The sequence below is a fragment of the Brassica napus genome, chromosome C4 (genome assembly GCF_020379485.1).
Source record: "Brassica napus cultivar Da-Ae chromosome C4, Da-Ae, whole genome shotgun sequence".
NCBI lineage: Eukaryota > Viridiplantae > Streptophyta > Magnoliopsida > Brassicales > Brassicaceae > Brassica > Brassica napus.
The window spans coordinates 15,208,521-15,279,040 of record NC_063447.1 but is presented as its reverse complement, the minus strand read 5'-3'; the positions used below and the strand labels follow the sequence as shown (position 1 = coordinate 15,279,040).

General features: G+C 34.1%; 8 protein-coding genes, 1 long non-coding RNA gene, 3 other non-coding genes and 1 pseudogene across 24 annotated transcripts; 4 read left to right on the top strand and 9 right to left on the bottom strand.

Annotated features, from left to right (window-relative positions):
• Positions 1–1,402: 1,402 nt before the first annotated feature.
• LOC125585378 (F-box/kelch-repeat protein At4g38940-like) lies at positions 1,403–2,399 on the bottom strand. The gene has a single exon (XM_048754318.1). It carries the CDS (start codon positions 2,250–2,252, stop codon positions 1,638–1,640), a length of 615 nt encoding a protein of 204 aa, XP_048610275.1. The 5' UTR covers positions 2,253–2,399; the 3' UTR covers positions 1,403–1,637.
• An 11,596-nt stretch (positions 2,400–13,995) lies between these two features.
• Positions 13,996–17,237, bottom strand: LOC106454889 (LOB domain-containing protein 13). Its single transcript, XM_013896972.3, has 3 exons — positions 16,497–17,237; positions 16,124–16,403; positions 13,996–14,813 (listed from the first exon to the last, which is right to left on the bottom strand). The coding sequence occupies exons 1-3, from the start codon at positions 16,508–16,510 to the stop codon at positions 14,307–14,309; spliced, it is 801 nt and encodes a 266-aa protein (XP_013752426.2). The 5' UTR covers positions 16,511–17,237; the 3' UTR covers positions 13,996–14,306.
• Positions 17,238–37,231: 19,994 nt separating this feature from the next.
• LOC125585377 lies at positions 37,232–38,303 on the top strand (annotated as a pseudogene).
• A 1,288-nt stretch (positions 38,304–39,591) lies between these two features.
• Positions 39,592–41,362, bottom strand: LOC125585376. Of its 5 annotated transcripts, none has more exons than XR_007322300.1 (3): positions 40,189–40,490; positions 40,020–40,120; positions 39,592–39,935 (listed from the first exon to the last, which is right to left on the bottom strand). XR_007322300.1 is itself a non-coding variant. In XM_048754317.1 (2 exons), the coding sequence occupies exons 1-2, from the start codon at positions 40,254–40,256 to the stop codon at positions 39,770–39,772; spliced, it is 339 nt and encodes a 112-aa protein (XP_048610274.1). In that variant the 5' UTR covers positions 40,257–40,488; the 3' UTR covers positions 39,592–39,769. The 5 variants fall into 5 exon arrangements, 1 of the variants encoding a protein (XP_048610274.1); XR_007322302.1 differs by having other exon boundaries at positions 40,084–40,120; positions 40,189–40,489; XR_007322299.1 differs by having other exon boundaries at positions 40,020–41,362.
• A 595-nt stretch (positions 41,363–41,957) lies between these two features.
• On the bottom strand, positions 41,958–44,154 carry LOC125585375. Of its 8 annotated transcripts, none has more exons than XR_007322293.1 (5): positions 42,903–43,603; positions 42,705–42,792; positions 42,462–42,607; positions 42,306–42,354; positions 41,958–42,171 (listed from the first exon to the last, which is right to left on the bottom strand). It is a non-coding gene; the product is annotated as an uncharacterized LOC125585375 (long non-coding RNA). The 8 variants fall into 8 exon arrangements; XR_007322298.1 differs by having other exon boundaries at positions 42,548–42,607; positions 42,903–43,602; XR_007322297.1 differs by having other exon boundaries at positions 42,462–42,792.
• Positions 44,155–47,290: 3,136 nt separating this feature from the next.
• LOC125585374 (CBL-interacting serine/threonine-protein kinase 11-like) lies at positions 47,291–50,138 on the bottom strand. Its single transcript, XM_048754315.1, has 2 exons — positions 48,691–50,138; positions 47,291–47,462 (listed from the first exon to the last, which is right to left on the bottom strand). The coding sequence occupies exon 1, from the start codon at positions 50,027–50,029 to the stop codon at positions 48,695–48,697; it is 1,335 nt and encodes a 444-aa protein (XP_048610272.1). The 5' UTR covers positions 50,030–50,138; the 3' UTR covers positions 47,291–47,462; positions 48,691–48,694.
• A 3,200-nt stretch (positions 50,139–53,338) lies between these two features.
• BNAA05G12050D (protein GRAVITROPIC IN THE LIGHT 1) lies at positions 53,339–55,731 on the top strand. Its single transcript, XM_013896969.3, has 2 exons — positions 53,339–54,037; positions 54,258–55,731. Exon 2 carries the CDS (start codon positions 54,277–54,279, stop codon positions 55,501–55,503), a length of 1,227 nt encoding a protein of 408 aa, XP_013752423.2. The 5' UTR covers positions 53,339–54,037; positions 54,258–54,276; the 3' UTR covers positions 55,504–55,731.
• A 101-nt stretch (positions 55,732–55,832) lies between these two features.
• On the bottom strand, positions 55,833–56,862 carry LOC125585373 (transcription repressor OFP17-like). Of its 2 annotated transcripts, none has more exons than XM_048754314.1 (2): positions 56,427–56,862; positions 55,833–56,329 (listed from the first exon to the last, which is right to left on the bottom strand). In XM_048754314.1, the coding sequence occupies exons 1-2, from the start codon at positions 56,848–56,850 to the stop codon at positions 55,986–55,988; spliced, it is 768 nt and encodes a 255-aa protein (XP_048610271.1). In that variant the 5' UTR covers positions 56,851–56,862; the 3' UTR covers positions 55,833–55,985. The 2 variants fall into 2 exon arrangements, with proteins under 2 accessions (XP_048610271.1, XP_048610270.1); XM_048754313.1 differs by having other exon boundaries at positions 55,833–56,341; positions 56,427–56,854.
• Positions 56,863–59,110: 2,248 nt separating this feature from the next.
• Positions 59,111–60,281, top strand: LOC106451419 (transcription repressor OFP2). The gene has a single exon (XM_013893354.3). The coding sequence runs from the start codon at positions 59,175–59,177 to the stop codon at positions 60,108–60,110; it is 936 nt and encodes a 311-aa protein (XP_013748808.2). The 5' UTR covers positions 59,111–59,174; the 3' UTR covers positions 60,111–60,281.
• Positions 60,282–62,826: 2,545 nt separating this feature from the next.
• LOC125585372 (tubulin-folding cofactor A-like) lies at positions 62,827–63,875 on the top strand. The gene is made up of 4 exons (XM_048754312.1): positions 62,827–62,896; positions 63,069–63,227; positions 63,321–63,407; positions 63,659–63,875. Exons 2-4 carry the CDS (start codon positions 63,075–63,077, stop codon positions 63,749–63,751), a joined length of 333 nt encoding a protein of 110 aa, XP_048610269.1. The 5' UTR covers positions 62,827–62,896; positions 63,069–63,074; the 3' UTR covers positions 63,752–63,875.
• Positions 63,876–65,804: 1,929 nt separating this feature from the next.
• On the bottom strand, positions 65,805–65,893 carry LOC125586809. Its single transcript, XR_007323337.1, has one exon. It is a non-coding gene; the product is annotated as a small nucleolar RNA snoR114 (small nucleolar RNA).
• Positions 65,894–65,897: 4 nt separating this feature from the next.
• TRNAG-GCC lies at positions 65,898–65,968 on the bottom strand. The gene has a single exon. It is a non-coding gene; the product is annotated as a tRNA-Gly (tRNA).
• Positions 65,969–69,306: 3,338 nt separating this feature from the next.
• On the bottom strand, positions 69,307–69,395 carry LOC125586811. The gene has a single exon (XR_007323339.1). It is a non-coding gene; the product is annotated as a small nucleolar RNA snoR114 (small nucleolar RNA).
• Between the last annotated feature and the right edge of the window lie 1,125 nt (positions 69,396–70,520).

The following is a 70,520-nucleotide window of genomic DNA, read 5'->3' as shown; positions in this document are numbered from 1 at the left end:
AGAATGAAAAGGAATATGGCTAACGGAAAAAAAAAAAAGCATCAGATGCTTCAGAGCTTCTATATCCCCCTTCCCATTGAATGAATTCATCGGGCAGAAACTCGCAATATAATCCTCATTTTTTCAAATGGATGACCATCAGTTTGCATGGATTCTATGGTATATTTGGAAAGTCCGAAATAACAAAGTTTTTAGTAATTTGGATATTGATCCGCGTGACACTCTAAAATTAGCTGAAGTGGAATCATCACTCTGGGCAGAAGCACAGGTAGGAAATGAACCAACGAGGGGGCTCTCGGTACAAACCATTCCTCTCTTAGAGACACCAGGTCGATGGTGTTTTATTGATGGCTCATGGAAGGATAAGGATTTAATGTCAGGGCAAGGCTGGTATAGTACTTTACCGGGGTTTGATGGTCTTCTGGGGGCAAGGAATGTAAGGGCATGCCTCTCTCCCCTTCATTCGGAGGTAGAGGCTTTGATTTGGGCAATGGAATGCATGAAGAATTTAAGACATTTACAGGTTACGTTTGTAACGGATTGTTCTCAATTGGTGAAGATGGTTTCGGAACCAGAAGAATGACCAGCATTTGAAAGCTACTTGGAAGATATCAAGCTCCTCAAAGGAAGCTTCCTGAACTCAGACATCGTCCATGTACCTCGGACGACGAATCTTCGGGCGGATAGCTTAGCACGTAGTGCAAGAAAGCAACTGTCCTTTGTCGTTCACATGGATGCGGAGTTACTAATATGGTTTATAGAGTCAACATGAGTCTGTAAATTTCTTGCTGTCAAAAAAAAAAATCCTCATTTTTTCACTAAACAGAACGATTTGAAATATACATGAAACCATGTAGTCCTGACCTGCACAAAACCAAAAGAACTGACTCTGGGAACTGAAAAAAGATTTCGGAAACTATAGAAAAGAACAAGAGACAATTCTTTTTTGTTCATTCACATTCTGAATTTAGTTACATAAAACGAATATTCACCTAACTGAAACAGAGAACTAGATGTAGCATGACAAACTTAAATCCAAACCAATATGTTACCATCTGGACATTCAGATGGTCAATTAGATTAATGAAAAGAGAACTCACCAAGGCATTTAGGTGAAGCTGGACATAATAATTAATTTAATTTTTGAAAATAAAACACAAGTTATATATAAATATGAAGGAGAGTTCATGCAAACCATAACAGCTAGAGATTTACAAACTTTAAAATTTCCAGTCAAAACAGGATCACACCACTCAACTTTACCCCAAATCTCCCCACCTAGACGTCTTTCCAGCGAAATCTCCGCACACCATATCTTACCTGGTCTTCTGAAAAGCAAAGCCAGATTCCCACCATATCTCACAGTATACGACCAGTCTGAACATATCATCCTAGCCAACAATTAATTCTCCCACGCCTTTCACCACTCTCCAAGACTTCTGATTTGGATCATAAGCTCTTAAGGTGCTCACGACCCCGACCCCCCGATCATGGTAGTACAATACATCATCAACCACACATGCATCCACCCAACGATAGAATTCAGCATATAGTCTGTTTTCCATTTACTTTCCTTTGGCTCGTACACATAGCTTCTATAACAATCCCTTATTCCGAGAGCTGTCTCCATCTCTGGCTTAATCATCGCATGCTCCCACATTTGTGTTTTTGTATCGAACACTACCATCACATTCTTTGTACGTGTTGTCATGATAGCAATGTCCAATAACATATATTTTCCCGTGGATGAAGCCATCGAATTTACAAACCAAAGGAACAGGGATGCTTGGGAGGGTTTCCACCGTATGGGATGTACAATCCATGCAAAACGCATTTGTCGTCATATTTGTTTGGTCAATCCCACCAAAAACATATATCCTCGAACCCACTGCCACAAAGCTTGCATGGTAATACATAGAGGGAATCGTCGAGGGGGCACGGACCAAGCAGTGACTGCCGTTGGCTTTCTGGCAGAGGATATACCAATCGTAAAAATAACTATAAGAGGTGTTTATGTCATCTAGGACAACATAGACAAAGTCTTCAGTGCAGGCCAACAAGGATCTTCTTGCGTATAGCTCAGGCGAAGCAACGAGTGACTGAAAGTACTTGGAAACAAGAGAGAGTTTTGGATAGTCGAATCTTGATAAACGCGCTAAGATGTCAATGATGACATCTTCAGGAAGTGAGAGAATCAGAGACGATGGTGATTCTGAGGATTTCTCATCCTCTGCCTTTATTTTGGAAAACATATGAAGATCGACAATCAGCCAATCTCACAGAGAACACAAACTAAAAGATGATGAACAGATTAACAACCACCGCCGCTCAAGAGGAAAGCAATACCTAAGCCTTTTCAATTAGTAAACAATTTTTTTTTTAAAAACCTTTTCAATAATGTAAATTTTGTATTTATTTTATCCACTAAAATATTGGATGACTACTTAACTTTAACTCAACACATATCGATGCCACAAAAATCTCAACACATATCCTATTTTATATAAAAAAAAATTCTTATTTTATTAAATAACATTTATTTTTATTTATTTAATTTATTTTCATAAAATATTTTTATATTTATCATATAAACTTGGTTTATCAATTCGACCAAAAAATTGGTATATCAAATTTAGTAATTAATATGAAATTAATAAGAGAAATTTCATATGATAGCTTTTTTAATTTTTTGTCACAAAATAGCTTTAAATGAAGAAAATGACCAAAATATGTTTTATTAAAGGGTAAAAATGTAGATTTACCCTAGGGTTAACTAATCTAAACTTAGGGTTTAGAGCTAAGGGGTGGGGTTCTGAGGATAGGGTTTCAAATTTTAAAAAATAAAAAATAAATATTAAAATTTTCAAAATAAAAAAATGCCTATTTTGGTCATTTTCTTTTTTTTGAATGTTATTTTTATGACAAAAACTTAAAATGTGCTATTTGAGAGAATTTCCCAATTAATAATGATAAAACTAATAGCTATAAAAGGGAACATGTTAAAAAATCTGAATTAAAGCGTAAAAAGGAAGTCCCTTACTTGTTTAGTTTGTGGAACTTTTAATTGATGTATGTTCAATTGTAATATGTTTATAAAGATTTTATATATACAGTATATCCAAATTTTATATGAAATTAATAATTTTAATAATTTATGTAATATTTATGTTTTGCAGCATTTGTAATTAGTTCAATTGTTTTATAAAATATTAACGCCTCTGATTTAATATATAGAGTTTTTCTTAAAAAAAATTAGTAGATATTTACAAACTTGTAGCCGGAAATATTTATAGGTTATATATCATGTTTTAAATCTGATATAGGCGGTGACTAGATTGTAATCAGTCATAAAAGAAACAAAAAAAATTCGATCAGTTTAGACGGTGGCAAATTGTTTAATTGCTTTCTAATGATTTTTGTATCATTGATGTATTTGAAAAAAAAAAAGTATGTTGTGTTATAAAGTATAATCAATATTATTATTTTTTCAATTAGAAAATTTTATATGTATAGCTATGTTCGTTTGTATATCGCTGCGACTTGTAACTACAGCCAAATGTTGTTTGCTTTATTGTTGTAAATTTATGTGAAGATGTCGTATTTCAATTGCTATTTTCTCATCGTCTTGAAATTGTATCTTGCGAACAACTAATAGTCTGCTATTATTCGTAAGTCGCAAGTCGGAGATGGCTCTGGATGTGTTTTCGCATTCTGGTAGTTTATGTAGAACTTTTGCATCATTTTAGACATATTTATCTGAATATAGTATCCTTTTACTTAATCCCTCAAACAAAATTTAATTTGATATGAAGAAAACATTGGTCTCTGTGAAGGTGCATGCATGATTAAATGGCTTATGTATACGACCTAGTATTACTCTATTCTATAATTAGACTATATGTTTCTTATTAACATGCATTTCTTCGCACGAGTATGGTGTAACAAGACCATGAATAAATTATTAACCGTGTAACTAGTTGCATTTACTAATCATGTTATTAGTTGTATTTACTAACCATGTAATAAGTGGTATTTACAATTTTAATTTTGGTTGTGAAACAATACATTAATCACAATAAGCAAATATATTTAAACTAGATTAAGATTCGCGCCTTGCGCGGGATAAACATTATATATATAAATGATTTTATGTATTATATGTTCTTACATATTATGAAATAATAAATATATATTGAATAATTAAAACTCAGTAACTATTACATATATAATTAAATTGGTGCGAACGTATAAATCAAATTTATTAATCCAAACAATTTTTTAAAAAATTTGGTAGGATATGTAATTAAATTTAAATGATATTAACATACATAGTATATTTTTAATATTAATGTCTATTAAATGATGCTTTCTACTCATATGTTTTTTCTATCATGTGTATCTTTAATAGCAAAAACTTTAAATTACTGATAACAAAATTTTCATTGTGGGATTAATAATTTTAGTAATTTATAATTTAAAAAAAATTCATCAATGTTAGTTCAAAACTTTTATCAAAAAAAATTATTCAAAATAAATTTTGAAATTAAAATATTTATTTATTCAATATGGTTTATAGTCTAATTTAGAATGATATATATACATTAATATTTTAAATCTTAATGATTAATTAAGTTAGACTTTTATTTATATGATTTTGTAATCATTTGTATTTTGTCATAACAAAAATTTTAAACCATGGATCACAAAATTTGAATGTGAGACTTTTAACAGTTTTAGTAATTTATAGCCATTTTTTAAAATTCAAAATATAACATATACAGAAAAATCTAAATTTCTTATAATATGGTTATTGTGATTTTTTTAAATTATTTTAATAGTTGAAAATTAAACAAATTTGATAAAAGATACATTATTTTTTTATCAGATCTTTATTATTCAAAATCATTAATTGTCATATATATTTTAGTCACATTAGGCAATTCCGTAATCTTTATTTAAGGAAATAATAAATGACATTAATAATGAATTTATGGTTAATTTAATAAAAAGCTTATTATATAATTAGATGAACCAATATATTTCTCTAATAATTCTAAGAATCATCCTATTGATGACACGTGGCTAAAAAAGAAATTGTAATGTTTCACAAATAATATATAGGGGATATATGCAATAGCGCGTTAGAAACGTTGATATGATTTTGTATCTAATACTGTATCTGCAAATATTTCAGTTTCTGCAAATCGAATTTTATAGATACATAGTGTAAAAACATTGAATATCAATCATGCACTAAACCAGAAAAACTTCTAAGAATGTAGAGTTTTGATGGAAGAACTATATAGTTTTATTTTTGTTGTTTCAACGTATTGAACAGTTTCTATATATTCTCTATTTGAAACGGGGAGAGAACTATTCAAAGCGGTTATGAATGTGTAGAGAGCAAACTCTGAGCTGTATGCATTTGGGTAATGCCCGGAATTAAGAAAACATTAATGTAATTATTAAAAGCTTGTGGGGCTGTCTAATCAAGACATCAAATAGTAGTAGTACTATATAACTTGTTATGTAATTGCGTCATGTGATTACTCTGGAACTCTGTTAGGGATATAAATAGATTCTGCTACACGGCTGTCATTAATTTAATTGATCAATTGATCCCCTTAACATAAAAGTCTAAACCACATTAAAAATCAATAAAGTAGTTTAAAATCGATGATACCTGGGAATGCTCGTTGCCAAATTTATATGTTAGTCAACGCCTTCATTAAATGTTAAAACTAACATAATGTGAGTAATATAGTACGGAAAAATTTACTCAGAGTTTCCAATTACACTTAGAGACACATTGGATTTACCACACACATTTCATGTGTTTAAAGACATTAACAACCTTTAACTAGACCAAACTTCATTTTTCATTCTTTTTCTCTCGTAAGTCATTATCAAACCTGACAAGTTTATTTTTTTTTCTTAATTCAATTATACTTTTTTAAATACTCAAACCCTAATACTGAGAGTTTCAAAAAAAATCAAGAGAGAATCGATGGATGTGATGATGAGACCAGAGCTTGTAATGAAATCAATTGTGGATGAGCTCATGAATCGCTGTGGATGAGCTCTGGATTCATCGTGGGAGAGCTCGGGATCCGCCATGGGTGAGCTCGGAATTCAGCAACCGTTTCACCGCGCCAATCTCTATTCCTAGAAAAACTCCAGATTCGCTAATCGTCTCACACGATGTTTGCTTTTATCGTGTGTTGTAGTATAATCAATCGTTACGGTTTCGATTCAAAAAGTCAGATTTAGAATTCAGGTACCAAATTCATTTCCGTCTTCATCATGGGTAACACCGTGGTGAGATGGCAGTGGATACCATAGTGGAGGCGGTGGTGGACACCGTGGTGAGATGTCAGTGGATACCATAGTGGAGGCGGTGGTGGTTATGGAGGAGCGGTGGTGAAGACGGTGCAGATGTGGTAGTTATGAAGGTGACAGTGACTCTCTTGGTCAATGTGTGCATGGATATTGTTGATGTGGTCGGAAGAGTTGTGGATGAGGATCAGTGGCTCTCTTGGTCAATGCGTGCGTGGATATTGTTGATGTGGTCGGAAGAGTTGTAGATGAAGATCTCGTTGTCAGTGGTTGTGTTGATGTTGTTGATGTGACCGGAAGAGTTGCGGATGGGGCTCTCGGTGGTGGATACGAAAGTGGTAATAGAGGGAGAGGGGATACTAGAGGTGGTGATTAATGTAAGTGATGGTAGCTCGCTTGGTCAATGTGTGTGTGGATGTTGTTGATGTGGTCGGAAGAGTTGTGGACGGGGATCTCATGGTTGTGTGTGTGGATGTTGTTGATGTGGTCGGAAGATTTGTGGACGAGGATTTCATGGTCAGTGGTTCTGTTGATGTTGTTGATGTGACCGAAAGAGTTGCAGATGGAGCTCTCGGTGATGGATACGAAAGTGGTAAGAGAGATGGAGGAGATAGTGGAAGTAGTGATTCAAACAGAGGTGGTAATTAAAACGAAAGTGGTAACGGAGGTGGAGGAGATAGTGGAAGAAGTGGCGATGGCAGATATGAAGATGATGATGGAAGTGGTGATTGAAGGGGGGATAGTGATAATGAAGGTAGAGGAAAGAGACATTGGTTCAATCCAGAGAATAAACTAAAAAAATGAAAAAAAAAAACAACTCTTGGATCAAAAAAGAACTTTTCTAATTGTGTGGTCCCAAAATAATTCACTTTATCACATATATCTAGTTACAACATACTTCTCTTTAGAAAAAAACAGAGTTAATTCTGTAACAAAATATACAGCTGTCCACGGAATGTGTCTCAACTTTACTATGTATCTCTCGGCGAAACATAAAGTCATATTGTGTCACTTAATGTAACTCTCTCTATAATATGCTCATAACTAATTAATTAGTCGAAACTCGTATATATTAATTCTTCAAGCTATATTATTTTCAAGGCTGTTGATTTGCTATTTGTTCTCTACTTCAATTGTATGTTTTGAAGTTACACGGTTTGGACATAAAAAGAAAAAATGAATCCAAGAAGCAAACATTTCCTTATATCTAGCGTACGTGAACAGCAAATATTATCTTCAAAAATTGTAAACTAGAACATTCAACTAAAACTACTTTTTTTTATCTGGTGTTTGTGTATTTCATGTAGCTGCAAAACTGTAAAACTAATAATTAATAATTTACTGTTATGAACAAATGCCATAACCAAAGGCGGTTTAGACTTTTCCTTTTCTCATGGTTTTTATTTTCCTTGTATGATTAGGATTGTCTTTTCCTTATTGGTTTAGTATTTGTAATCTTTCCATTTATCTATGACGGTCTATATCTCTTGTAATTTCCTATATATAAAGGGCACGTTATGTTATGAATAAGAATAACTAATTCTCTCTTTCTCTCTTTATTTACAACACGTTATCAGCACGAAACTCTAGCCGCCGAGCAAAAAAAAAAGATCCCTTAACTAACAAAAACCCTAACCGATGTTGTTTAGGTCACGGAGGTATCGGAGATCCGTTTCAAGTCGAGTAGATTATAAAACCGTCATAACCCCATCTTTAACCATCGGGTCACACCATCGAGATGAGATCGAGCAGATGACGTTTCTGTCGTTACTCATCCCAATCATCGAGATAAGTATTCTCATTCTTCATACTTGATGGGTTCATAATTATTGGTTTATCGCTTTGTGTTTGTTAGCAATTTAAAACATATCTTATGATCAATCTCTTTGTTTATTTCGTGATTCACGTTAAACTTGTTTATGATTCATGATATATAGTTTCGTTTGGTATTATTGTTTAAGTATATAGTGTTAGACGATGATATAAATTTGTCCAATTGTATACGTGCATGTTTTAAGACAATGAACTATACTATCGTCATATAACATAATATATTAACCATGACTAATGGTTGTCCATCTGTTAAAGATGACTTTGTTTAATTTATTTTTTTACTCACTGTAATTTGCACGCTTATTGTTAACTGGTTTGGTTTGGTTAATTCTCTTAAACCGAAAACACCTTTACAATTTGTAGTTGCATCATCAACACATAGGTCACCAATCTGCTTGTCTAGTTAATATTGAAGTATGCACATGACACATAGGTCACCAATGTGCTTGTTTGATTTATTACGGTTGGTCAAAATTTTCATACTAAATTGGTCTGTTCAGAAAATAATATGTTTGAATTGGTTTGGATAATCATTGTTTATATGGATTCATGCTTTGAATAGTTTGAGAATTAATCATTAATTAAAATTTGACATTTAGTCTTTGGTTGGTCTGATTGTTTGACTTTAAAATCTTGAGTCTGATTGTTTGATTTTAAAATCTTGAGCACTAAAAAAAACTTGATAATATATTCATTATATCATCGCTTGTCTATACTTAACTATAAGAATAGTAGTTATTTGATGAATTAACTTTTGCTTAATATATTATAGTATATGCTTCATGATTTAATGGTATCACGAAAATACACTTTTATGAATCATGGTTTATTTTTTTATACTTGACTGAAATGCATATACATTTAGAAATTATTTGTAATTTGTTAGTTTTTAGTCTAAAATCATAAAAGAAAATTTGGATTATATGTTGATATTTACAAATATATTAGCCATATTTATATGAGCAATAAGTATAGCAGAGATTATCAGGGGGACAGATTATCAGGAGATTGTACGACCAGCTGAGAAATAGAAAGGGTTGGACTTTTGATCTCCTATGCACTGAGATAAGTATTTTATTTAGTAATTAAAGTATGATTAGTTAAAATCAAATAACATAATATCTAGTAAAAGAGATTATTACTAGAAAAGTATTTTTTTATAATAAGATACTTACGTTAATATTTATATATATATATATATATATATATATATACACATTTTTAAATAATTTGATTATTAAATTTTATTACCATTATATATGAGAGTTTTAAGTTGACTTGATCTTAAAAGATTCATAAGATTTTGGAAAATAATCCAAAGAAAGGTATAATCACCAGCAGTGATATCTAAAGCTTATTGTGTATTTTGCATTTAGAGATTACAAGACCTGAAGTCTTGTTAATAAATCTCAACTCTACTGAGAGTTAAAAAGTAAAATTTCTCGAAGAAATTTTTAATGATGCATAGATATTGAAAAACACTTTTTCAATTCAAGTAATGTTATCCAGTAGAAACATCTACTCTTGAGAAAAGAGATTATAGAAGTCTATAACTATATTTTGTCTCCTTGAAACTGAGAAAAACAATGAGCTATTGATGTAAGATGATAAATCACGTCTAGTTGATTATGAACCATTCTCCTGAAGAGAATATGATATTTTATATTGAGAAAGAAAATCCATACAAATAGTATTGTTCAAGAAAATGAACATAAAAGTGGTTGTAGACGTGGATGTGGATATAAATAAGGTCAAGATCTAAAGAGTTTCTTTTTAGAACTCATACTCTCACTTGAAGTCGGGAAAATAAAGATGGTAATAAAGGAAAATCAAAGGGTTTTTTTTTTTAACTCATACTCTCACTTGAAGTTGAGAAAATAAAAATGGTAATAAAAAGAAATGATATGATTTAACCATCCAAAGATGAAAGAAAATTATTGTGAGTACAATGTCTTGTAGTATCAAGATTATTGGAAGCTCTAGAAGAGCAGATACATGTATGCCTATGGGAACGAAATGTATACTTTCCCAAGTCTCAAAGATCAAAAGGATCTAAGATATAACACATGACCTTAAGTTGGGTATGTTGTTGATTTTCAGTTGAGATTCTATTCGAGATTGACAAAAATGTAGTGTTATCATCTCGAGGGGGAGAATTAGAGAATCTCACATCCCTAGTAAGTGGAACATCCAGAAGTATGTTCATATTGAAAATAGACTTGAGGAGTCATTTATAAAATAAAACCAAGGGATTTTACGTCTAACAATGTTGAGACAATAAGTAAAGGGAAATGTTGAATACTTTCAATCACAAGTATTACCCAAGGCACTATTGTATTGTACTACACAATGATTAAAAAATGAAGATAAATGTAATAGTAAACCAGAAGTTTACTGAACGTGTAATGTTTGGCAAGCCGGTTATGCCATCTCGATTTGTTAATAATGCGAAAGATAATCATATAGACATTCATTGAAGAACCAGAAAATTCTTACGAATGATCTTTTATATGTTGTTTGCTTATAAGGCAATATAGGAGTACGGTTTTTACCAATCAAAAGATTTGGAGTCTATTTATACAAGGAGATGTTGTGGGCTTGATCACCCACTGGTGGACTGATCATCCACCATATGTTTATAATTAATGCATCGACAAGAAGGTCGCATGTATACTTGTCATAGATCCGCAGCCTAATGTTTGCGAGACTAATTGATAATACTGGTGAATTCACAAGCCTTTGATGATTAGTTTATGCATGTGAGGATACATGATGAACATATTGTATTTGTATCTAATGTTTATACGTAAGATGCAGCAGCATTGATTCGCATAATGCCAAAGAGTAATTAAGAACTCTCCCCATCAAATTGGTTTTGGGTCAGAAACCAAAGATCCCCATCTAGAAAATTTGGATAAGTTGTAGTTTTTTCACCACATCAATAAAAGATGGGACCTCAAAGGAGGTTATGAATATGTTGGATATAATCTCCATTGATGATAAAATCTAGAAGATTTTACAAGATTTATTTAAAGACTCAAAGTTAGTCTATCCAACATTAGGGGAAGAAAATAATCAGCTGGAGAATTAACGTGTTGAAATGAATTATCATTGATCCTCGGATTAAAGAGCGCGAATAGAAGTCCAAAATGAATGTATAGAGATAATTCTATTACAAAGATTAACATATGAGTTGCCAGACTCGTTAACTGACCCTAAGAAAGTGATTAAGTCACAAGTACCAGCTGTAAATGCTCCAGTTAATATAGATGTCCCAGAAGGACAATTTCAAACTGCTAATGAGTCTAAAGATCACCTGAAGCGTGATAGACCTATCGGTTCCAAATATAATAATCCTCGAAAAAATGAGCATGAATGAGAATGGCAGAATCGAGGAATGAAATATTAAGAATCTCAAGAAGATATAGAAAACATGACATGAAAGAAATTCAGGTACCTGGGAATAAAGAAATCTCAAATTGATATGTCATGTCTTGAACAATATGGAACCGATATCAAATCGACGTCGTTAAATATTTATGTATGCAATGTAGCAGTTGATGAGAATGAGGATCATAAACCATCTATTGAAAAGTGTACACAATATGATAAATGGCCGAAAATGAAAAGAATCAATAGATGCAGATCTATTGGAAAGAGAGAGTATTTGGACAAGTAGTCCATACACTTGAAGGTGTAAAACCAATGGCATATAAATGGATCTTATGTGAAAGAATCAATGAAATGATGCAAAAAAAACAAAAATTGTGAGGTGCAAAAGAGTAGTTGCACAAAATTTCTCACAAAGACCTGAAATTGTTATAAGAAACACATCATCATTTGGTGGAAGCATCAACTTTCAAGTTTCTATAGTCTGGCAAGAATTGAAAGCCACTGGAAAATGACAATGATGTCAATGATTCAAAATAATATAAACTGCAAGAAGCAATAAACTCCTAAGAATTTGGATTGCTAAAAGCATTAAATACTAGTTCTCGAGAACATTACCGCGAGAGTATTTTGAGTATATAAAGGAAATAATTCTTACTCATGAAGTACCATGAAATTGGAAAATTTATAGATCTCTTTCATGATTGAAAGATGTGATTTTGTATGATAAGATGAATGGTCATACTATTTAATTTTATAAGAAGAGGGAGAATAACTCGTATGTACAATATACATGTTTAGAAGATTATCTATAAAAAAGAAATTTGGACATGGATTCCAAATAGACCAATATATGATCTTGTGTGAAAGTAATGTTATGGGCAAGAGTCCAATGGTCTAAGAGATTATCTCACAATCAAACAAGTTTATTCTCTAAGAATATGCTTCCTAAAAGGATTATATATATGATGAGAATACATCTCCCTAAGATGATGCTTCCAGGGGGAGAAATATGATGATGTTTCGTAGTTGTACTCTTTTTCCTTATCATGGTTTTTGTCCCATTGGATTTTCCATGTTAAGGTTTTAACGAGACAACAAAGAACACTTAATGATAGATACCTAAAGAGGAAAGTTATCACTTAAGTGATAAAGATATCAATCTTCTAATGTATTTTTGAGACTGAGAAGAGAATGATCAAAGATCAGTCATACTTTAAAAGGAATCAAGGTATGAACACATTCCATTCGCGGGACAGAAACGAAGGTCAAATGTTTGCGAATCAAAAATGACCTTCTAGATGGAATTAAAATATGGACTTGACGTCCAGAGAAAGATCTTTGAGTCTACTTTCATCTCCAATTTGAATCAAGTCATTCCAGATGATATAACTTGAGATATGACTGTTTTTGTGAGACATGTACAAGCTGTCTCAGAATACCCAATTTCGACTGATATCCCAAATATTGCTAGATATTCCCATCTTCCAAGATCTAGACGTGTGCCTGAAGTTATACATGGATGTTAGCTTCGATTTCCAAGTGTTTCGAAGTCATTTGGTCCACGGTCATCAAGATATTCAAGTTTCAGTGAGGAGTGTCAAATCTGCCGGCGAGGTCCAAGTGCTACAAGTTCGTTCAAGTGACAATTCAGCCGACCTATTCACTAAGTCACTTCCAACCTTTACATTCAAGAAGCTTACGCATCAGATTGGGATGCGTCGACTAAAAAACCTTCAGTGAGGTATAGATCAGGGGAGTAATACGTGTTATACTCTTTTTCCTTAACCATGGTTTTATCCCTTTGGGTTTTACTGGTAAGGTTTTAATGAGGCAACATTCAAAGCGTATTACGGGTTCTTAATGGTTATAACATTTAAGGGGGAGTGTTATGAACCGTTTAAGTGAATGCCATAACCAAAGGCGATTTAGACTTTTCTTTTTCTCATGGTTTTCCTTTTCTCGTGGTTTTCCTTTTCTTTGTATGATTAGGATTTCATTTTCCTTATTGGTTTAGGATTTGTAATCTTTCCATTTATCTATGACGGTTTATACCTCTTGTAATTCCCTATATATAAATGGCACATTATGTTATGAATAAGAATAACTAATTCCCTCTTTCTCTCTTTATTTACAACATTTACTGTTTATATATGTATTTTAATATGATTAGCCACTATCTTATATGATTTTTACATTTTTTTCATTATCGTATATGATATAAACGATATATATATTTTTTTAGAACAGAACGCCAGAAATGTTTTTATGATAAATCCAAATATCATTGGCATGGAGTTTCCCCGGTTATGATATTTTCTATAAAAGTCACATATAAAACGTAGGTTTATAAATTATAAAAAGTGATACACCTTGTAGCTTTTTAGCGTGTGAATGCGAGTTTTTCTTATGGATGAAATTTCTTTTTTTGCTTAACGTAATTATTTTTATTAGTACATAGAATATAACAGTAGAAAAAGGGCGAAATCACATCAAATGCATATCTATAATATATCATCTTAAGCTTTTCCATATGAACTTACAGTGCAAAGTCGTGTACGTGTCTTGTACGCAAGACCACGAAAGCAAAACTGAATGTAAAGTAATGTAATTGTTAATCTACATGAAAAACAAATAAACAAAACATTCACGCCCTTTCCTCAGCATGGATCAACAGTGAAGCGTCTAGCTTATAAGGGGTAAAACAATAGCATTCAAGAAAGCAGAATCAAGAATACAATTCTGATTTAATCGAAGTAATGGACATTGTTATCACTGGACAGAGAATTACTGTATCCAGCCGTCGAAGACGGAGGAGGATTATATATAGAATTGGTAGCAGATGAATTAGAAGACGAAGAAGACACCACCATCGACGGAGACGGTAAAGAAGCCGGTGGCGTAGGCGTTGGAGCTGGCTGAGAAGACGACAGCCTTGGTGGTCGTGGAGGAGGAGGCGGTGGCGGTGGAGGTGGGAGCAGAATGGACGCAGCGAGAGCAGCCTGATCAGACACTGATGTTGTAGTATTGTTGAAGTTGTTGTTGTTTTGTAAGGAAGTGATTGTGGCGGCTTCTCGGTATTTGTGGCGGAGGATTTCTGTACGGACGGTGGTGAGTTCCGATTGGAGAGATTGAATGTGGTGCTGAAGAGCGGAGATTGCGCCCATGCAACCGTATATTGGATCTCTCAGTCTTAAGTTGGCTTCATAGACTAAACTGTTTGCTGCGTCTCCTCTCTGACTTTCTCCAACTTCCTGCAAATATAATTTATATACAAGTTCACAATTTAACAAGAAGGGAATGTTATTTCTATGCAAAATGGCAATTGTATGTATTAGATAGTTATTTAACTAATAAGGATATTTTCATACATATATTTTTGGGCAATTCTCTTAAATAGATCATTTTCAAGTTTTTATCACAAAATTATATTCTAAAGAGGAAAATAACCAAAATATTTCATTTAATAGGTAAAAAAAACCTAATACCCTAGATATATAAATACAAAAAAAATAAAAAAAAATAATAATAATAATTTTTTTATATAGTTTTAGATTATATGTTTTCAAATTCAAACTTTTTTATAATTGTTTCTCTCTTTGAATTTTTTTTTATTTTTCAAATTCTCTTTTTGTAATTCGAAATACTTTTTGAAACTATTTTTCAAATTTTTATTTTCAAATTTTTAATATTTATTTTTATTTTATAAAATTTTAAACTTCAATCACAGATCTCAACTCTTTAACTCTAAACTCTAAGGTTTGAATTAGTTAACCCTAGGAGTATAAGTGTATATTTACCTATTCAGTGAAACATTTTGGTCATATTGATTCTAAGAGTCTAAATTTGTGACAAAAAAAAATTTAGTGTTATCTTAAGATATTTCTCTACATTTTTAGTTCCACAGTCATTTTGCAACAAAATGATTCATTTGCTCCGTTTACAAACTACATACCGGTATAGAGGAAATTGACAATATATGATATTTCGTATAATTATGCAAAATGAAAAGTTCATAGTTAATAGAAACAAGTTCTTTTTATAATTTCGATAATTGGCTAAAAAAAGAACCAAAATATGTAACTTAGTGGCTTGTACTAATGTTGCCGTGATGTCAAAACCTAGATTTAAATCTAGTGATGTGCATGCTTGAGTTATATAATCTATTAATAATAATATATCCCTTAATCTAAATATGTGCCTGGACTATTAGAAATTTATCAAAATGGGAAAACATTGTTTAGTTTGGAGTGAGTCAAACAAAAACTGTGGTAGATCCATTCAACTATATCCCATTAATCAGATATGATATCTATATAAACTTAAATTTAAAATTCTTTCAAAAAATGATATCTATACAAACCAAAAAGAAAGAAAAATGTGATATGGATCTAAAGGGTAAGTAATAAAAGAACTAGATTATTAGTATTTTTGAAGAGAAGATTAAATGTATTTGTCTTATATTATAAATTTGTTCAATGATTCAATGATCATTTTGTAAAAATATGTGTATAAGTAATCAACTAACTACCAAAAGATTTTACCAAAAAAAAAAACAAATTACCAAAAGCATTTTGGAGACGTTACTGGCGCCGAAGACTTTATGAACGGCGGCGAACTTGTGAGGATCGTGAGGCGAGAAGTATGGCGAGAAAGGACATTCCTCCGCGCAACGACGGCGGAGGAGCTTACAAGCGGCGCATGGAGTCACGGTGTTCAACGTTGTCCCTGGAGGCACCGCGACATGTCTCCTGATTCCCATCACAGCATGATCCGTCGTCTTTTCGAAGGTTGGATCTTTCTTTACCTTCTTCACGATCTCGTGGTACTCGCTAAATCTTTCTCTGCCGTTTTCCAATCAGTCCAACACCAAAAAGTTGTCCAAAGGGTTATTATCGAAACTTCACCAAGATTATATATATTGTGATTTAATTTACCTGTCTCTGGACATCCAAGGATGTTAGTTATCAAGCTTGTTCCTGAGAGCATCAATGAAAGAGGAGACGTGAAAAAGAAGAGAAGAAATGGAGGAAATAGAGCTTCTTGATAAAAAGGTGAGTCATTATGGTGGATTATATTAATAGTCTTTCTTTAATTTAAAATTTATAACTATAGAATTATAGACATATATCATCTCGGCGATTAAAAAACTTTAATGGTCTTACTCTTGTACGCTAAGATATTACTTTATTAAATTTTGAGTATGCTCGAGATTTGCAAAAGATTATTATTTATTATCCATCATATGTATGAACAAATACTGGAAGATATACGGCCGAAGACCTTAACAAAGAAACTTAATTTTATTCCTATTCTGATTATAAGATATTTAATCCATTTCAGTTCCAATAAGTTCAATGCCCAACGATCAAAACAATTCATAATTATTTTTATAAACTTTAGAGTTTGTGGTTTGTTATTAATAAACTTATATATAAAAAAAGTTAGATGCGGAAAGAAAATAAAAATTAATATGCCGCTTGTATCGATCCTTGCACTTTGGCTCAACTTAATATTGAGCCAAGCACTAGAGTTCTACAATCCGGATGAACCGTACCGATTCAGCCAAATCCGAAGCAAACCGATTAACCGAACCAGTAGTAAACAATTCACAGACGTGTAAGCCAGCAGTTACTGTATTGAGAAACCAAACCATTCCATAAATTTTCTTTTGTCAAACCTCTTCACGTGCTTTATGCTATATATGTCAAACTGTACAAAGGAAAATCTTATACGATACATATGTACATAAGAAAGAAGAAAGAATTACACAACATATTGAACATGTGGCTGCACGTGGAGGATGTTTCCGTCTAAGAACCCAAATTAAATGCGTTAACCAGTTCATAGATAGATCATAGTTTAAATTATTGACCGTAATTACAAAATTATAGTTCGTATGATTCGTTTTTTTTTCTAAGTCTCACCACGTCTTATTAACATGCATGACTGCACACAAAATATAGTCAAGATCGAGAACATGGGCACACAAGATCTCATCAATTTCACACTCGAAAATCGGAATACTATTATTCCTTTCTGAATGTATATCTATTTGAAAGCTTCACAAAATAGGTGGAACTTTGTATCAGATATGTATAACTTCTCAAACGTATTTTGGACCCTTATTAGTAGTCATCTAGATTGAATGAATGCCTACATTGTTTCCAAATCTATGAGTTGCATAATCAAAAATTGGTGTAGAATTGTGGAACCAACCAACTCCACACCTCCTGTTACTCAGGTTTATAATGAGGTTTGAATTTTCTTTTATAATGTTCGGCCCTAAGATTTAGAGGGCTATAGACAAATTAATAAAGATTTCAACGAATTAATAAAGATTTCAACTAATTTTTTTTAGAAGTTCTGAAAATTATGTTTTGGAGGTCTAAGTATATGTAATTTTCTTCAAATATTTGGAGGGCCTACGGCCAATGTTTGCTTGGCTCAGGACGGGAATATTATCTTACAACTCTATGAAATTAAGAGACCTTGTCAAGTCTGTAAACTCAGAAACTCTTGGCCTTTTCAAAGTCTCATAGACGATCCACCTCTGCAGCTCGCTGAGGGAGTCATCAGATCAATCACTTCAACTTCAGTGGTGATGTAATAGAGTATACTAGGTGATTTTCCCGTACTCATACACGGTATAAATATTTGTAAAGTAAATATACTATAATAATTGATTGCTATTTACTTTAGTTTTAAATTAATTTATAATATTTATGCATCATTTACATTAATAATATTATATTGCTTTAATTATATATATAATTATATATATGTTATATCTAATCAGTTTTGTTGTTTTTACATTCGATTTAGTTATCATTTGGGTAAATTGAATTACATCTTTGAATTCAGCTGTAATACTTTTTATTTTATATATTAAAATTTTATTAATTTCTTATTTGCATTTAGGTGGTTGTTGTTTAGGTATGTAAATATATTTTATGAAAATTATGTATAACTTAAGATATATTGTGCTTAGAATGAAATTAAAAAATAAACTAAAGTGTCTGATTCAAATTACATAAATTAATATAACGATAATTTTTGAAGTCTCATGCATATATATAAATTTTACAAAAGAACTAAATCGTAACAGTTGTTTAATATTTTATTTTCATTTTTAATATATTTTAAATTTTCCTATGATTTATATTTATAAAATAAATTACTATTCTTATGGTAGTTAAATCTATGATTTTAAAATGAAATATAATTATTTTTATTATAATTAAGTCAAATCAAATCAATTTTATTTATCGTTCAAATGTGCATGTATTTTCATAATATTTATCAAATTATATGTTGATGTTTTTCAAAATAAATAAATAAATAAATAAAGCGATGATCAATAGGAAGTTACATGCATAAGTAGTTGATACATTTTTGGAAGCTCATGAACACATATCAATATTTACAATAATTAAAATATTTTATTAATTCTAAATAACTTTATGCCTTTGGTATTTTGATTATGGTTCTCTTAAATTCCACAAACATAAAAACATAAAATTTAAAAGTAAATTTACTATTAAGAAAAAAATAACTTTAATAATGATAAAATATAATATACCTACCTAATTAAACTATTTTGTAACTATTTGATCAAACGATGTTTATTTTAATTTTTTTTTTTACTTTTTTAATATCTCTTAAAATAAGAAGTAGACAAAATTGTGATTTTATTTTAAAATATTATTATATAAGTAAAATATAATTTATCGATATTTTTTTGCTGTAATTGAAAGATATTATAGTCAACATAACATATAAAAATAAATAAAACATTTCAATAATACTAATTATAAACTATTTTTAGTCAATTAAACATATATAAGTTTATGTTACTTAATTATTTTATGTAATCATCTCAGAAAAATTTGTGAACTTTCTTTTTTTTATGAAATCATATTATATATACATATATTTTCTTTTTTCAATTTGTGTTTTTTTTTTTACTTTATAAAAAAATTCTTTTTTACTATATGTATATGTTTTTTGGAAAATTTTAAAAAGGAAACTAAATAAAAAATAAATAATAGTATTGTAAATATAATATTTTTAATTCATTAAAGATATTAGTGTAATCAACCATCATAAAAGTTAACGTGAGAGGTCAAATAATATTATAGAGATGCTCAACTAGTAATCTTTCCATTGTGCTGCTTATTCTTCGCTTTCAGCCGTTTAATCCACCAACTTCAACAATATGTTTATTGTTTTATACTTTTATAGCATCAACTAATATATATTTTTTGTGCAACGGCATAAACTAATTTCAATACTTCATGGCCATGATAAAGCAGCTAACCAAGTAACCATCTGAAGTCCAATTTCAACTCTCCTCTCAGCGTCAATTTGATCGTTGGACGAAACAATACAGTCCAAAATCCATTATGTGTAAAGTGAAAGTGATATATCTCTGTTTCATAAAACAGAGGAGAAACAGAAAGGAAGTATAGACTTGTGTATAGCCCATGAATATCAGATGGGTCAGAGAAGTGTTGAGACTAAGAGCCCAAGAGAAATGGCGGCAAAAGAAAGAGTTTCAATGTTAACGTTAGGACAGAGCTGTATGGTAAAAGGCAGGAAGAATACAGCGGGAGAAATGGTCCTGCAGAATAAGTTTTTACCATTGCAGGAGTGTATCTGACCATTGAAGCTAGGACACTTGTCAGTAGATTAAGTTTCAATGTTCTAGGGTTTAAGGGTTGAAGTTCCTATATAAATGGCATTATGCCAATCGTTGTATGTGAGCCGTTTTGATAATAAAAGTAATTTTCAGTAGTCTCTTGTTTTTATTATGGTATCAGAGCTATAAGAAACCCTAACATGTTCAATCATGGCTGCCGCTCCAAATCTTTACCCATTCCCAATATCCTTTCATGTTACCAGATATGTTACCCTAAAACTCAATGAGAGTAACTATCTTTTCTGGAAAACTCTATCTTTTGTGGAAAACTCAGCTTGAAGCTCTTCTTAGCCGTCAGAAGCTTCTAGGTTTTGTTAACGGTCAAACCGCGCCACCTGATGAGACAGTCACAGCAATGGTTAATGATGTACCTGTGGTCACTCGAACCCAGCCTTTGAAGCGTGGAGAGCCTCAGACCAGCTTGTCAAGTCTTGGATCTTTGGAACCCTTACTGAAGAGGTTCTTGGTTATGTTCACAACCTCAACACATCTCAAGATGTATGGCTTTCTCTTGCTGATAACTTCAACAAAAGCTCAGTTGCAAGAGAGTTTGATCTCATGAGACGCCTCCAACTGCTTACTACTCGTGGTAAAGATTTTCTGGTCTATATTCGTGAGTTTCGAGCAATTTGTGATCAGCTGAGCTCCATTGGAAAGCCAGTAGAAGAATCAATGAAGATATTCACCTTTCTCAATGGACTTACTCGAGAGTATGATCCAATTTCTACTGTGGTCCACAGCTCCATGTCAAGGTATCCACCACCAACGTTGGGTGATGTCATCTCAGAAGTATCAGGCTTCCACACTAGCCTGCAGTCCTACGAACCACCAGCAGACGTCGCTCCCTTTACTGCATTCCAGACGCAGAAGATACCATACAACAGTGCAAGTAACCGTGGACCTGGTGGTGGCTTCTCTCATTTTGGAAATAGAGGTAGAGGTGGTTATTCTACTAGAGGCAGAGGATTCTCGCACTAAGTCAACACTAGTGGCTGGAACCAGTCTCAGAACTCTGAAGGAAACCAACCTCATTGTCAGATATGTGGGCATATAGGTCACACAGCTCTCAAGTTCTGGAACAGCTTTCGACAATGCCTATCAAAGCAATGATGTTCCTCAAGCACTTGCTGCCTTTCAAGTCTCAGATGATGCAGGAAAAGAATGGTTTCCCGATTCTGGTGCAACAACTCATATTACTTCTGCAGTGTCAGCTCTTCAGAATGCTACTCCTTACCATGGAAATGAGACTATGCTAGTCGGTAATGGGAATCAACTACCAATCACTCATGTGGGTTCAACTGTCATTACAACTCCTCAAGGTAGTATCCCATTACTTGATGTCTTGGTTTGTCCGGCCACTCAGAAGTCATTACTTTCTATATCAAAGTTATGTGATGATTATCCATGTGGTGTTTTCTTTGATGCTAACTGAGTATATGTGATTGATCTAAAAACTCAGAGGGTAGTGACAAGAGGACCTCGGCATGAGAACCTCTATATGTTGAAGAATTCAGATTTTGTGGCCTTTTACTCTAACTGACAGGTGACTGCAAGTGATTTGGTTTGGACACGCAAATTCTGCGATTCTTCAACATCTCAAGAACAACAAGGAAATTGTCTCCAATAAGAGCGGAACATCTTCTGTCTGCGAGCCTTGTCAGATGGGAAAGAGCACCAAGCTACTTTTTTTTGCTTCTTTATCTGATGCTTTAGCTCCCCTAGATCGAATTCATTGTGATCTTTGGGGACCCTCTCCTATTGTATCCAATCAAGGCTTCAAATACTATGCCATTTTAGTGGATGATTTCTCTAGATACTCTTGGTTGTTCCCTCTTAAAGCAAAGTCAGATTTCTTTCAAGTCTTTGTGGCATTTCAGAAACAAGTTGAGAATCAACTCAACACAATGATTAAGGTGTTCCAGAGTGATGGAGGTGGTGAATTTATGAGTCATAACATGCGAAATCATCTTGCTGCTCATAGGATAAAACACCAGATATCATGTCCTGCTACCCCACAACAGAATGGCTTAGCGGAACGTAAGAACAGACACCTAACCGAGCTGTCTCTTGAGATGATGTTCCAAAGCAAAACTCCATTCAAATATTGGGTTGAAGCTTACTATACTGCCAACTACGTGAGTAATCTTCTTCCCTCCTCTGTGGTCCAGTTCAACACTCCGCATGAACTCCTCTACAAGCAGAAGCCAGAGTATTCATTCCTTCGAGTTGTTGGATCAGCCTGTTATCCATGCCTCCGGTCTTACACTCAACATAAGTTTGATCCATGATCATTACAGTGCATCTTTCTGGGTTATCATGCTCAATATAAAGGGTATAGGTGTTTATATCCACCTACTGTGCGCATATATATATCAAGACATGTCATCTTTGATGAAGAGTGCTTTCCGTTTGAAGGGAGATACAAAAACTATGTTGAACCTTACTCTACACCTCTTCTTAAGGCTTGACAATCAGCTCCTCCAACCGCACATATTCTCATGTTGTGCCTTCTGTCCCAAGCTTCCACAACGAACCACTATCAACACCAGATACTGAGTTGTTGGAAGAAGACACTGTGGTAGAGTCTGAAACACCTATTCCGAGACCTGCAGAGATCTCTAGCCCAACACCAATCTTACCAAGACAAGAACCTGTTGCCGGTCGAACTCATCCAATGACAACTCGTCTGCAACATGGTATCAGGAAACAAAATCCATGTTATGCTCTTCTCACCAAAGTAGATATCCCTTCTCTACCTACATCTGTTGCAACTGCTTTGAAACACCCAGGATGGACGAGTGCTATGGGTGAGGAGACGGAGGCTCAACATCATAATGGTACAATGACATTAGTACCAAGGCAACATGAGATGCATGTTCTTGGTTGTCGATGGATCTTTACTGTGAAACTGAACGAAGATGGTACTTTCAAATGCTTTAAAGCACGGTTGGTTTCTAGAGGTTATGAGCAGGAGGAAGGGATAGACTTCATTGAAACTTACAGCCCTGTTGTCCGCACCTCCACAATACGTATTGTTCTAAGCGTTGCAGTCGTAAAGGGCTGGAGCATTAGACAATTGGATGTCAAGCATGCCTTTCTTCATGGTGAGCTCCAAGAGGAAGTGTACATTGAACAACCTCCGGGCTTTGTCAACGGCTTGTTCCCTGATCATGTGTGCAAATTGAACAAATCCCTTTATGGCCTCAAGCAGGCCCCTCGTGCTTGGTTCAATAAGTTCACCAACTTTCTTATTGAATATGGATTCAGATGCAGTAACGCCGATCCTTCCATGTTTACCTTTCACTGTGATGGACATACACTTGTCCTTTTGCTCCATGTTGATGATGTCTTGCTTACAGGCAATGCTCCTGAGCTTCTCGAAGAGTTTGTTCGACATCTGAGTCAAGCGTTTTCAATGAAAGACATGGGCTTACTGCATTACTTTCTCGGGATTCATGTACAACAACATCCAAAAGGATTTTCCCTGAACCAGACCAAGTATACCGAGGAGATTCTGTATGAAGCTGGGATGTCTAATGCCAATCCTATGCCCATGCCACAACCCACTCGCCTCGATGCTGCCTACCACGACAAAGTGTTTTTTCCGGAGCCTTCTTACTTCCGGAGTCTTGCGGGGAAACTTCAATATCTCACACTGACAAGACCTGACATTCAATTCTCTTTCAACTTTGTGTGTCAGCGACTACATTCTCCTACAATGACTGACTTCCAATATCTCAAGCGGATACTCCATTATGTTTGTGGAACGTCTCAGTACGGGTTACATCTGTATAAGGAGAGTTCTCTTGATCTCAACGCATATAGCGACAGTGATTGGGCTGGATGTCAGGAGACAAGACGCTCAACTACTGATTTCTGCGCTTTCCTTGGCTCAAATATGGTTTCTTGGTGTGCAAAGCGTCAGCCAACAGTCTCACGATCATCAACCGAGGCTGAATATCGAGCTTTAGCGGAGACTGCATCAGAGTACGGGTTACATCTCTATAAGGAGAGTTCTCTTGATCTCAACGCATATAGCGACAGTGACTGGGCTGGATGTCAGGAGACAAGACGCTCAACTACTGATTTCTGCGCTTTCCTTGGCTCAAATATGGTTTCTTGGTGTGCAAAGCGTCAGCTAACAGTCTCATGATCATCAACCGAGGCTGAATATCGAGCTTTAGCGGAGACTGCATCAGAGTTAACATGGATAAGCTATCTCCTCCGAGACTTGCAGGTACCTCAGAACTTTCCCGCCTTGTTGCAATGTGATAATCTCTCTGCTATCCATCTCTCTGCGAACCCAAGCTTCCACCGGAGATCAAAACATATTGAAGTTGATTATCATTATATTAGGGAGTGTGTTGGTCTCGGAGTTGTTGAAGTTCGCCACATTGCAGCAGAGTTTCAACTTGCAGATATATTCACAAAGTCTCTCCCACGGCGTGCATTCACTCAGCTTCGCTCCAAACATGGTGTTGGCGTTCTACCAATCACAAGTTTGGGGGGGGGGTGAAAGTGATATATCTCTGTTTCATAAAACAGAGGAGAAACAGAAAGGAAGTATGGGCTTGTGTATGGGCCATGAATATCAGATTGGTCAGAGAAGTGTTGAGACTAAGAGCCCAAGAAGAATGGCGCCAAAAGAAGGAGTTTCAGTGTTAACGTTAGGACAGAGCTGTACGGTACAAGGCAGGAAGAATACAGCTAGAGAAGTGGTCCTGCAGAATAAGTTCTTAACATTGCAGGAGTGTATCTGAACGTTGAAGCTAAGACACTTATCAATATATTAAGCTTTAATGTTCTAGGATTTAAGGGTTGAAGTTCCTATATAAATGGCATATGCTAATCGTTGTATGTGAGCTGTTTTAATAATAAAAGTATTTTTCAGTAGTCTCTTGTTTTTATTATAAAGGACAGCAATAGGCAAATTTGTAGGCCACTTTAATCAAGGCCCATTGTCCAGTTTGAGAAGTTATCTGTCTCCTGCGTATTACAAAAACTTAAAAGGTAAAGTCTTTACCACACTTCCTGCGTTTTTTCAAAATTAGTTTGTTGTATCAGAATTGAAGGAGATCCGGTTATTACATTGGTAACTAGAATTGTTGGCCACGTAAATATGTTAGTGGCCCATAATATATGTAGCAGAAAAGGAATTTTCTATATTTAGTAACAATAACTTTAAAAGATCAGAAGTATTGATTTAAGTCTTGTCTTTCAATCCGAAAAAGCAAAGACCAAGAAATGGCCCCTTTTATATTATTTATCCCACTTTTTTGAACATTGATCAAAGTTCAAATCACCCTCCATAAGCTCATGACCAGGGCTTGCCGTGATTTATGAATGACAGAATAGAATATAGAAACCAGTATTTTTTTTTTGCTCTCTACCGGAAATCTCCCATTTCCTTTTTTATATCTTCCCTCGGTTGAGTGGACTCTATTTACCGGTAATACAGCCACGGTTTTTCGCATTCCTCGTTAAGGAAGTTTCCAAAATTTTGGCTATCTACTTTATTGAAATTTTTTTCCTCTCTGTTTCTTTCCTTAAGACAAAGATCTTCTTTCCTTTTACCCCTTTTCGAACTTTTCCTTTATCAAGTCTTTCCTTCTCTGATGGATTCTCAAAAAAGAGTAGCAGAATTTTGTGTTATTATAGGGAAGTTCGCAACAATCACGTTAGATCTATTGCCACAAAAGTTTCAGCTCCGCCTCTCCCTCACCGTAGTGAAGCTCTGGAATTCTGAGCTAATGGCAGACATGTTGCATAAGGCTATTCAATCTATGTCGTTGGAAGAGGAAGCACCATTGGTTCTCCCAGACAGTCCTTGTTTCCGTGTCTATGACGAGAATGCTTGCAGTTTGCTTGGTCGTCTGTTGAACCCGGAGGGTCAATCGATGGCGAGAATGATCGAGTACATGCCAACGGCATGGAGGGTGTATGACAGGGTGCGCGGGATCGCTTTGTCTCGTGACCGGTTTCATTTTGTGTTTCAGCGTGAAGAGGATCTCCAGACTGTTGAATGATAGACCGTGGTCTTACAACCACTGGGAAATGGTCATCGATCATTGGACTGCCAATCCTCCAGATGATTTTCTTCAATACATGGAGCTGTGGATTCGTATCCGTCATATTCCGGTGAATCTATTTACAACCAATACGATGTATGCGCTGGATAAAGAGGTTGGCAAGGTTGAAGAGATAGCTTATGACCCCAAAGTGTCTCATACCAAAGATTACATCAGAGCTAAAATACTCTTCAACGTCGATAACCCAGCAAAGGCTTTCATGAGGCTGGAGGTCTCTAAAGAGTCGACGGTTACCATTGAATTTGAATATGAAAAGATCCATAAGCGTTGTTTCCATTGTCTCCGACTGACTCATGAGAAACTTCACTGTCCGTTGTTGAAGAAAGGTGCCCAAAAGGTCAAGATATTTCTACAAACTTCTCGCAACGTCAATGACGCTCCTGTGTCCACTAATCTCCTCGAAGGTCCTCCGGGTTTCCCCTTGTTATTTCCGGAACTATCAAAGGAGGACAGAAAGATGTCTTTGCTCTACATCTCTCATTCAGACGAAACTGAAAGGAAAACTCGGATCCAGCGTGTTTGAGCAAGGTATCGAAGAGAAAAGAACAAAGTCCTCTATCTGTTTGACAAAAATAACTAAGGAACTTGACAAAGGAAAGGGGCATGTTTTCTCTTACCACGATCCTACTTCAGACAAGTTTCGTATTTCGGGGTATACTCAAATATCTCATCCGAAGCTTTCCCTACGAGATAAGGAGGAGGATGATACTGAATCTTCGGCCTCGCATTTCTCTGCCAGCTTGGAACCGGTTCATCCAACGGGTTTTCGGCTTGGCCCTTCTTCGGGAGGGCGAGTCTCCGGGATCCAGGGGATGAGCAAGGCAGGAAGGAGACGTCCTTCTTCATGGAAAATTAAAGCCTTTTCAAAGGCCAGTGTTCCCGTTATCGATACCTCTTCCATGCTCATCTCCAAAGATGGCAATGCAAAGCGCAAACCCTCTACTCTGGTTCTCCCAGAAAACAAATCCCTCAAAGTCTCAAACTCTACGGTGGCTTCCGTATTGAAGCCGCTGCCTCCCCAATGAGCATATTCTCTTGGAACTGTCAAGGTGCTGGTAGCAAGGAGGCAGTTCGGAAACTCCGGGCTTTTCGTAGGAAATTTTTCCCGGATTTTATGTTCTTAATGGAGACTAAGCAGAAGTTTGATTTTATGTTGGGTTTGAAGAAGACTATGGGTTATGATCACTTAATTACTGTAGAGCCGGAGGGATTGAGTGGGGGTTTAGAATTGTTGTGGAAAGATAGCTATCAAGTGGACGTTATATCGAGTGATAAAAGAATTATCGATCTGAAAGTCAAATTGGGTTCGATCTCTTTCTTTTTAACCTGCGTCTATGGTGACCCCGTACAAGCAAAGCGTCTTGATGTGTGGGATCGTCTGGTCTCGCTGGGGTTATGTAGAGATGAGGCGTGGATGCTAGCTGGGGATTTTAATGAATTGTTATCGAATGATGAAAAAAGTGGTGGAGCCATTCGGAGTGATTCAAGTTTCTGGGGTTTCAGAAATATGCTTCAAGATTGTAAGCTGCGAGAGATAAGGTACACTGGTAATTGTCTCTCAAGGGGAGGAAAGCGTGAGGATGTTTGGGTACAATGTCGGTTGGATAGGAGCTTCGGCAATAGTGAATGGTTCTCCTTATTTCCTAAGGTTAACATGGAGTATCTAGAAATGTGGGCCTCCGATCACAGACCGATCAGAATTTGGTTCGCTCTGGAAAATGATGCCTCAAGGAAAGGTCGGTTTTTCTTTGACAAACGTATGTTGTCCAGGGATGGGTTTGAAGATATGGTAAGACGAAGTTGGGAAGGGAAGTCAGGGGACCGTAGTAGCACGATGGATCGCATTGGATGGTGTCGGAGAAGAATTATGAATTGGAAGAGGAATGCTGATCTGAACTCCAGGAACAAGATTGTTCGCCTCAAGGCAGCCCTGGAAATAGAAGTTTCAAAAATCAATCCCCAGTTCAATTGGTGACAACTTGTCTTGTGGAGAGTTGTTAAAGGGTGAGGTCTTGGGTTTGAGTAACGCCAAGCGCATCAATAACCTACCGGTGGATGTAGAGGCAGTTCCTCCCACGGTGAGGGGTTAGGGTCGGTGCGCTGCAGTGCTGTGAAATCTGGGGTCCGCAGGATAGGTTGTCACAAAAAAAGTCGACTTTTTTTCCTTCCAGATTAAACAAGAGCTAGCTGAAGCTCTTAGAGAGGAGGAACTCTTTTGGAAACAGAAGTGCAGAGAAGAATGGCTACGTGCTGGTGATCGTAACACTAAGTATTTTCACAACTGTGTGAGAGGAAGAAGAATGCAGAACAGGATATTGATGCTGCTAGATGAGGCCGGACAAGAGCAATTTTCTGAAGGGGAGAAAGGAAACATTGCAGTGGAGTTCTTTAGAGATCTCCTCATGAGTTCTAACCCAGCTGATCTCGAGACTCTGTTCTTGGGATTTCAAAGAAGAGTTTCTGATTCCATAAACTCGCATCTCACAAGGCAGATCACTTCAGAGGAGATCAGGCTTGCGGCATTTAGCGTCAAAGGAAGCAGCGCCCCTGGCGAAGATGGTTTAACAGGGCTGTTTTATCAGCGTTTCTGGCACATCGTCGGTCTAAAACTTACTGAAGAGATTCAGGGTTTTTTCCGTTCTTCAGTGATGCCTTCTGGGTGGAATCATACGCAAATCAGTCTGTTGCCGAAAATCTTAAATCCTTCTAGGATGCGACATATGAGGCCAATAAGCTTATGCTCGGTCCAGTATAAAATTATCTCGAAAATTCTCTGCAACAGATTGAAATCGATCATGCCTGAGATAATTTCGGAAACCCAGAGTGCTTTTGTATCTGGTCGTCAAATCCCTGACAATATAATCATAGCCCACGAAATGGTTCACGGACTCCGTACTGTTGAGAAAATCGCTGAAGGTTGGATGGCGATAAAGACGGACATGTCGAAAGCGTATGATAAAGTAGAGTGGAATTTTGTTGAGACTTTGTTAGAGAAAATGGGGTTTGATCATATATGGATTCACTGGGTAATGGCTTGTGTCAGCTCAGTCTCTTTCTCGGTTTTGCTGAACGGGGAATCACATGGCTACATCAAACCTGAACGAGGTCTTCGTCAAGGCGACCCGTTATCTCCTTTTCTGTTTATTCTTTGCGCAGAAGCATTGGTGATCTGTCTTAACTCCTCAGAAGAAGCTGGTCGTATTCATGGTGTTCGTCTTACTGATTCTTGTCCTTCGATACATCACCTTCTGTTTGTGGACGATAGTCTCCTACTTTGTAAAACGAATTCTGAGGAAGGTGCGGAGATATTGGCGTGTCTTAAGCTTTATGGTGATGCGTCGGGACAGGTAGTCAATCATCTAAAATCCTCAATTAGTTTTGGCGCCAAGGTCCCTGAGGCAACAAAAACAGAGGTGAAAGGAATTCTTGGGATTGATTAGGAAGGTGGAGAAGGATCGTATCTGGGTCTTCCAGAGTGCTTCAGTGGCTCTAAAATCAAACTCTTGAGTTTCATTCGGGAGAAGCTGCAAGGTCGTCTTTGAGGCTGGTTTTCTAAGGCCATCTCACATGGGGGAAACGAGATATTGTTGAAATCGGTGTGTTTAGCTCTTCCAGTGTGCGCGATGTCTTGTTTCAAGCTTCCTAAGGACGTTTGTAATAAGCTTACCAGTGTAATGATTGAGTTTTGGTGGAGCAGCGGAAACAACAGAAAGAAGATTCCTTGGGTGGCGTGGCAGAAGCTATGTAAAGAGAAAGAACTTGGAGGTTTGGGTTTCAAAGATATTGAGAAGTTTAATCAGTCCTTACTAGCTAAACAGGCATGGAGAGTGTGGTCTGAGCCGAACCCGTTACTGTCTCGCTTGCTCAGACAATGCTACTTTAGTCATTCATCTTTCCTCGACTGTAGCGTGGGCGTGAGACCTTCTTTTGCTTGGCGTAGTATGCTTCATGGTAGAGATCTGATGAAACAAGGTTTGCTTCAAGAGGTTGGCAATGGTGAAGAATCTAGAGTATGGCTGGACAATTGGTTGCTTACATCGATTCCTCGTCCTCCCCGTTATCATCAGGACGCTATTGTTGATCTCACCTTGCGGGTATCGGATTTGATTGATGGTCAGACAGGGACTTGGGATCATAACCTTGTACGTCAACTTATTATTGAAGAAGACGTTAACTTGGTGTTAAATACGAAGCTCAATCTCTCTCGCGCTGATAAACTAATATGGGGTCTGACTAAAAACGGTAGATATGATGTTAAGAGCGGGTATAAGCTTATTGAAGCTCTGCTTGTACTTGATAATCCGAAGATCAATGATCAGCCCCCTTTGGAAAGGCAACTATGGAGCAACCTCTGGAAAACAAAAGCTCCTCCCAAGTTAAAGCACTTCTTATGGAGAGTTAATTCGGGGGCTCTAGCAGTTAAGGCTCGACTTCAAACACGTGGTGTCCAAGTGAATCCAGTCTGCTTTGTGTGTGACCAAGGTTCAGAAACGATATGTCATGTGCCTTTCAACTGTAAAACTGCGAAATATGTATGGGAGAAGTCTAGGTTTCCTCTGCCTCCTGCTGGCTGGTCTCAGAACTCTGTGTTCCTCAACCTGCATTATCTTATTAGGTGCAGTAAAAACACGGCGATTGGGCCTTGTCTTCGCCTATCCTTTCCATGGATCCTTTGGCATCTGTGGAAAGCAAGGAATGCTTTTTGCTATGAGCATGTGTACCCAGATCCTGCAATCATTCTCCGTAGAGCTATGGAGGACGCGGCGGTGTGGCTGAATCTCCATGATACTCTCCCTAAAGCAGAGTATACGTCGATATTCATGGGGTCGGTTCCAGAGAAATGGCAAAAGCCGTCATCCTCTTTTGTGAAATGTAATGTGGGTTCCTCTTGGGAAGGAAGTTCTACAATAGCTGGTGCCGCTTGGGTGGTCAGAGATGAAAGAGGAGTCGTTTTATCTCACAGTAGAAGAGCTTTTTCTAATGTTTGATCGCTTTATCATGCCAACGTAATGGCTCTACATTGGGCAGCTGAAGCCATGCGTGATTTCAAACTAAAGAAAGTGGTGTTTGAATTCTCCGCTCTCGAGGTTAAAAAGGCAATGGACCACCCACTTCTCTGTTTTGGGAATTTCCAACCTGTCTCTCATGCCCTATCGGCGATTTCTTCCATCAGAGACGCCAAAATCAGTTATGTCCCAAGCTCGTGTAATCTTATTGCCAACTTAATTGCAGTAAGTGTGACAAGAGATCAAAGGTATCAATCGTACGTTGCTAGGAATGGTCCTGCATGGTTAGCTACCCAGATTGGCCAGGAAGCATCAGCATGAAGGGCTCCTTTATGTGGAGTTTGCGCTTTCTTCGGGTCTCCTTATCTCTGGTTTTCTTTGCTCCTACTGGAGTGTTGTTTTTGGTTTTCTTTTTTTTTCTCTGCATTGAACCTTCTCCCATCCTTTGATGGTGAATATATTTTTTTCAAAACTCTATAATGACAAAAAAAAAAGAGTAAAAGAAATCACTTAAGATACATTCCTAAAGTGATTCCTAAAGTATATCTAAGCCTAATTAAACATGCATTGGTTTAACCAACTACATGCCCTTAGCATGGAATTGGATTTGAACCAGATTTCAGATCAATCTACATTGATTGCCTGCTATCATTATATTGTTGCTAGCAATACTGCATTTTTTGTTTAGGATTAAGTTATTTTTTGGCTATTTGTAGTTTTTAATTTGGTTCATAAAGAGATAACAAATGGAAATGAACCTAAAATAACGTAAAAAATACACTTGTTGGTATTTACTACTTACATTCGATTGCCTTCGTATTTTGTGCAACTTATAATTCACATGTCATTAGTGTTGGGAATGTCCTAAAATCATTTGTACTTATTCTAAAAGAAGTCGTAGCGTCGAAGTTTGACAATCTTATAATATTAGGTGGTTATAATGTTTTGTTAAAACCCGTTTATAATTTAAGAATTAAGAATTCATTGCTAATATTATATGATCTTACAGGGTCACACACCTAAGCAAACTGGATTATTTATATATTAGGTTCATACTAATATTATATATGATATAATATACGTATATATATTCACATATGTGATGTGAGTTTATGAAAGGGTCACGTTACCTTTGAATAATAATGATAGTCATTATTATTAAAAGAGCAAAGTTAAGTATGGACTACATGTATATATACCAACCATTTATTAAAAGAGAAAAGTTAAGTATAGGCTGAGCCCATAAGGAAACCTAATTGATTTAGGTTACTGTGTATATATACCAACCATATATTATGATATGAGCATGGTTTTTCCCTTGGCCGCAACCTAATAAAAAGGACGAAGTGTTCGTGAGTTTTTTGAGACAAGTCTCGACAGTACTCAACTGATCCAGTTTGTGTGCGTGTGGATAACAGTAGAGGCACGACGTTTGGAGTGCTAGAAATCTTGACTTGGTTTATTCAACTTTCCGCTGCAGAATAACTAAGTATATTCGAAACAATAAGATCTAGACTTGTTTGCATGAAATTCAAGGCAAACTGAATTCATAGGTTGATTTATAAATTGTTATAAACCGGTATGAATTTCTTCAGTGGTATCAGAACCTACTTGTTTAATATTGAAATTTGATCTTGTTTAATCTATAATTTGATTTAGATAAATAAATTCTAGTAATTCGATAGTTTAAATTTGATGTATTCGATATGAACCCTAATTTGATTATGGTATTGATCGATTTCTAAAACTATATATTTGTAATTATTAGATAAAGATGTACGTATTAATTTATTTGCTAAGGAATATTGATTTTAGGAAAATTCAATATTACATATAAATACGGCATGAATGGGATCAGTATGTTTGATCATTCGACAGATTCCTTTTATACGGTTTATTATATTATTATGCATTCTTTGCTTGTCGTATGTATATTAAATAACTAGCCATAAAACATTAATGTAATGTTATGAATCCAAGGTTTAAATTGGTACAAGTATTACACTCGTGACATGTGAAACCGATTGAATCCTTTGATACCAGCCGGTTCAGTTTTATCGGTTGTAAATTGGTTTGGTTCAGGCGAACACATGTTTAATCTTTCATTTAATTGGAATACTAATATGATTAGATTCTCAAGATTAAATTAAGATAAACGATGTAAAAATATTAATGGTTTCAATTAGATTAAAATAGTTTAATTATTTGTAAAAATTAAAATGCATATAAGATATGTATTAGTTATATTTATATTTTATATTTGATATAAATTTTAAATATAAAATTAAAATTGAACTAAAATTTGTTTTTCAATTAATTTCAAGTATTTTTAATGTCTACCCAATCTTATCAACTATCAAGGTTCGTTTCGATGTAAGATGTGCTTGCCAAAGCAAGGTGTCTGCAATTACATGAGTGATGTAGATGGTAACAGTTACCATATGAATATAAGATTGGTTTACTTGACTAAGCTATCAAAACGGTTTTGGGCTTAGAGACATAGGTTGGATAAGACATAAAATGTCATTTGACAACCAAAAATTATATTGGATACAATTAGCAAAGTGTTGCTTACCTAAATAGCTATACATTCGGGCGATGAGCCAAAGCTCACTCGGATTTTAGTGAAATATCGATCTTGAATTATTATATTCAATTTGAGGAAAATGTTTTGAATATAATATGAGTTTTCTTAATTGTTGAGATTTCTCTAATTCCTGAACATCATACTAATATTTGATATTCTTCTAATCCACCTATGTTAACTCCTCACAACTCATTTTCATTGCGATATGCTCTTAAGAAGGACAAATTGAATGGATCAAATTTCCTCCAATGGTATCAAAACCTGAGAATTGTTCTCAAACAAGAGTTTAAACCCTACTTGGAAGATCTGAAAGGGAAAAAGACTTTTGAAACATCGTCTATGGGTATTTATGTTAAAGAAGTAAATGTTACTACTTCTGATTCTACTTCTTGGGTATTGGATACCGGCTGTGGTGCTTATATTTGTACGAATATGAATGGCCTAAGAAACAGTAGAATTTTGGAAAAAAGGACAAGTGGACCTATGCATGGGAAATGGAGCAAGGGTTGATGCATTAGCCGTGGGAACATTTCACTTGTCTTTACATTCAGGCTTGGTTTTAGAACTTAAGAATTGCTACTATGTACCTGCTATAAATAGAAATATTATTTCCATTCCCTGTTTGGATTTGGAAGGATTTCAGTTTTCGATCAAAAACAAATGTTGTCTTTTGATCGTAATGATATCTTTTATGGTAGCAGCCCATTAGAGAATGAACTTTATATTCTAGACCAAGGCGTGCATGTCTATAATAGCAGTACCAAAAGATTCAAGTCTAACGATACGAATCAGATTTTTCTTTGGCATTGTCATTTGGGCCATAAATGAGAAACACATTCAAAAACTCCATAGTGATGGACTTTTGAGCTCATTTGATTATGAATCATATGAAAAATATGAATCTTGTTTGTTGGGTAAAATGACTAAGGCTCCTTTTACTGGACACGGTGAAAGAGCCAAAGACTTGTTGAAACTTATACATACTGATGTATGCGGACCAATGAGTATAAATGCTAGAGGAAACTATCAGTACTTTATTACATTTACTGACGACTTCAGTAGATATGGTTATGTTTATCTAATGAAACATAAGTCTGAATCTTTTGAAAAGTTCAAAGAATTTCATAATGAAGTACAAAATCAGCTTGAGAAGAAAATAAAAGCTCTTCAATCTGATCGAGGTGGAGAATATTTGAATCAAGCGTTTAATAATCATCTGAGAGAATGTGGAATTGTTTCACAACTCACTCCTCCAGGAACACCACAGTGGAATGGTGTGTCCGAAAGGAGGAATCGAACTTTATTAGATATGGTTCGGTCTATGATGAGTCATGCAGATCTTCCACCATCCTTTTGGGGATACGCTCTAGAAACGTCTGCGTTTACTCTGAATATATTTCCATCAAAATCAGTTGAGAAGACACCATATGAGATGTGGACTGGAAATGTTCCAAAAAAAAATTTCTGAAAATTTGGGGTTTTGATGCTTATGTCAAACATATGTTTACAGATAAGCTTGAACCAAAATCTGATAAATGCTTCTTCGTTGGTTATCCCAAAGACACCAAAGGTTATTATTTTTACAACCCCACTGAGAACAAAGTGTTTGTTGCTTGTAGTGGCATTTTTCTTGAGAGAGAATTTTTTTCTAAGAAGAATAGTGGGAGTAAAGTACAACTCGAAGAAGTTCAAGAAACACATGAGAATTTTTCATCCTCTCAGGAAGATGATCAATTAAATTTAATAAGAGTCGTAGAATCTACACCTGTGAAACCTGGGGTACGTAGGTCTGAAAGAACACTTCACGAACCTGTTAGATATGGGGTTTGGGTGACGGATCATCATGATCTATTGATAATAGAGAGTGATGAACCTACGTCCTTTTAGGAACCTATGATGGGCCCAAACTCCGATAAATGGTGAGAAGCCGTAGAATCTGAAATGGACTCCATGTCAGTAAACAAAGTGTGGACTCTGGTTGATTTACCTGATGGTGTTAAAACCCCTGTTCGAAACTACGTTAGGCGCTAGTCGGGCGGCTATCTTGGGCCTAGCGAGTTACTGAAAAATCAGGGATTAAGCGGGGTATACGCGGGGCCTAGTTATTGTATAGTTTAGCATATAAACTAAATTGTTTGTTTGGTGCAGTGGTTTCTGGCATCTTAAACGTCCCAGCCACCTGAGTTCGAAGGAAAGATAGTGAATTCTTGTTATATTATTTTGTTTTTCTTTATTGAAGGGTATAGTTGTAATTCTCACTTCATCTTCCTCATTTAGGGCTGCGATACTGCAACTCAAAAAACACAGCCGCATCCTTTAGTTTTCTTATCTACATCACTTTTCTATGTTTCTTTAACCTAATACTTACAGATCCTGTATATATTGATTGATTTTTAACTTTAAATGGGCAAAAAACGATGTTTATCAAAGTCTCCGATTTTTTGTCCGATTAACGCCAAATCAAAACGCTGCTTGAACGCCGAGCGTTTATTCGCCGCGTTTTCGGGCTCGGCGGCCGAGGTTTCGAACAGGGGTTAAAACCATTGAGTGTAAATGGATTTTCAAGAAGAAAGCTGACATGGATGGTAATATACGGATATACAAAGCTAAATTGGTGGCAAAAGGTTACAAACAAATTCATGGTATTGACTATGATGAAACATATTCACCAGTTGCAATACTTAAGTCCATTCGTATTCTCCTAGCAATTTCTGCTCATTATGACTATGAGATTTGGCAAATGGATGTGAAAACAGCTTTCCTTAATGGAAATCTCGAAGAGGATGTGTACATGACACAACCTGAAGGTTTCACAATCCCTGGAAGTGCTTGGAAAGTATGCAAGCTTCAACGTTCCATTTATGGTTTGAAGCAAACATCTCGGAGCTGGAATCTTCGTTTTAATGAGGTAATCAAAGAGTTTGATTTCATTATAAATGAAGAAGAATCTTGCGTTTACAAGAAGACTAGTGGGAGCGCAGTTGTTTTCTTAGTGTTGTATGTAAGATGACATACTTCTCATTGGAAATGACGTTTCTATGCTTAATTCTATAAAGGCGTGGCTTGGAGGTTGTTTCTCAATGAAAGACATGGGAGATGCTGCATATATTTTGGGAATAAGAATCTATAGAGATAGATTAAATGACTATTGGATTATGCCAAGATACTTATATCGATAAGGTTTTGCATAGATTCAAGATGCATGATTCCAAGAAAGGCTTCTTGCCGATGTCTCATGGCATAACTCTCAGCAAGACTCAGTGTCCGTCGACACATGATGAGCGAGAGCATGAGTAGAATCCCATATGCTTCTGCTCTAGGATCTATCATGTATGCCATGTTCTGTACTCGTCCAGATGTTGCATGTGCTTTGAGCATGACGAGTCGATACCAATCTGATCCAGGTGAAAGGCACTGGACAGTAGTCAAGACTATCCTCAAGTATTTAAGAAATACTAATGATAAGTTCTTGGTCTATGGAGGAAGTGATGAACGTGTTGTGAGTGGTTACTGATGCCAACTTTCAGACGGACAAAGATGATTTCCGATCACAATCTGGTTTCATCTTTTGTCTTAATGGAGGAGCAGTGAGTTGGAAGAGTTCCAAGCAGAGCACCGTCGCAGACTCAACAACTGAAGCTGAATATATCGCAAAGGAAGCTGTTGGATTCAGAAGTTCATTGCTGAATTGGGTGTGGTTCCGAGTATTTCTAACCCAGTGGATCTCTATTGTGACAACAATGGAGCCATTGCACAGGCGAAGGAACCTAGATCCTACCAAAAATCCAAACACATTCAAAGAAGATATCATCTCATTCGTGATATCGTCGATAGAGGAGATGTGAAGACTAGCAAAGTCTCAACGGATGCAAATGTTGCTGATCCATTGACAAAACTTCTTCCACGACCTAAGCATGAGAGTTATACCACTGCTATAGGAATAAAGTTTCTTAAGATGTGATCTTGATTTTAGTGGGAGATTTTTCTTTTATGATATGATGTTCAGGTTTACATACATTTGGTTATGTTTTAAAATTAATGAAATTGTTTCAGATTTATTTTTTTATTAGATAATTAAATAAAAGTTCAAAAATAATTTATATCATTCTTATAGGTCATCAAGTACGTGACTTGATCATGAAACCCTATAGGTGAGAGATGTTATAAATTATTGAGGTCCCTAGTCAAGATTGTTAACTGGGGAAATTAATAACCTGACTAGTATGTGAGGTGATTGATGTCTAAGTTTCATTGAGTCATTCAATATGTGGTATTGAAGTCAATCACATAGATATGTGTTGGGGAACACAGTATCGGACTGGCCCGCTATGAGAGCTCAATAAGATTTTTATATGAGTGTCATAAGAGTTTCTCATTACGACTATAGAGTATAGTCCTTAGACCTGAGTTAGTCATGATTTTTTACTTACGGATTAGTTCACTTTGACCTTGTCAAACCTCAGCCGTAACTGGTGATTATAAAGGCATTGATTAGGTGTTCTAGAAAGTTTGTAAAGAACAGGGATGGAACAAGATAAGATTTGTTCCTCCCATATAACGGGAGATAAATATCTCTGGGCCTATCGAAGATTTGATACTGGAAAAATGCATGGCCGTGCTCAAACGAGGTGAATGTCAGTCGTTTGTTTTATCAGTATAAATCGAAATTTGATAAAAATGATCTAGCTTAATAAGGATGACACTAGTTCTTGCCTTATGCTGAGATCGAGATATAGAGACAAAGAGATTATGAGAATATATGATTTTAGTATAAGTGGGAGATTGTTTGAAATGTCCTAAAATCATTTGTACTTACTCTAGTAGAAGTCGTAGCTCGAGGTTTGACAATCATATAATATTAGGTGGTTATAATGTTTTGCTAGAAACCGGTTATAATCTATGAATTGAGAATTCATTGTCAATATTATATGATCTTACATGGTAAAACACCTAAGCAAGCCGGATCATTTATATATTAGGTTCATACTAATATTATATATGATATAATATATGTATATATATTCACATACGTTTATGAAAGGGTCACGTTACTTTGAAATAATAACGATGGTCATTATTATTAAAACATCAAAGTTAAGTCGCCCATAAGGAAACCTAATTGATTCAGGTTACGTGTATATATACCAAACATATATTATGATATAAGCATGGTTTTTCCCTTGGCCGCAACCTAATAATAAAAAGGACGAAGTGTTCGTGAGTTTTTTTAAACAAGTCTCAACGGTACTAGCATCCCGTATCGATCCAGTTTGTGTGCGTGTGGATATCAATAGAGGCACGACGTAGTTTGAAGTGCTACACTACAAGAAATATTGGTATTGGTAGCACCCAAAAAACACTACTATAGGGCTTTCCTAACGTTTTTGTAAACGCTCTGACAACCGCAGCTATAATAGATCCCCCTTTATCGTAGCATATTTTCGTGTGCTATAATAAATAGAAATATCGTAGCGTTTAAGTTTAGTTATATTAAAACATTTTAATAGCACCATAATTTTGCTAAAAATGTGGCATAACATAATTTATAATGACACGAATATAATGCTATAATCAAAAATAAAATAATAAAAAATGTTAAATTAATTTATTAAAATTTAATTATTTAAAATTAAATTAAAAATTAATTCATAAATAAAAATTAAATTTTATTGATTAAAATCAGTATGCAAATAATTAAAGAATACATTAAACCATAAACAAATAAAAAACATTAAACCAAACCATGATTAACCTAAGGTTTACACATAAACCCGGTTTAGAAATTAAAAAAAAAAACTAAACCAGCTTAACCTAAAAAAAATAAATCCTATCTCTGCACCAACTCTTCGCCGCCGTCAACCGCATCAATCTTTACTCTTCCACCACCATCAAACTTCTTATCTGTATCTCTTCCCTTGCCTCTGAACCAACTCCATCTCTTCTCTTCTATATTTCTCGACTCCAATTCCATTGACGCTTCAAACTCCCACCACCTGAATCATCAAAATTTGCAATTTATCAGAGCTCCAATGAACATAAAAACAGAACATACCAACAAAATCTAAAACTATGGTTACCAGAAGAAGTTCACACATGAATATAAACAGATTCATGGATGTAATTAATTCCAGTCCTGCATACCACCATATATTGTCTCCTCTGCTAACGACCACCAGCTCTGCCCATGAACAAAAAAACAGATTCAAAACAGAGAGAGAGAGATAGACAGGCAAATAGAGAAGTGACCGTGGTGGTGGTGAAAGACTGCGACTCGATCGAAGGTAGTGCGACGGAACCGACGAGCCTCTTCCCATGTCTTCTCCGACACATCTCTATCAGACCCGTTTACCTTCTCTGACGCCTAACGAGGTTCAATCAAGGGTGTGAGAAAGGGTAGTACCGGCCGTCGCATCTTCTACTCTCGAGACCATCTCCATCTCTTCTCTGTTCTCTCTGTTTCCTCTCTCTCTCTCTCTCTCTCTCTCTCTCTCTCTCTCTATCCCTCTCTCTCTCTCGTCTCTCAAGAACGAGATCTGTTCAGATCTCAGAAAATAATTTAAAAAAAAATTATAAAAGCAATTAATCTCAAGCGTCGATTCGATACCATACCATCTAACGGTGCAAATGGTGATCCACGCCTAACCAATAGAAACAAAAGGTGAGGATAGATAGAAGAGTTATTTTGGGCCTTTGATCTAAACTTATCAATGGTTCAAAATAAACAATACAAATTATCTTTTTATTTATTTATAGTTATTATAAAAACTATCTAAAACTTTAAATAATTTGGTATTATAATTTAAAATTTGAAATCTAAATTTGTATCAAAAATTCCACATGTTGTGTGATTGATTAAATATTAAAAGTTAAAATTTAATATCCTTTTGTTCTAGTAATTACTTTTTACAAATGTTCATTTTGAAGTTTATTATGTATTTGATGTTGAAGTTCAAGGCATGATTGGGGTTTAGATCTTGAAGTAGAAAAATAAAAAAATTCTAATTTATTATTAGTATGAGATTTTCTTTTTACCATGTTACTTGTTGTGTTATCTTTGGATTTTATGATGAAATATTCAAAATTTAGGGTTTAGGGTATGATGAAAGTTAGCATTTCCTGTTATTATTAGATTTTAAAAAATAAAAATAAAATACAAATAAACAAAACTTTTTTAAAAATAATCTGATACTAAAATATTTAAATAATAAAATCTAAATGAAAATATTTCTTACATTTTGTGTTTAGATTTAAGATTTATTAGACTTTGAGGTTAAATTTAAAATTTGAAGTTAGTAAAAAAGATTAGGTTTTGACTAAATATTTCAATTTTTTTTTAAAAAAAATATTAGAATTTGAATTTAAACTTAAGATGTGAAATTAAATAATAAAAAGTGATATTATTTCAACAGGATATAAGGTTTGAAGAATGCAGTTAGGGTTTAGGGAATGTTTAGAGTTTGTAGTTAGGGTTCAGGGCATGTTTAGGGTCTAGAAGTCAAAGTAAAAATTAATTATATTTGTTTTTTCTAATTTATTATAAGTTTGAAAAGATTAGATTTATGATTTTGTATATATGTAAGGTTTAAGTTTGAGGTTTAAGGTAACATATTTGGGGTGTAGGTTTAAGATTTAGTGTTTGAGGTTTAGAATTTAAATTTGAAATTATATATTTAAAGTGATTAAATTTTGAATTTAAATTTAAGATTAAAGCTATATTATGAAAATATTAAAATTTAGAAGTTCATGTTTAGGGGTTAGGGTTTAAAACCCCAATTAATCATATACCCAAGGCTAACTAAAACTCTTAAAACTCTATTTTTTATTATTTGATTTCAAATCTTAAATTTAATCTAAAAGTAATATAAATGATAATTTTTAAACATGACCTTCATAATATACATTGCAATAAGAATAATAAATATAACTTACTCTAATAAAACACAAGTAAATTATAAAATTGCATATACTTTTCCATTAAAATTTTAAAACATACAAAAGTCAATACAAATTCAATATATAGTTACGTTTTGTTATTTGAATTGTAAGTAGTTGGTTGACAAGTCATTGCCACAATAATATTGCATATAAAAAGAACAAGTTTTACATAAGATCATCCAAACACTAAACTAACATCATAGACTATCGAGAAAAATGAGAAAATGGTTGCTTGGTCCCTTCAAGAGTTGTGGCTCTTCTTGGTATCCACAATCTTTTCCTCAGGCATCGTTGCTGAGAAAAGGTACAGAAACAGACAGTTCAAGACATTCTTCTCGATTAGTGATCAAAGTTCCACTTGAGAAATTTTCAATCTAAGTAGCCAAAACTGGGTACACAAGCTTCACGAAAATAGAAAATCAAAGAACCTGATGTTCAAGCATAAACCATCCTTCACAAGCTTCCTGATGTTCTGGCCTGTAGTTTTTGTTCAAAAACAAAGCAACATCCTTTTTTAGAAAATGAGAGATTAATATCTATTCAATAAGCAAGACAGTAATAAAAAAATCTTCAGATTAACAGACCTTCCATTCACTAATCTAATGATTCAGTAAACACTATCTCCACCAAATCACAGCTCTACAAAGTTAAGAACAAGTACGAGCTTTACATTTGCAGATCGGGAAAGGACAAAAACATAGTCCTCGTCCTCAGATCAGAGGATTTACATCTGCAAGTTCAAGAACTTAGTTTCTATACATGAAACCTTCATTTAGTTCCATGAAAATCTGCAAGTTTAGTTAGTAAGTTCTCTGTGAATGGCTAACCTTTGAACGTTTTGCTAAGGACGAGAGTATTCCGTCTTTCTCTGCTATGTAGCAGGACTCATCACCACTCGCATAACTCATCACCAGGCTGATCATATTTCACAAAATTTGTTAAAACTCAATTATCATTATGAAAGCTCCAGCCACCCAAGTGCTAGAAACGAAACCAGCTGATAAAGTGATATACATGTTTTATACCTCGGGTGGGTTCATGACGAGACTGGCCAGAATCTGACCAGAGATGTTGGAGCAAAGTGATAGAGTCTTGATATCCAGAACTCAGTGAAACTCTCCTCTGCACATGCCAAGTCCGTGTAAAAATATTTGATATCTATCACAGAAGCCACTTTGTATATCTGTTCAAAGTTTGAAGCTTTATGAAATTCATTAACTTTAGTGAAGTATTCGTCAGTAACAACCATCCTCTTCAACCTTATTTCTTCAAGCTAAGTGTAAGACTCAGACATCGGCGACCTCTAGAAGAAAAAGAAGAAGCGAGAGAAGGCAAAGGTGATGGTGGTGAAGAGCGACGGAGGAAGGCGGATAGGTTGGTTTCCGGTATGGCGATTCAGAATCGAGTGAACGGCGGTAGAGATACGATTCGGAGGAAGCATCCCGGAGGCAGCCACACACCTCTATCTATAATCTCCGCCATCTTTCACCCCTACCTTGAAGCTCTCAGCGGAAACTGGAATTGTCTCCATCACAAAACGATGGATTGTTTAGGTTCTATTGATAAATCTCACTAGATCCAGTGGATTAAGTTTGAAGAAGATGGATAGATTTTTTTTTTGTTTAAACGAAGATAAGATAGATTGAAGTGAATAAAAAAAAAATCTTTGTTTGAGAAGAGAGGGAATAATGAGTTATTTTCCTAAGTGTTGGCGGGCAAAAATAATTTTTTCGCACAAAAATCTTACCGTAAACAAAATCCGCGAATTTTGTTTCCGTGTTTAATAAAATTTTGTCCTACCATTAATTTAATGCTACGATAGAGTTGGTGTTTAAATTTGCTACTTTTAATAGCAGTTGGTGAATTCGTGCTACCGCAAACTGTTACCAATATTCATATTTCTTGTAGTGCTAGAAATCTTGACTTGGTTTATTCAACTTTCCGATGCAGAATAACCAGGTATATTTGAAATCATAAGATCTAGATTTGTTTCAATATTTGCATGAGATCTTAGACAAACTGAATTCATAGGTTGATTTATAAATTGTTATAAACCGATATGAATTCATACAATTAGATGGAATTAATTTGATTGTTTTGACCAAAGAAGCATATATTAAGTTCAACAAGCACATTTTCCCTTCATTAACTACTTTCCTAATTCATACCAAACAGCCTAATTTCCTATATTTTCCTCATCTACGTCTAGACTCAGCACCAAAAGGTTGGCAGTAACTGCTGTTTGAGCTTAGCACATGTTCATACGGAATTAAATCAAATGAATACTGTTAAAGAAAGATTCCGCCAAAACCAACCGATCAAATTTTTCTCAAAAAAAACAACCGATCCAATCTGTTAAATTAGATAAATTAACTTTATATATATATATATATATATATATATATATATATACTAGGTGATTTTCCCATACTCAGGCACAAATATAAATATTATAAAATAAATATACTATAATAATTGATTATTATTTATTTTAAATTTTAAATTAATTTATAATTTGTATGCATATTTTATATTAATAATAGTATATTACTTTAATTAGATATATGATTTTAGATATGTTATATCTAATCGATTTTATTGTTTCTATACTCGATTTTGTTATCATTTGGGTATATTAGATTGCATCTACTTCTTCAAATTCAACTATAATATATTTTTTATTTTAAATATATTAAAATTATGATTAATTTTCTTATTTACATTTACGTTGGTTGTTGTCTTAAATATCTAAATATATTTGAGAAAGACTATGTATAGCTTAAAATATATTGTGCTTAGAATGAAATATAAAATAAACTAAAGTGTTTGATTCCAAACTATGTAAATTATAATAACGATAATATTCTATAGTCTCATCATATATATAAATTTTACAAAAGAACTAAATTATAACAGTTGGTAAATATTGTATTTTCATTTGTTAATATGTTTTGAGTCATCTTATAGCTTACATTTATAAAATAAATTATTGTTATAAAATTATATATTCTTATTGTAGTTAATTCTATGATTTTAGATACAATTTGGATTACTCGAATCACTCATGTTGTGAGTATATTGAGTTACAAATATTCTTTCAAATTCAAACTGAAGTATAATTTATTTTTATAATTAAGTAAAATTAAATTAGTTTTATTTATCGCTTAAATGTGCATGTAGTTTCATAATATTAATCAAATTATATGTTGAACTTTTTTTAAAAAAAAATAGAAAATAAAGCGATGAACAATATGAAGTTACATACATAAGTAATTAATACATTTTTGGAAGCTCATGAACACATATCAATATTTACAATAATTAGAATAATTTATAAATTCTAAATAATTTTATGCCTTAGATTTACAATAATTAGAACACATATCAAGATTATGCGTGTGAATCTTGTCTTATGAAATCACATTATATGAACAAATATATTTTCATCTAAGAGAATATAGATTTTAAAAAATATTTTATTACTTCAAAAGTATATTTTATGCTATTTAAAAATATTTTTAAATGGAATATTTCTATTTTGTGAACTTTTCTTTTTAATGAAATAATATTATATATACATACATTTTCGTTTTTAAATTTGTTTTAAAACTTTATAAATGTTTCCTTGTAATATTATTTGGAAATTTTGAAAAAGGAAACTAAATAAAAAATTCAATAATACTATTTAAATTTAATATTTTTAATTTATTAAGGGTATCAGTATAATCAACCATCGTGAGAGTTAACGTGAGCGCGACACATAAGAAATTGACTTCTCGAATAATATATATATATATATATCTATTTGGAATGAACCGGTTTAAATATTGGATTGTTGAATTCCAACATTCTATCCACTATTTTGAGGATAAAATATGATTATGTTGTCAAATATAATACATTTTATTTGATATATATTGTTATATTAACCATATAATTTGGATAATTATATATGAGTTAGTATTGTTTAGATGTATGATCATGTGATAGCATATATTTGGTATAGCTGACAATGATTTTAGACGAGTGGTTATGTTGATGCTTTAATAATCTTTTGACAAAATAAAAGAAGATGCTTTAATAATGATAATGGTTCCTTAACCTGCACTCCTTTTGAGTTGTAATCAATAGGCCTGGGCATTTCGGGTATCGGTTCGGTTCGGTTCGGGTATTTCGGGTTTCGGGTAGTTCGGATAGGGGCTAGAGGATCCATTTAGTACTTGACCTATTTTCGGTTCGGTTCGGTTTGGATAGTTTCGGGTTCGGTTCGATTCGGATAGTAAATGTAGGAACCGGAAAATATCCGGAAAAAGTTCGGTTCTCATTTGGATCTGGTTCGGGTTCGGATAGTTCGGGTAGTTCGGATAATTTGGATAAAATATCGGCTATTTAAGGTAAAATATCAAATAATTAAGATGATTTACATAAAAATTTTGGATATTTTGGATTACTTTGGATATTTCGGATAAAACTATCCGGATACTTTCGGATACTTTCGGGTAGTTTGGATACTTTATAATAATTTAGTTATCATAAACTATTTTCAGATACTTTTAATAGAATTTTAAATTTAAAATATATATTTAATGATGTTATATGTATATATAATTAATATTTTTATATATTCGGGTACCCGTTCGGTTCTCGGTTCGGTTCCGGTTCGGTTCGGTTATTTCAGATATAAAAATATAGGAACCGTTCGGGTATTTGAGGGTATTGCTCCGGTTCCGGTTTCGGGTATTTCGGTTCGATTCCGGTTCGGTTCTTCGGTTCCGGTTATTTTGCCCAGGCCTAGTAATCAAGTTGACAATGATAGCTTTCTAAAGTTGTACAGTATAAGGAAACTGTACAACCCATTTTATCTTTTTCACCACTGGATGTGGAAACTCCCATTCAATCATCTCATATGTTTAATAATAGAATAATATAATACTTTTCTAAAAAATTATAATACTATACTGAAATAGATATAACATGATAAGCCGAATTATGAAATCGTCAAGTGAAAAGTTGAATAAACCAATTAGTAAAAATGGAAGTCCAAACTTTTTCTTTTGTCAACATAAAGCTGAAAATACATTTTTATAAGAAATCAAAAAATAAAAATAAAAAATAAAAAAATTTCTTAAAATAGTCATTTTTATGTTTTTGTCACGAAAATAGCATTTAATGAAAAAATGACTAAATAAGTTTTATTAAAGAGTAAAAATGACCAACATACGTATTTTTACCCTAGGGCTAACTAATATAGACTTAGAGTTTAAAGTTAAGGGATGAATTTTGGGAATAAAATTTCAAATTTTAAAAAATAAAAATAAAAAAATTCAAAATAAAAATGGTTATTTTGGTCTTTTTCTTTCATGAGGGGTATTTTGTGACAAAAACTTAAAAATGGCTATTCGAGAGAATTGCCCAAATAAATAAGCTACAATTTAGAACGGTAATTTAAATAGATATGTTAACTTTTCTTTGTTCCTTTTTGGATGATAATTCTAAAAACATAGTTGAACGCAAATCAATCCAACCAATCCAACCGCTGTAATTTGGTGTTCGATTTGAAAGCACATCATGATAAATCTGGTAACCACTGCAAGAAAAAGGCACGCATAGCGACGCTCGGTTTTGTCGGAGCATCGTCAGAAGACCTCATCTTCGAGGATCTTCCGAGAAATGTAATACCTCGGAGTTTGACGGTCGGAAATGGTACGAAGTCGGCATGTTCTCGGAAGTTACCGAGAAAAAGACGTTCTCGGTTTAATTTGTCGCTAAGGGTTATCGGAAAATATCGAGAGCGTTCAGACGATTTTAAAAAAATAAATTAAAAAAAATAAATGCAAAATAACAAAAAATGAAATATATATATATATAAATATCACCAAATATTCAATATATAAAATGGTAAAATACATAAACTATAATATAACTAAATCTACTACGGCGGTGGTCCGGTGCAAGGATCTACAATGTTGGTGGTAGTCGCGGAAGAAACAACATCGATGGTGGTCGCAGTTGAAACGGCGGTGGTGGTGGATGCGGATGAAACGGCGACGGGGGCGATGGTGGTGGTCGTGGCTGAAACTGCGACAGTGGTGGCCATAGAAGAAACGCGGATGTTGGGAGTTGGTGGAAGAAACGGTGACGGTAGCAGTAGTAGAAGAAACAGCGACGGTGGTGACTGTCGAAAAAACGACAACAGCTGTAAAGTTTGAGATTATGATGTGCGGTGTTTGTCAAAAATAGATCTGAAAAAGTAAAAGATTCTAAATAATGATAAAGATAAACCAGAGACGAAACGAAGGAGAAGATTGGGAAAAAGACCGAGAGAAGAGTAGAGAAGTTAAGGAATAGATGGATTTAAAATTATGATTGATTCGAACAAGTTGAAGTAGATTGCAGAGGAAGAGTAGAAGAAGGATAGAAAATAGAGATGAAGATAAAGATAAACAATTGAAATTAAAAAAGATCGATGAAAGAAGTGGCTGTAAATTTTTTAAATTACTTATTAAAATTAATAAACAATTGACAAAGTTAATAAAATTTAATTAATAACCGTCTCCGACGAATTTACGTCTATTTATTAATCATTTACCGGGAACAAGATACGTTATCGGTATATATATAAGTTTCCGACAAAATTACCAGAAAACGTTTATGAGATACTTCCGACAAATTCTTTACATCGGAATTTTCCGATCAGATTCCGGCAAAATAAATATGTTCTCAGTAAATTCTCAGAAAATCCTAGCTATTTTTCTGATGACATAAATTGTCGGAAAGTTTTGTGGCTGTTCATACACTTTTCTTGTAGTGAACGTTTTTAAATACTTGCGTTTGGCGTTTGATCGGTAACGCGAATAAGCTGAATCCTAAGTTTGTCATTCCACATTTCCTTGTAGCAATCAACCTCGCCACCTCTCCGCCTTGCCTCCACCACCACGAGCAAATCGTTCAGCCGCGAAATGTATATTCCGATCGTGAATTTCCCGTTTTGCCCTTCCATCTCGAGCTCATAGTCTTCCTTTTTCATCTTATTCACCCTCAGCTTCTCCTCCTTGGCGAACTCCTCCACCTCCTCCGCCAGTTTCTCCGGCGACTTCTCCGAGAGGAACCTCTCCGGTTCTCCAATAGAATTACTACTACAGCCGTCAAACAAACCGGAAAGATCTAATCCCGACGAGAAAGAAATCAAATCAAACGCGTTTAAGCTCTTAACCGCTTCAGATTCTCCTCCTCCTCCATCTTCCTTGCCCTTCACGGCACCGTTATCCAAATCAACCTCGTCGTGAAACTTGATCGTTTTGAGACCTCCTTTAACGAACCAAGGATCCTTAAGAATCTCATCAATGGTAATCCTCGTCTCAGGATTGATATCAAGAAGACGAGAGATGAACCTTTTCAGATCTTGAGACATCCATCTAGGGCACCGATACGTCCCCTTGTAAATCTTCTTGTACATGTTCATCAGATTCGGATCGTTAAACGGCAAAAAACCCGCGGCGAGAACGAACAATACGATACCACATGACCACACGTCGACCGTAGCGCCGTCATATCCCTTCTTGGAGAGAATCTCAGGCGCCACGTAAGCTGGCGTGCCGCACAAGGTATGCAATAATCCGTCGGGTCGGACATGATCCGTCAACGCGCTGAGACCGAAGTCGGATACCTTCAGGTTCCCGCTCTCGTCGATCAAGAGATTCTCCGGCTTGAGATCGCGGTGGTAAACGCCGCGCGCGTGGCAGTAACCGACGGCGGCGATCAGCTGCTGGAAATACCTACGGCTGAGATCTTCGCTGAGACGTCCGTGTTTTGAGATTTTGTTGAACAGCTCTCCTCCTTTAACAAACTCCATCGCGAAGAAGATCCTCGTCTTCGTCGCCATCACCTCGTGAAGCCCGACGATGTTGGGGTGAGATAAACGTCGCATGATCGAGATCTCGCGCTTGATGTTGTTGGCTAGGGCTGGATTCGCGAGGAGTTTCTTCTTGTTTAGGATCTTGACGGCGACGCTCTGGCCGGAGCGGCGGTCGCGAGCGTGGAAGACCTTGGCGAAGGCGCCGCATCCGAGAAGCTTCCCGAGCTCGTATTTTCCGAACAAGGCGTTGTTATTGCGGTTGTCGCCGTCCTCGGCGACAATCTCGATCTCAGGCATAACTGTTGAAGCCAGAGAAAGAGCAACAAGCGTGTGAAACACGTACGCTAACTTGTCGTGTTTTTTTTTTTGGTTTTGTTTACTTTTAATGGAGTTTGGAATAAGATTTTTAAAAGGGAGTAGTTATATGTCTTTATAAAGGAGGGGGGGGGGGGGGGGGAAGATTACTTGTTCGTGGTCATAAAGAACTTTAAAAAGATAAGTTTCAAATTTTGGTATTTTTAAAAAAGATAAAGAGAAAAAGTTTAAAGATGCCTAAAACAGGAGTTTAGCTGAAGCTTCAAGTATCTCTTATTCTAGTCCTAAAGGTGGGCAAATATTGGATGAATGATTTTAAATGTAACCGTTGAACCCAGAGAAAGAAAGAAAGAAAGAAAACAAACGGTTACCTTTGAAAGAGTGAAATTCAACGATTAATAACTGAAGAATATTTATATTCATAAGAAAATTTAGCATATGAACTTTAATGACAATACAACCCACTAATTTGACGGACAATTCATGGCATTTCTCTCATTTTATACATAGAGGTGTCAAAATGAGACAAAAAAAACATATTAATGGTTGATCCCATAGGGGTGTCAAAATTGGTAAACCAATCCAAACCAATTTATATCCTAATGGTTTAATGATATTTTCGTTTTTATATTAAAAATGATGGTTTTTCATTCTATCTTTTTGCACAGTCCGTAGAAGCTACATATTTTTTTTTTTTTATATACAAAATCGAACAATTACACAAATTATTACGTCGTCTTTCATCACTCAATAACTCTGTTCGATGACTTCTCTAGCTGCTTATTACCTCTGCCTAAGCGTGATTAAGTTTTATCGTACCTTTTACATCTGAAACTATTCAAAAATTATATATATGGTAAAAGGGAAAACGTACATCAAGAAGTAGGTCCTCCGTATAAAAGGCGTCTCATCTCATGTGTTTCTTTATAAAAGGAGATGATAACACGCGACAATATCCCAACGGTGGAACAGGTCGACGTCAGCTGGATGTTCAGAATGTTGGCCGGCAGCTTCTACCCGTCCCGTTGATTTTGAAAATCGGTGCTGAGAGATGCTTCTATTATTTAATCTGATTGGAGACTAATTATTTCCTCTATTATTTAATCTGATTGGAGAGTAATTATTTATCTGTTTATTGGTCAATATATAAGGAAATATTATTACAAAACATCATATATATATTTTTTTTTTTACTAAAAAAACATCCTATGTTATCCCCTATTTATTCTTTTGTTCAGAAGGACCGGCACCAAAAAATATCCGTCGGTAATCTGTTTATTTATTTATTTGAAAAGAGAATATGGGACATATCATATTTACGTCGTGTTTTTTTTTCGCTGTGATTATTATTATTCTTTTTCTAACAACATCGTGATTTTTTTCAATATGTATAACCTTGTAAAACATGATGAATTAGAGTATTCGAGAACTAATATTATGACAAAATGTAAATGAAATCAACGAGTCCGGGAAATAGATGTTTTATGAATCACTACCAGTCTGCAATGCATGCCTGCATGGTCGACGACTCGACTATATACGTGCCATGAAAATGTTGTTGGGCTTTTTCTTACTTATATTAGTCCATATATTATGAACTTTAACACCTACGTGACACTAGAAGCAGCTCCATTAGTAGAATTTTAAGAGTATTTCAACAATTTAAAAAGAAAAAAGAAAAATAAGAAAATAGAAAAGAAAAGATTAAAAATATCTGTGCAGACATATTTTGACCGACACTTTAGAAACTATCTTTACATCTGCTAATGTATAATTGGTTCTGCTTAATAGAATTTAATTAGATAATTATACTTTATTAAAATACTAATAATTTTGGATTTAGATACCCGTATATAGATTTCCAATTGGGCTGCTCTAAGAAACCCATACGAGCATATTTAATTATAGGTTTCCAGTGGTAATAGTCTATCTATCTATGTTAGAAATTACATTACGTGCGAGTTGGACGGTCGGTGTGAATCTAGCGAATTGATTAAATGTCGAAGATTAATTGGAGATTAGTTTTAAGTATGTATAAAATTTTGTATATATATATTTATTTATTAAGCTATTTTCGGAAAGAGTAACAATGTTTATGATATATATCTTTGACAATATTTTTTTATTGCAATCTAGTAATAAACTAATATACAAAAACAACTTTTCTGAACATGTTTGATTCATCTTTGAAAGATTCAGTGGTTGAATATATTTGAAGAATACTAAATCAGCAGAACATTTCAAAGACTCCAGCGAGCAAGAGGGCACCAAGTTAACTGGTCTAGGAGAGTAGGTTGTCACGGAGGAGAGAAACATTTGAACCGCATGCCACTGTCACTATTTAAAAATTTTATTTGATTTTTTTTTGGGTTAGCTTCGTCTCAGTTATTTTGTAAACAAACGTTGGGATTGCACGACAAATTTACATTTGCCATAATGAAGAATAGAGTAAAAAAATGTATAAAAAATCTTTTCTTACATATGAAGCATTGTAAATGTAACACAAAGAGGTTTTTGATTGAATAAAATTTAGCATTTATTCAAAAAAAAAAAAAAAACTCTCGCTTTCCTTTGACAAGATCCATCAGAAGCAGGAAGAGAAGAAGTGAGATTGTATGGTAGAAGTACCGCTCCCTAGTCCTGGAATTTTTATCCGAGATCCGGATTCGATCCGAGATCCGATCCGGATCCGATCCGAAAATCAGGATATCCGGAGAGGCCAAATCCGGATAGTAAAATGTTGGATCCGTCAAGGCCGAATCCGGATCCAGATATCTTGATTTATTAGTTCGGATATCCGGATCCGTAATTATTAATAATTATTTCAAAATAGTAATATTTATATATAAAAACTAATTTTATTTAATATATTTTCATTTTTATAATAGTATATATAAATTTTATGTAAATTTTGTAATATTATACATAGAAATAATTAAAAACATTATATTTTTTTTATTTTTAAATTATTGTTAATATTTTATACATATTAATATTTTTTATTTTATTTTAAAATCCAAATCCGGATCCGGATATCCGCATGATATTATAATTTTTAGAATGATATCCGACACCCGGATATCCGCGAACTCCGAATCCGGATAAGGATAGTAAAATTATGGATCCGCCGGATAAAGATCCGGATCCGGATATTTTAAAATTCCTCGGATATTCGATGCTTCTCATGCCTACTCCCGATGAGATCATGCCTAAGGCATTTCAGTCACGTGTTGGTGTTATGGTATTTTCAGAAAGGGTTGAATTTAACCCAACAACTAAAAAACAAATGGGCCCTTAAACGAGGCCCAGTAACTAGTACATGTCCTAACGTTTTTCTTGGGAGAGGCAATTTGTTTTCAGTTTCAGAGACAAAGATGACAGAAGAGGGAGATAGAAAACTCGTGTGCAAATCAGCTTTTAACCTCTTTTGGAACTTTGCCTTTCTCTTTCCCTCAAAAGTCCAAACACTTGAAGAAGCATGAACAAGTTTATAGTAGTATAAGATTTACACAGTTGAACAAATTAATTATTTAATCTAGTTATGATTTATTTTTTTAATATAAAGATAGAGGGAGACAAAGGTTTTTGTTTCTCCGCGACGGTGTCTGTTGAGATTCCTGAGGTTTTTCTCTTGGATTCCCAGATTTATTCAAAAATATATAATAAAAAAATAAATAATTGTTTTGAAAACAGGTGAAAATCAAAGAGAACTAAACGCCAATTATAGTCGATTTATGGTTTAGGATTCCCAGAATCATCACCATTAACGAGGCTGTATATATAATTTGTTTATTTTTAAAATCTTGTTTATCTTCGTCTTCGAGCAAGATCTAAAAAAGAAGAATATAGATAGATAATATAAACCTCACTCCAAGGTTAAACAACACATCAAGCATTTCATGTGAAGCAGAGAGAGAAGAGAGGAAGAAGCAACAAAACGCTCGAACTTGTGCTTTGGCTGCTACTAGTGTACAAAACACACACAAACAGGTGGATCTTCCTTTCTTCAATCCTTTTATGTTCTTGCCTTGTCCTATCGATTTTAAATGGTGTCTTTCTCTTCTACAGTCTCTTCTGTGTTTAAACTTGTGCTGTTTCTTGCTTGAGTTTCGGTCTCTGTAACTCTGTTCGTTTGCATCTTTGTTTAAGTCTTTGCTATGACTTTAACTAATATAAGTTTGAAATTTTCAAATTTTTTTTTTTGGTTTAGGGCTTTTCTGTTCCATCAAATGGAGAATGCTGTCGTTAAAACATCGAACCTTTCAGACATCATCTCCAAGTTCGCTAAAGTCTGCAAATTCAGATCCGTTGGTGTGTTCCCTGACCAAAAACCGAATCCGAACACTCCTTCTGATGAAGTAGTAGAAGAAGTCTTCGAAGATATCACTTGCAAACCCTCGAGAAAGAAGATTCCAAGTTTCCGTTGGAACGATGCTGAGGTTTCGAAGCTGTTCGACGCTGTTTCAGCTCTTAAGCTCGCGTATCTCGAGTTCCAACGAGCTCACTTGCCTTACGATCCAGACAAGATCATAGAAGCAGACAACCTCGTCGTGTCTCACCTCGAGACCCTACGAAGATTCAAACGCCTCTACCTCAAAACGAAGCAGCTCCAAGCCAAGACCGAGCTTGACGCTGCTTCTTGTTTGAACCGGTTGAGAGACGAAGTGGAAGTGAACGAGAAGCATTTGTGGGAACTCAAGACGCAGACGAAAGCAAAGGAGAGTGAGGTTCTCTCTCTGAAGGAGACACTAAACTGTTTGGTCGCAGAGAATAACAAACTCGAGAGCGTCTCCTCCTTTGAGTTCGTGTTTAGAGCTGCTTCTAAGTCGATACACGACTTTGCAAAGCCGTTGATCACTCTCATGAAAGCTACGGATTGGAATCTTGAGAAAGCAGTTGAATCCATCGTTCCTAATGTAACGTACGCTAAGAACTCAGATAAGAAGTTTGCTTTTGAGTCATACATCGTTCGGAGAATGTTCCACGGCATGAAGCTTAATCCTTACGATGTGACTGAGCTAATGACTTTAGACGATCCGTTGGACGCGTTAGCAGCGTTTCCAGATTCGGCGTTTGCAAGATTCTGCGGTCAGAAGTACCTCTTAGTTGTTCATCCGTCGATGGAAGCATCCTTCTTTGGGAATTTGGATATGAGGGGACTAGTTCTGCTCGGTAAGCATCCGAGAACGGTGTTTTATCGAATCTTTGCGAAAATGGCCAAGTGGGTATGGGTTCTTGGATCGTTTGCAGCTTCTTTGGATTTAAAAGCAAAGATCTTTGTGGTCAGAAGAGGAACCAGATTCTCAGGTGCCTACATGGAGTCTGTAGTGGGTGATGATGGAAGAGAAGAAGAAGGACAAGAGGATTTGAGAGTTGAGTTTATCACAATGCCGGGGTTTAAGGTTGGAGATTCAGTGTTTAAATCTCATGTTTATCTTTCTCAAGGAGAAGGGTGAAAATAACAGCTATGCAGATTCAATTGTTTAAGATGTGTCAGGTAAAAATCTATGCATTGGTTTGCAAGTTTTGTAGGTAAGGATATCATTTGCTTTTGTAACTATGTTTCACATTCAAGATTCAGTTTGTTGATTCTAGAAGTGGCTTAAATCTCGGTGTACCACTAAAAGTCTAGATTTGTTATTGGCACAAACCTTGAATGTATACAAAGTTACATAAAGAAAAAGAACATCAGATTTTGTTAGGAGTATACGTACAAGTCTAAAGGATTGTAATCTACTCATTCACACGACCAATATATGAACCATAAAATGAATATCTGCGTCAATTGAGATAAATCCAAGTTTCTTTGTTATGTAAGACTCATAAAATTACAATCTTGATAGTCTTCACACATTTAAGTTTCACTTTGCACTTGGAAACTTTAAAATGGTGTGTTCAATGATTGACAAAGTAAGATAAAAAAGCTCTTTGGATGAGTTCATTCACCTGAAAACAGGTCTCTGCAGAGCTCTCCATAGAATCTGGAGACTAGTTCAATGAAGACAGGGCTCTTAAGATTCTTCCAACAGGAGAGGAGCTCCTCTATGTCCATCAAGTCATCCATTTTCCCTTCTTCAACAATCAGTTGAATCAGATAGTTTTCAAAGCTTCTGCAAGCGTCTTCCACTGCATTGTCTTCGAATGTTTCTCTTGTGCCCAGTGATTTCTTGGTCTGTTTTGCATAAACAGGCGTTGTGATGGGTGAAGTGAACAGCTTCTTGGCTGCTGCTGGTGTAAGAGGCGAATGTATTAACTTTAAAGAATCATCATCCTTCACACTAACTGCAATCAGAACTGAAAGGAACAAAAAAACAGATCAAAATGCTTATAATAGTGTCCCATTTTTTTTATCCAAAACTGAACTGATAAATTGTCTTACAAGAGGAACTTCTAGGTTTGGTTTGTCTCATGTTCTGGTCTTTGTTTGTGCTGAGAAAACAGAGACAAGACAGCAAAGAGGAAGAAGAAGAAGAGATTGGCTTCTTGGGATGATGATGATGATGTCTAGGTTTGACATTGCCATGACGAGCACGACGAAGAGGTCTGATAAAGAGAGATCTTTTAACTCTGAAGCGGAAGAGAGAGACAAATCTGTTGCATGATTTGGAAAGCTTTGATTTGAAGTTAATCAATGTTGCTTTAACTCTCATTGTCTTGAAGCTTTTTGTTGTTGTTGTTGTTGTTGCTGTGGTGTAATGATCCTCTTTACGCTTTTTGTTTTGTTTTGTTTTGTTTGGTGTGTATAAACTTAGAAAGATTGGCTTGTGTTGCGTGGAGTTCACGTCTTTGGATGTGAGAGTCATAAATCAATGATGGTGGTGGAGTCCCATGAAGTTTAGGAACGGTGAGTGTTTGGTGGCTCTTGCTTATGAGTTATGAACAGAGTCCAAGATGATGACTTTTGTTTAATGAATATTGAAAAGGTTGTTTATTGTTTGGTGGGTCAATGCAGCAGCGTTTGTTGAACACGGTCCCACGTCTAATGAAAAATAAAATCAACATTTAAAAAATTAAAATGAATCATCCTCTAGTTTCATGGACCTTGGAGGTTTTATATCCATACTAAATTACTAATGTTATGGAAACCAAACTTATGGTGTGGCTTTAAACCGGAGTCGATACACTAGTCAAAGAAAGTATAAATGCTTTCCTTCTTTTAGGCCTAGCGTTCCCTAATTTTTCCAGCTATATGTTGGAGGTTATTGTTTTTGTGGTCCATATTCATGTGATTAGACCGATCCATATGATATGAGTAAGCTTGACAAGTGGGCATATTGTATGATATGTGATAGGAGAATACTTGGTATCCTCCGAAAATGCACAACCAGCTGCTTCCACACGTCAATTCTGTGAAGAACTGGCTAACCATAATAAAAACAGGCTTCTTCAGTGGAAACACCCTTTGACACTCCTGCCTAATCTGTTTTCATATAGTAGTTTGTTAGCCGAAAAAGTCATCGGAGATTGGAATGATATTGCATCAATTCAAAAACATAAGATGGTTCAAGTTCTTGTATCGGTGTCATATCTGACTGGTTGTGCTATTTGCTTTGAGAAGATGTGCAGTAGAGCTTTGTCATGTATGACTTGTGGTGAGATATATCATCTTCAGTTTGGAGACGACCTAGACCATTTCCAACAGATTTGTCTACATTTCTTTGAAAAAATAGAAGTGAATTGGAAATGGTTTTATATCATCCGGTTCATTCAAATCACATGCTTGAAATTAAAGTTATAAGTGGAGAAGAGTGCACAATTACCTGCAAGATGGATATTGGATAGCACAAGTATACCTGTTTTGATTGCAAAATCAGCTTCCATTTTGATTGCATCAAATTCAGTGAATGTGTCTAGGAAGATCAAGTCTCACATTCACAAAATTCTACAGCTTTTGGATGTATGACAGACTAACAGTTCATTCAAGCCTGTATAGTACGTTTGTGCTAGACCCTGTAATGCTGCGCTCTACGATTGTGTTGATTGTAACTTTAACGCCCATGTAGAATGGTCTCAAAGTGTTCGGCGATAGTGGACATATTGGACCAAATGTTCCCCAAAATCATCATTACGACTCAAAAGCTGCTCCTATTTATTCAAATATTCAAATAAAATGGAAAATATTGATTATCCTAATCTCATCATTTGCATACCTGTATCACCTTAATATAATTATAGAAAATTCGATTATCCTATTCTCATCATTTGCATACCTGTATCACCTTAACATAACCATATAAAATTATTTGTAGCTAAAACATAAGATATGGGTTCAGACTTTACCAAATTCAAAGAAGCATCCAAAGGAAAATATATAATTTCATTATTATGTGTACTAGCCAAGATAATTTAATTTACATATGTGAAAGTTTTTCAGCTAAATGTTGGATTTTTTTTTTGTTTATATTATAAATTTTCATTTATCCATTTGGCCAAGATAAAGGCTGCAAATGGTGTGAACGTTTTAGTCCAAAAGCTTATTTTTGACTTGCCATTTGGTCATAATAACTTTTTTTTAATATACTTTTTAGTGGATTACTTGAAACTGATTTTGTTACAAATTATTTAAAAAATCTGCTTGGTAACGTTTGGTTTCATAGACTTTTTAGCTTTTTCATTTATTGTATGTGATTTTCGTTGCACTACAATTTCTAATTTAAGAAAATTTATATACTATAATAATTAATAACTTTGTTCATCTATTTCTTTTTAGTTTTTTTGTAATTAATGTTTTAAGAAATTAATTAAGTTGAATGTGATTACAGCAAATATATTAATTAATCTTTTATATTCTTAGTCATTCAGTTTAAAATCCCCTGAATCAATTATCCACCATATTCCGCACCGAAACTATTTAAATAATCCTCAAATGAACTAAATCGTGTGTAAATGTGATGTCTCAAGTAGTTCACGCTGATGCTGGTGATAATGATACAAAACATGTGTCATTCTTTAAGCTTTTTCTAAAATTGGGCCCCTATTCTTCTCTCACTACATGCATTCCAATCTTAGCTTCTTTATCTGTCACATAGAGATTCTGCTTCTTCTGCTTTTCTTTATCTAGGGAAACAAAACAAAGTTTCATTATATAAGAGAAGTTCAGAAAATATTTTGAAGAGTAAGAGATGAGATGGGGAATCACAAGTTCAAATTTTCAGATATGATCCCAAATGCATGGTTTCACAAGCTCAAAGACATGACTAAACAGTCTAAACCCAAAAACAAACCTTCTTATTCTTCCTCAAACACTTGTAACAAGAAGAAACTCTCCTCGGATTCTTTTCCTCATAACTCTTCAGCCTCTCATTTCTCCAACAGCTTAGTAGCTAACAGTCCTCACCACAACTTACCAAGAAACTCTACTCACAGAAAAAGGATGAGTAAAAGAAAGACATTTTACAAGCCATCTCTTAAACCAAACACTCCTCCTTTTGCATCTGCTGGTTTTGACAAGAGCAAGATCAATGGTCAAGATTCGTCTCACTACACGTTTCCAGCTCTTGAAAGGTCCCCTAAGTATTTTGTGTATAGTTTCTACAAAGAGGAGGAAGATGAATTCGTTGATCATTCCAACTTTAAGATCAAAGCAAACAATAAAGCTTTCACAGAGAAAGCTTGTCCTGCAAGAAACTCAACCAAGAAACCGCTAAAACCCCATCTTTCTGTGAAGATTAATAAAGAGAAAGAAGAAGATGAAGATGATGAATGCATAACAGAGAAGAAATACCAAAAGCAAGTCTCTAGTGGAAGAAAATCACCTTCAGGGATAAACCTCAGAAGAGTAAATTCACCTAGAATTCAACTCTCAGGTACGCGTAGAAGCACGTCTAGATCAGAGAACAAACAAGCTTTTCTTGAGAGTTTTGCAGTGATGAAGAGTTCGGTTGATCCAAAGAAAGACTTCAGAGAATCAATGGTGGAGATGATAGAAGAGAACAACATCAGAGCTTCAAAAGACTTGGAGGATCTTCTTGCTTGTTACCTTTCCTTGAATCCAAAGGAGTATCATGATCTTATCATCCAGGTTTTTGAGCAAATCTGGCGTCAACTTACAAAAACCAAGTAAAAAAAAAACCCCTCTTAATGTAATGTCAATAATTAATTAACCTCCGGTAACATGAATATTAGTATCTTTCTGTCTTGTGAAGTTGTAGTTTTATGTTTTTTTCTTTTCTTTTATTTATTTTTCTTTTAAGCAATGTAACCAAATAATAAAAGTAGTTATCATCTTGTCGTTTTTTAATTCAAAAATGATCGATCACTATAAGGGCGTGCAAGTACTGATAAGACTTGAGACATAATTGACCACTTACCATATTCTTGTCTTTTCTATGACTTATAAACAGAGGGTCCGAATGGTGACAGCGGATTTGGTAATAAAAGCGGTGCGGAATTAAAGTGCGGTACGGTACAAGTGCGGTCCGTGCGGTTTGCGGGATAAGTGCGGTTTTGATAAAAAGGAGTAGTGCGGTTTTGATAGAAAAAGTAGTGCGGTTTTGATAAAAGAAAAGTAATATAAAATTAATATATTAAAAGAATTATAAGTTAAATTTTTGTTTACTGATATCATAATATTATTTTATTTTAAAATTAAAATATTAAAAAAACTCGAAATAAAAATTCAAATATACATATACATATTATTTATTTTTATTGGACTGAAACTTATAAAAACTCAAACTGTTCATATTTCTCTAAATCTGAAAATCTAAAATCAAATCAAAATGTTAAAATTAATTAGAAAAAGTAAAAGTAATATATGGTTGTTTACTAAAAAGAGTGATCTTAGTATTTATTTTATTTTTTGGTAAAAATGTTAGTATTTATTTGATTCTTATTCTGGTTAGTATTTTGGGTAAGAAATATTTAAGAAACCGTTACTAAATTGTATGATTGTTTAATCAAATTGTTTTTTGTTTTTTGTTTGTAACAGAATTAACGTACGGTATGTTTTGCTATATATTTAAATATTTTAAATTTGGTACTTACCTACAAAATTTTAAACATTTAATATGTTCCACACATTTATAAAGACGTACAAAGCCTCATCAATAACTACCGTTGAAAACACAAATATTATTACGTGCTCTCTATTTTATAAATAAGCATATGATACAATGCATAATTACAAAAAATGGACCACGTGTCTTTGAAAGTTCTTATGTTTGTCTTCAATGTCTAAACTATCCTGCAGATTATTATACTATCATTTTTACTTTTTATTGTTAAAATACACATTATACAAATACTGTATGTGCGTTTTTAAGAAAACCACACCTTTTTGTATGCTTGAGCGGATTTCACATTCGCGTAATCTTTTGTGAGGTATCGAAACCCGTGCGCGGTTTTCTGTAATCTTTTACAAAAACGCCAGATGAAAACAATAAATACATGATTGGTGTAACAAAAGCGTTTTTTACAATTCCGCACTAAAATCCGCACTTAAGTGGTCGCCAATCACTACCAGAGTTAAACTACTGCTTCAAGATTTGTTAGCGTTATTTCTTAGAACTTGGTGATGGATTGCGCCATTATCCTTTGAATATTTTGAAATTACAAAGTTGAAATTGGCGGTAAATACAACATGGAAGAGACATGAACAGTTTGAAACTCAACAAGTCCGGAATAAACATTGTGTCAAAAAAAGTCCGGAATAAACATACGAGAGTGCATGATCGCTGGAGATAAAGAGGACCACTGACACATAAACTGAGATTTAACCAAAGAATCAAGAAACAGAGATGTGATTTAATCTTTAAAGTTTTGCTTTCTTCTCATCTTTTTGAAGAAGGAAGAAGAGAAAGAGGACCACTGTTCCCATCTCCTACCTCTGTTCGGCTTATGAAACTTCAGCGAAGACATGTGAATAGAGTATGATTTCTGAATGAACTTTCTCGATTAAAGAGCATCAAGTAAGTGTTTCAAAAAAGAAAAGAGCATCAAGTATTAAAACATTGATATAAGATTGAGAACTAAAATAATATGTAAGAAGTATTTGATAATCTATATTCGTTTTCAATTGGTTTTGAGTTACAAGCCAACATATTTTGACGAATTAAATATTTCTTACTTTATCATTGAGTGAATTTGGATTTCATAGACTGCCAATTCTGTGTGAACTTATATAAAAAGATAAAAAAGTTATGGAAATTAGACAGTGAAACAATGGTGTTAGCCTTCAAAAAACAATGGTATTACACACGAAAACCAGTAAACTACACCACCCATCAGAAACAAATCACATTTACATAAATTTTTGTTTTTTAACAACAACCACAAATTTGTGCAATGTAAAACTACTCCAACTATTAAAATTCAAGCTAAAAATGTGAAAAATCAAATCACAAAATAGTTTCATATGAGGTTTGAAAACCTTTAACCAAAATTATTATTTTATTCATCCAAAATCATTTAAAATTGTTTAATATTAGCAGATATTTCAAAACGTTCTAAAATACTATATTGAAAATACATTCTACAGATTTGACTGATAATATACCAATATAATAAAGCAAATAGATAATGTCTAAAATGGTAGGAAAAAAATAAAATAAAAAATAAAAAAAACATAAAAATATTATTTTAAACCGAAAAAAATAATACTATATTAATAAAAATTAGAGTAAAGGTGTAGTAGTAGTATACATGTATTTTTCCTCTATATTAAGAAGAGTAGAAATACGAGAAAACAATACCGTAGGTAAGTTTTTATTTTTTTTAAGTAGAAATCAGAGTAATTGAAAATTTAGAGTAATATAATTTACTCTACTTAAAATTTGCAGTCCATTAGTTTGTTTCTGGATTCTTCGCTCAGCGCGGCGTGCTCTCGTCTTGTCTTCGATCTATCCGCAGGTTCGGTTTCTACTCTCTATTATACTGGTTTTTGATCATCTCCGACCATTTCAAATGTTAGATCCATAAAAATCAAAACTTGTTCCCGATCTGTTGTAATCTTAGAAACCCTAATTAATATAATATTGCGGGGGTTGATCTGTCTGTGTACTGACTCCGAACTTGGGCCCAGGAAACAATGGAAGCGATTAGGAATCTGAAGATAAAAACATCAACTTGCAAAAGGATCGTGAAAGAGCTTCACTCCTATGAGAAAGAAGTCGAGAGGGAAGCTGCCAAGACTGCTGACATGAAGGACAAAGGTGCTGACCCTTACGACCTCAAACAGCAGGTGATCATTGTCTGTGTTGTGCTCTAAGTCTATGTAGCTTCCTTGTGCTTCATAGATCCGTTATCTGATTATCTATGTGGTTGGTTGATGTAGGAGAATGTGTTGGGGGAGTCAAGGATGATGATTCCTGATTGCCACAAACGTCTCGAGTCTGCTTTAGCTGACCTCAAGTCCACTTTGGTGATATTACTTACACTTTCCCCCATCTCTATAACTGCTTATTATTATTATAAGTCTTATGTTTTTTAAAAAAACTAGAGAGTAGTTTGTTTATCTTCAAACTACAGCTTTTTGTGATCCGATTATTAATTCCCTTCAACAACAAAGCATCTTAGTCTCTTCTTTTTGAAAGACAAACAATAGAGGGAACTGTGGGATTCCTGCTCTTGTGTGTGTTTTGTCTCTTACAAAAAAAGCTGAAAATTTGGCAGGCGGGATTGGAAGAGACAACAGGTCCAGAAGTTGAAGATGCAAAGAAGACTGTCGCGGATGTGGAGATGCAGTTTCCCACTGAAGATGCCTGATTTTTATCCATCCTGTGAGTCTTGTTTGGTGTGTGTTCTAAGAATGGTTAAATGCTGAGTTTGACGATTATTAATTGTAAGACTCTCGGTTTTCTTTCAATGCTACAAATGTTTTCGTTTGCTCTTTGATACATTCTGGTGACTTTTCTTTATATATTTGTCTAATTAATAAGCTAGATAAAATAGAAAGAAAACTGAGACATTTTATTATATTAAATTGAAACATGAATAAATCGTACAGTGTTAGCAGAAGGGGAAGAATAAGCATAACACTTAGATGAGATTGACAAATTTAATGGTAGATGAGGAAAGAAGCGAGAGAAAAGGTAGCTCAATGAGAAGAGTAGCTGGTTTGGCACGACCGCTTAATAGAAACGATCGATAATATAATTAATAAACAACGCTTTGAATTTGGTTTTGCAAATGTAACAAAATTTAAAATGAGATCAAAGCATGAACATTGCGGGAGGATCTGTGTTCCGGTATTGGCCACCCAGCAAAGCATAAGACATCATGTACCACGACCAAGCTGTGTTCTGATAGGGACCTATTGTTGTTTGAATCATGACAGTGAAGTTGGATGCTTTCATAAGATTAAGCACAATATTGTGCAAACCAGTCCGGTCAGAACTGGGTGCTCTGGAACTGAAAACGCAAAACATTATGATATCCGGGATACGTTATGGTCCATCATATGCATGTGATTCTCACTGATGGTTGGAAAGCCGAAGAAATTATGTGTAGAAAAAAGAATGAAAGATGCAAAGCTTTTGTGTAAAGGAAATTACTGCCACAAAGAAGAGTATTTTATGTTTGACAATCTTGTACACATGTGTTGTTTGTAAAAAATAGACCCAATCTGAGTGTTGTTATATATTTTTTTGACATCAGAGGGAAATTGTTATATCGGTGTTTAAATATTTAATCTAATCAGAAGACAGTGAAGGTAGTTATATGGCAACGTTAAGAAGGAAAAAAGAAGATAGTGCAGTGAAATTGTTAAGAGTTCAAAGATGAAGTGAAAAACATAGTCGAAAAAAGAAAACAAATGCTGAGTTTGACGATTATTAATTGTAAGACTCTCGGTTTTCTTTCAATGCTACAAATGTTTTCGTTTGCTCTTTGATACATTCTGGTGACTTTTCTTTATATATTTGTCTAATTAATAAGCTAGATAAAATAGAAAGAAAACTGAGACATTTTATTATATTAAATTGAAACATGAATAAATCGTACAGTGTTAGCAGAAGGGGAAGAATAAGCATAACACTTAGATGAGATTGACAAATTTAATGGTAGATGAGGAAAGAAGCGAGAGAAAAGGTAGCTCAATGAGAAGAGTAGCTGGTTTGGCACGACCGCTTAATAGAAACGATCGATAATATAATTAATAAACAACGCTTTGAATTTGGTTTTGCAAATGTAACAAAATTTAAAATGAGATCAAAGCATGAACATTGCGGGAGGATCTGTGTTCCGGTATTGGCCACCCAGCAAAGCATAAGACATCATGTACCACGACCAAGCTGTGTTCTGATAGGGACCTATTGTTGTTTGAATCATGACAGTGAAGTTGGATGCTTTCATAAGATTAAGCACAATATTGTGCAAACCAGTCCGGTCAGAACTGGGTGCTCTGGAACTGAAAACGCAAAACATTATGATATCCGGGATACGTTATGGTCCATCATATGCATGTGATTCTCACTGATGGTTGGAAAGCCGAAGAAATTATGTGTAGAAAAAAGAATGAAAGATGCAAAGCTTTTGTGTAAAGGAAATTACTGCCACAAAGAAGAGTATTTTATGTTTGACAATCTTGTACACATGTGTTGTTTGTAAAAAATAGACCCAATCTGAGTGTTGTTATATATTTTTTTGACATCAGAGGGAAATTGTTATATCGGTGTTTAAATATTTAATCTAATCAGAAGACAGTGAAGGTAGTTATATGGCAACGTTAAGAAGGAAAAAAGAAGATAGTGCAGTGAAATTGTTAAGAGTTCAAAGATGAAGTGAAAAACATAGTCGAAAAAAGAAAACAAAGGAAAAAGAGCTCAGGGTGCGGCAAATCTCTTCCCATATAGATCAGAAGAATGCGATGGACCCAACCATCGCCAAAGCCTATTATCATCACAGCTCTAAATGCACCAGCCGGGAATCGAACCCGGGACTGTACCGTGGCAGGGTACTATTCTACCACTAGACCACTGGTGCTTTGATGAATAATCAACTAAACATTTACAAATAGATTTGTTAAGAGAACAACCATGGACTACTCTATATAGCCGATCCACTAGCTATAATACAACTACACATATAAGCATAGGATAAAATTTTTGGGATATCACAACTTACCAGTGATAAGACTGAGGTCTGAGGCCAACACATTGAGCAACATTTTGAGCAGAAAAATCGTTTGATGAACTAATGGAACAATGAAACTATGCCGAGGTAAATATAAGGATGAAAAATGGAAAACAGGATATATAAGAAAGGGGAAAGTCTCACGAATTAGGTTAACCATTCAATTGTAAAACCGAAATAAAGTATTGGCAGATGTACTTATTAGTTAAATGTGAAGCCACAAGTCATTTCTAAACCAAACCATAATACATGAGAAATAGCAAAAAAGAGAAAAAACAAATGTACTAGTTGGGTAAATATCAGTGATGTGCTAACCTGAATCTCTTTATGAAGATATGGTCTCCAAGTACAGAGGATGATGATTGCTAGTTTTGTCATCTGATATGTTTAATACAACGAGGCTAAGAAACATGATATCAACGGCTGGAAGGCAAACAAAAAGCTATACCAATGGATAGTATTCCATTTAATATACTGAATACCGTCACACCTCTTGGATCAAAAGGCTTGTGCTCAAAGGAACTTAATACCATATTGCTACATGAAGTGAACAGAATGTGATAAAGATGCCAGCTTTGTCAAAGTGGTTTCTGTAGGCTCAAATACAGCAAGAGATTATGCATTATTATATGACACAAGATGATGCAGTAAAACTGTTACCATGGCTGGAGTCTCCCATGGAAATGAAGAACTAAAAGCAGAGAGGTTCATCAGTACGAAAGCAAAAGGTTTCCTTAATTCCCTGACACGTTATATTCCAACTGTCTCTACACAAATACAATCATGATGAAACCTGACAAATTCCTCCAACTTAGACGCATGAAATGATTTTTCAGTGTACTTAAAATAAGCAGCCTCGAAATGAGCCAGAGAAAACAGATTCCCGGATATTCTAGATGAACACTGAAAGTGGTCTCCAAACATGAAACATACGAGGAATAATTGGAGTAGTGTGTTACCAAATATGAACCAAGGGTGTTAAAAAGGGACTTGTGAGATTGTTAATCCCCTATATATTAATTGAGAAGCATTTGAAAAATTAGAACCTTAATTTTGTATTAATTAAAAAAAACCCCAAATCCTAGGTGGCACTCTAAATGTCTTCTAAATTTCATTTCAAAGAATTCGAGAGCATCTAATATAAAGTATAGTTTAATCTAATGGTGTCACATTATTCCATAATTATATAACAGTAGAAAACATTATATTAACCTAAAATATAGGAAGTGTGTATTATTTCCTTAAATAAAAGCTACGGAATTACCTAATATGATTTACATATATATGACAATTAATCATTATGAATAATAAAGATTTGATAACAATTTTTGCATCCTTCTTCATTTTTGTTTAAATTTATATTATTAAAAAAAAATTAAACAATCACATTAACCATATAATAAAAAAAATAGATTTTTTCTTATATGTTATATTTTGTATTTCTTAAAATTACTTTAAATTACAAAATAAGGAAACTTTATATGTTATATATATATATTTTTTTAAAACGACTTTAAAATACAAAAATGAGGACACCTTATATGTTATATTTTTCTTATATGTTAGAATTTTCTTATAGGTTATATTTTGAATTTTTTTAAAACGACTTTAAATTACAAAAATGTAAGTTTTCTTTAAATATACAACTAAAAACATTAAAATGACATGTATCAATTCGATGGTTGATTTGAAAGCTTTCAAAACCATAAGGAATATAAAAGTCAAAATAATTTAACTGTTGAAACAATACTGTTCACTTTTTTCAAGAATGTGTTCGATGGAAAAAATAAGGTTTTTATGTCATAATTTGTTTAATGTCCACTAGAGAACATTATATTAACCTAAAATATAAGAAGTGTGTATTCTTTCCTTAAATAAAAGCTACAGAATTACCTAATATGATTTACATATATATGACAATTAATGATTATGAATAATAAAGATTTGATAACAATTTTTGCATCCTTCTTCATTTTTGTTTAATTTTATATTATTAAAAAAATAAACAATCACATTAACCATATAATAAAAAATTTTGATTTTTTCTTATATGTTATATTTTGAATTTTTTAAAATGACTTTAAATTACAAAAATGAGGAAACCTTATATGTTATATATTTTTTTTTTAAAACGACTTTAAAATACAAAAATGAGGACACCTTATATGTTATATTTTTCTTATATGTTAGATTTTTTTCTTATATGTTATATTTTGAATTTTTTAAAACGACTTTAAATTACAAAAATGTAAGTTTTCCTTAAATATACAACTAAAAACATTAAAATGACATGTATCAATTCGATGGTTGATTTGAAAGCTTTCAAAATCATATGGAAGATAAAAGTCAAAATAATTCAACTGTGAAAAAATACTGTTCATTTTTTAAAAGAATGTGTTCGATAGAAAAAATAAGGTTTTTATGTCATAATTTGTTTAATGTCCAATCCGATCAACCCATGATGTATTAATTATAGTTTTGTTCCATTATTTTTAATAAAAATTGATCTGATCCATCGGAAAGAAATTATATAATAACAACAAAAAATATTTTCTATATATAAATAAAATGATCAAATATATAAAAGAAACTATCGATAATATATACAAATAAACTCACTCTGCGCAAGGCGCATGTCTTATCCTAGTTGTACACATATTTGTTGGACTCGAATTAAATTAACAGAAGCTATATTTTTTAATGCGGTAGATAGATGTGTTACTGGAAATTGTAAAATAGAGAAATGTGTTCAGTACAGTTATAACATGAGACTAACAATATGACTAGAGTCTAGAGTTTATATAAATCAAAAAAGCTTAAACAAAAAAATCAAGAGCTCAGGGTGCGGCTAATCTCATCCAAATGATCCATCGGAAAGAAATTATATAATAACAACAAAAAATATTTTCTATATATAAATAAAATGATCAAATATATAAAAGAAACTATCGATAATATATACAAATAAACTCACTCTGCGCAAGGCGCATGTCTTATCCTAGTTGTACACATATTTGTTGGACTCGAATTAAATTAACAGAAGCTATATTTTTTAATGCGGTAGATAGATGTGTTACTGGAAATTGTAAAATAGAGAAATGTGTTCAGTACAGTTATAACATGAGACTAACAATATGACTAGAGTCTAGAGTTTATATAAATCAAAAAAGCTTAAACAAAAAAATCAAGAGCTCAGGGTGCGGCTAATCTCATCCAAATGATCACAGAAGAATGCGGTGGACCCAACCATCGCTATAACCAAATATCATCACAGCCCTTTCTGCACCAGTCGATAATCGAACCCAGGTCTGTACCGTGGCAGGATACTATTCTACCACTAGACCACCGGTGCTTTTGACAATATTCCACCTGTATACCTTATTTATTCATAAACAAAATGTACTTCAACAAGCCAGACATGGCCGTAAATCTTATTCAAGTTTGAACTAAAAAGACAATACAAACTTTGTAACAATAAAAATGAAAAAAAAAAACCTTACATCTATACTATTAAAAGGGAAAAAGTCTTAAAAAATCTACTTAAAAAAGTTGTTCCACCCTTTCGTTTTTAAAATAGCCTATTATAACTAACCAAATATTATAACTAAACTTTATTATAGCAACACAATTTATGGGACCCATACTTAAATTAACTCGATCACTACTAATCTATATTATTAAAAGAGAAGTATCAATTTGAAAATATTTTTACTTCATTAATTAAACTCCCTATTTTTTTCTTTGTCTTTTTCAGTTGCATTTATGAAATATCCTAAAACGAATAAAAATGCATAATTTATTACTTGTCTTTTCAGTTACATCAATGAAATATGCTTAAATGAATTTAAACATCCTATTTTATTGTTTGTCTTTTTCAGTTACCTTAATGAAATATCCGTAAATAAATTTGGACATAATGTTATTTAATCAACAAAAAAAACTCATGAGTTATCCTTACGTGCATAATTTAAATAATGGAGATTTTAAAAAACGTGCATCATTAAAATGTTATGTAAAACATACATCACTAATATATAACATGCATCAATAAAACTAGAATTTGACTCACACAATTGTACGGATATTATTTTCAGTTGATTAAATTAAAAAATATTTATTTATTCAAAAAATATTTAAGAATAGCTATGTTTTTAAAAATTATATGGCATTATTTGCTCATAATGAATTTGTCATTTTCTAAATTGTTAGAAATAAAATTTTAGCATAATATAACTCAATTGTCATTTGCTAAATTTATGGTTTTTATTTATATTTTTTATTATTTAATTATAATATTTTCATTTTATATTTGAAAGAGAAATGAATTTTCTTTCAAACTATATTTTTTTAAATGTATTTTTTTAAAAATAATCAATTTAAATTGTTATTATCATTGAATATA

What these genes read in the sequence shown, in the direction of transcription:
- LOC125585378 (XM_048754318.1), bottom strand. Translation starts at nt 2,252, where the DNA reads ATGTTTTCCAAAATAAAGGCAGAGGATGAGAAATCCTCAGAATCACCA.
- LOC106454889 (XM_013896972.3), bottom strand. An exon ending in ACGTCTCCAAAATGCTTTTG is followed by an intron (nt 14,814 to 16,123) that starts GTAATTTGTTTT and finishes TTATATTTGCAG; the next exon opens with GAAGTTGGAGAAAGTCAGAG.
- LOC125585376 (XM_048754317.1), bottom strand. Translation starts at nt 40,256, where the DNA reads ATGGGAAGAGGCTCGTCGGTTCCGTCGCACTACCTTCGATCGAGTCGC. An exon ending in AGAGGAGACAATATATGGTG is followed by an intron (nt 39,936 to 40,083) that starts GTATGCAGGACT and finishes TTGATGATTCAG; the next exon opens with GTGGTGGGAGTTTGAAGCGT.
- LOC125585374 (XM_048754315.1), bottom strand. Translation starts at nt 50,029, where the DNA reads ATGCCTGAGATCGAGATTGTCGCCGAGGACGGCGACAACCGCAATAAC.
- BNAA05G12050D (XM_013896969.3), top strand. Translation starts at nt 54,277, where the DNA reads ATGGAGAATGCTGTCGTTAAAACATCGAACCTTTCAGACATCATCTCC.
- LOC125585373 (XM_048754313.1), bottom strand. Translation starts at nt 56,850, where the DNA reads ATGACTCTCACATCCAAAGACGTGAACTCCACGCAACACAAGCCAATC. An exon ending in CAAACCTAGAAGTTCCTCTT is followed by an intron (nt 56,342 to 56,426) that starts GTAAGACAATTT and finishes TGTTCCTTTCAG; the next exon opens with TTCTGATTGCAGTTAGTGTG.
- LOC106451419 (XM_013893354.3), top strand. Translation starts at nt 59,175, where the DNA reads ATGGGGAATCACAAGTTCAAATTTTCAGATATGATCCCAAATGCATGG.
- LOC125585372 (XM_048754312.1), top strand. Translation starts at nt 63,075, where the DNA reads ATGGAAGCGATTAGGAATCTGAAGATAAAAACATCAACTTGCAAAAGG. An exon ending in CTTACGACCTCAAACAGCAG is followed by an intron (nt 63,228 to 63,320) that starts GTGATCATTGTC and finishes TGGTTGATGTAG; the next exon opens with GAGAATGTGTTGGGGGAGTC. An exon ending in CTGACCTCAAGTCCACTTTG is followed by an intron (nt 63,408 to 63,658) that starts GTGATATTACTT and finishes AAAATTTGGCAG; the next exon opens with GCGGGATTGGAAGAGACAAC.